Source organism: Nelumbo lutea, chromosome 7 (genome assembly GCF_056320005.1).
Source record: "Nelumbo lutea isolate HS-2025 chromosome 7, American lotus-T2T, whole genome shotgun sequence".
NCBI lineage: Eukaryota > Viridiplantae > Streptophyta > Magnoliopsida > Proteales > Nelumbonaceae > Nelumbo > Nelumbo lutea.
In genome coordinates this window covers 25,329,014-25,401,102 of record NC_142690.1, presented here as the reverse complement: position 1 = coordinate 25,401,102, position 72,089 = coordinate 25,329,014, and the positions used below count along the sequence as shown (strand labels likewise).

General features: G+C 35.1%; 5 protein-coding genes across 5 annotated transcripts; all 5 read right to left on the bottom strand.

The window, feature by feature from the left end:
- Window positions 1-17,756: 17,756 nt before the first annotated feature.
- LOC148845759 (late embryogenesis abundant protein At1g64065-like) lies at window positions 17,757-18,894 on the bottom strand. The gene has a single exon (XM_088955783.1). It carries the CDS (start codon window positions 18,620-18,622, stop codon window positions 17,957-17,959), a length of 666 nt encoding a protein of 221 aa, XP_088811909.1. The 5' UTR covers window positions 18,623-18,894; the 3' UTR covers window positions 17,757-17,956.
- An 18,203-nt stretch (window positions 18,895-37,097) lies between these two features.
- Window positions 37,098-37,904, bottom strand: LOC148845758 (late embryogenesis abundant protein At1g64065-like). Its single transcript, XM_088952868.1, has one exon. The coding sequence runs from the start codon at window positions 37,849-37,851 to the stop codon at window positions 37,216-37,218; it is 636 nt and encodes a 211-aa protein (XP_088808994.1). The 5' UTR covers window positions 37,852-37,904; the 3' UTR covers window positions 37,098-37,215.
- Window positions 37,905-44,345: 6,441 nt separating this feature from the next.
- LOC148845757 (late embryogenesis abundant protein At1g64065-like) lies at window positions 44,346-44,987 on the bottom strand. Its single transcript, XM_088955893.1, has one exon. It carries the CDS (start codon window positions 44,985-44,987, stop codon window positions 44,346-44,348), a length of 642 nt encoding a protein of 213 aa, XP_088812019.1.
- A 14,035-nt stretch (window positions 44,988-59,022) lies between these two features.
- On the bottom strand, window positions 59,023-59,946 carry LOC148845756 (late embryogenesis abundant protein At1g64065-like). The gene has a single exon (XM_088956321.1). It carries the CDS (start codon window positions 59,857-59,859, stop codon window positions 59,188-59,190), a length of 672 nt encoding a protein of 223 aa, XP_088812447.1. The 5' UTR covers window positions 59,860-59,946; the 3' UTR covers window positions 59,023-59,187.
- Window positions 59,947-66,727: 6,781 nt separating this feature from the next.
- Window positions 66,728-67,549, bottom strand: LOC148845755 (late embryogenesis abundant protein At1g64065-like). Its single transcript, XM_088952804.1, has one exon. It carries the CDS (start codon window positions 67,429-67,431, stop codon window positions 66,769-66,771), a length of 663 nt encoding a protein of 220 aa, XP_088808930.1. The 5' UTR covers window positions 67,432-67,549; the 3' UTR covers window positions 66,728-66,768.
- Window positions 67,550-72,089: the final 4,540 nt, after the last annotated feature.

Below are 72,089 nucleotides of genomic sequence, written 5' to 3'. Positions count from 1 at the left end.
GGATATGTTTTCTACAGTTGAAGGGTGAATGGTAGTAGTTTGGACGTATAGCAGCCTAGCAGGTGGCCCCACTTTTCAGTTTTCTGTTTTCACTGATTCCAGTTGCTGGGTAGTTGGCATCGATCCATGAGACCACAACCCAGAGCCTTCCAAGGAAAATAAACCCGTTTATATCGTGATCAATGTTTTGAAAACTGATCCGTAATTGACACCGTTTTGGCCACCGTTTTTCGAGTCAGCGGCTTTACAATTTAGTTCGATTGAATGGCATGTTTTAACTTTAAAAAATTAAAAAAATAATTAGAATAAAAAGCCGTTGTCTGGGTCAAACGAGTTAAAGGTTTGACTGTTCAGGTCAGCAGGTTGCTGACCAAGTCAACGTTTTTTTTGCCAAAAACTAGGTTAAGGGTGAAAAAAAAACGGTTGTTTTAACAGTTTTTGGGCCGAATAATCCGATCATCCAGGTCAATAATGGTTCAAAAACACTACTATTAAGTATGAAGGAAATGGAGTTTGGCTTTAGTTAGGGCAAAGCCAGTTGGAGCACCCTCTATTGCCTTGCATTGAGAATATCTCCCTACTTGTGTTCTTTATTTCATGGGGAGATATTCTCAATGCAAGTGTGAAAAAGGTTGTTAGAACAGTGTGGGCACAGCTTTGCCGTGACAGAATCCGATCTCAACAAAATGGGTCTAGTCTGGGTTAGAAATTACTTGGGACTGAAACGATTTTTATTAATAATCAATGGTACTTGAATGGAAAAAAAATCCAATTATTAGCCCCATTTGGTTCGCATGAATAGGGGTCTGGAATCGGAATCGGAATCGGAATGGGCTATTCCAATTCCAACTGTTTGGTTGGACGGAATTGAAATCCCATTCCTATTCCGGCTGGAATGACATTCCCCCATTTGAGGGAATGGCCATTCCCTGCCCCTCCCTTGGAAATGAAATCTCATTCCTGCTGATTTTAATTTCTATTCCTATTCTTGTATGAACAAACAGATTATAGCAATGGACCATTCCAATTCCAATTCCAAGTACAAACCAAACGCACCCTTAATTTTCTTAAAAGATAAATCCAACTATTAATTAAGGCCACAATAAGCATGTAAATTTTTTCAATTGACTTTTGGAGATGATAATGTCTGATCAGTCAATTAGAATCATATATGTGATAGCCAATCAGGTGTTATTTATCAAAATTTGTGAGTGAATTTTGATTGGTCAAAACTCTTCATTTACCATGTCTTTCCCGCATCATAGATTTTCCCCTTAATCTTTTATGAAAATACATAATACATATCCACATCTTATATAAATAGGGTCTGTTTGGTCTCATTCTTTCTGATCTACGTACCCTGTTCCCTTGGGAGCCTATCCTTTTTTTCTTCTTGATAGTTTGTAAGGTGAGATATGGAGAGATAGGTAGATGAGAAATGTGACATGTGACTTATATATGAAAACAAGGTACCCTTCTTTGTCTTTCGTGTACACCTTACCTACCCACAAGGCTACAACAACAAATGTATGCAAGATTCCTACTCCCTGCCACCCAGATGGGAGCCTAAATCCCTTATCCCTTATTCTTTCCAAAATATTCTTTATGTTTTTATGCTGTTGCCATGAATCCAGATACTCCCACCCACCTCTCCTTCGGAGAATAACCTATCATAAGCATTGCTTTGTTTTGCTACCACCAACACCAAGGATAGCACCGGCATGGTAATATTCTTCGTATTTTGTTTTTACTGTTTCTGGCTTCCAGCCAACCAAGTTTAGTAGTTTACAACCCTATTTTATCAAGTATTTTTAGGGTCTGTTTGATTTGTAAAAATAAAAGTCTAGAATCAGAATTGGAATTCGAGTCATTTTGATTTCAACAGTTTTGTTGAATAGAAATGGAATTCTGTTCTTATTTATAGTGGAATGACATTCCTCCAATCTAACAGGGATAAGAATAGAATTCTAATTATGCTCAATCAAACAGTTGGAACCGAAATAATCTATTCTTATATCGATTCCAAACCTCTATTCCTACGAACCAAACAGGGCTAAGACTGAATGGCTGTATGGTACAGTGGTATCCGTATTGGGATGTAATAGCGTTAGGGGTTCACGTGTTTGGTAATTAATTCCATGTGGACACTGGGATGTTGATGGCACATGGCAGTGCCCGTATTACCACGGACCCATTATTAACTATCACTGCTCCCTCACTTTCTTCCTTGAATTCAATTGAACAAGGCTGATCCTCTGGGGCAAGACTCACTCCACCTTGTCCCCTTTAAACCTATTCATCATTGATTAACGGTTCGTTTGGTTGATGAGAATAGGAGTCTAGAATCGAAGTGGTAATATGAATTTGATTCCTATTTCTGGTAGAATGGGCATTTCTCGTTTTGAGAAAATGGCCATTCAGCTTCTTCATTTGGGAATGAAATCCGTTAGTAAGGAAGAGGATGACAAACCTTGTCCTGTTTAAACTTACCCACGATTGATTAATGGTCCATTTGATTCACGGGAATATAAGTTTAGAATCAGAACCATAGTAGGATTTTGATTCCTATTTCTGGTAAAATGACATTTCTCCATATGAGGAAATGATGATTCAACCTCTTCCTTTGGGAATGGAATATGATGGTGTGCAATCTAAATACTCCTAGCTGGAAGACGACTTGAACTTTGTTTGGGTAGCAAGTTGGACCGATCTATAGAATAGTAGATCAGAGAACCCGGGGTAGTTGACCCGGCAAGGTCGCTCCAATGCTTAAATCAATACTTTTACTATAAATGCGAGTTGAATCTTGAGTGCTTGATTGCTAGTGAGTAAATTAATCATATGTACCTTTGCCTTGAGGTTTCTTGTCATTATATAATGGATTAGTCGTGGGCCTTATGAAAGAGCTCTGAAATCTTTGGGCTATGTAGATAAGGTTTGTTCCATTTTTGAAGGAGAGTAATATGTTGATAAGGTTTATCGTTTTACCTCTGATTCAGGCAGAGCCAAGACGAGTTCTCATAGTGATCTCGAGAAATTCGGGGTCTGTTGGGGAGGCTTTTGGAGTCGGTTATGTGGCATTTCGGACCATTAGCTCCGAGCTGACACTTCGATTCTTTATTTCTGAACTGTATTGGGTGTCGAGGTGTCTCTACATCAATGTGGTTTCTAGGACGAGGTGGTTGGGTACCTGAGCTCCGAATGTTGCGAAATGGGTTCGTTTGGCTGAATTGTCACCCCTCGAGTAAGTCGCATCTACGTGTCCCCTTCTTACTAGGTCGTGCAAAATCACCCCTCATCAGAATCAGTAGATCAAGAGGATTCCACAAAGAAACATGAACCACTCCAACTTGTCCTAAACCTATCCGTCATTGATTAATTAAGGGTTCATTTAGTTCATGGGAATAGAGGTCTACAATCAGAACCATAATAGGATTTTGATTCCTATTTCTGGTAGAATGAAAATTCTCAATAAGAGGAAATGGGCATTCAACCTCTTCCATTATGGATGAGAGTTTCTTTCCAATCAGCCAAAGGAAGACAATTGACTCAGGAACCCTCCCTGTAAAATCTGATTCCGACTCCCGTTTGAACCAAACAAGCGGTGAAATGGATGATTCTGATTCTGAACATAGGAAATCTTTAATTTTGAACCAAATTTGTGGCCTTATCCCCAAATTTCAGATTTTGAGTAGATCTTTTTTCAGGATAAGGGTGGGCATAAGCCAGCCACTCCGAGCCATTTAAAAAAAAAAAAAAAACTTTAATTTTGTTTTGAAGGAAAAGTCAGAAGTGGCCAGGTGGGTGCCCCACACGTGGGCAGCCGGCTTGGAAACTGAAACATCTGACACCAATCCAATGGTTAAAGGTTAAAGCAAACCACTTTACCACTCAACTTACAGATTCACGTTTACGAATTACGACCACGAAAAGTGTCTCCGTCTCGTTTTCCCGAGACCATTTTGCTTCAATACAATCACAACCGTGAACGTTTGGATATGGTGATTAGTCAATCCTAGCCATCCAATCATGTGATGTTGATGATCATATGATCACCCTCCCGTCACGTCAATCGATGACAGTAAGTACACTTCGGAGGTCCGAGCCTCGGAGGGTAAACACTGAACAATGACTACACACCTGCACACATACAGTACACAACGACCATAATTGAAATTAAGTATAATCCTTTTCTTACTTATTTATTTCTTATAATTTAACGTCCGTTTGGTTTGCGGTTAAATCGGAATCCAAATACCTCCTATTAGAAATCTGAATGATACATTCCCCCAACCTGTTTCAATTAAAATCCGCGTGCCAACAAACTACGTTCCAACTCTCTACCAATTTCATCTTATACCACATATTTCATACATAGCGGGTCCCACTTTTGTATTTTTTTTGAAAGAATGGCCATTTTTTTAAATGGGAAATGCATTCCATCATATATAGAAATCAGATTCTAATTCTACCCAATCAAACCCTTTTGTTTCCGAGATTTCTTCACAAAAAAAAAAAAAAAAAAAAAAAAACGTTTCAACACATTCCAACAAGATTTGTGTTTGCACCTTGCAAAGTCTCATAGATTATGGACCCAAGTCTTACGGTAAGTTGTATGGCCATGAATGATGTTAGAATTATGGTGGGGCACTTTGGTTGGGAGGAGATTCCAATTGGCAGCATGCTGCCTAATTATGCAAAATGTTCAAATATACATTGTCTATTCCGATTACAATTGTTTAGTTGGGTAGAATCAGAATCTCATTCTCATTCATGATGAAATGATATTATCCCGTTTGAGAGAATGTCTATTCCCTGCCCTCCTTTGAGAATAAAATCGCATTCCAAACTATTTTAATTATCATTTTGTTTTGTGTCTGAACCAAACTGTGGAAATAAATCATTCCAATTTCAATTCTGACTGCAAACCAAATAAACCTTAAGAGTTTAGTTGTGTACAAAGAGTTGCTTTCAAAAAACTACGGACGATAGCTTCACCTGAAAATTGATTTTTGAGCTCAAATAAGCCTATTTTCAGTTTTCGAGATTTTTATCAAATATTATTTCACAACTTTTCAGATCTATTAGCTCATATAACGCCAGAAGCCGAAACTACTGCATGAAAAACCCTCCCAAACAGGCACTTATAAAAAGCCTACATATGAACTATATGAATGCTTTCTATAAGTTCAATTCCTATGTCCTTACTGCTTGGGAGATACCAACAAAAATGGAGGAAGAAATGAATTTATATTTTATACGCAGTATTATTAAAACCAGTTAATCTCCATGACTCCAAATGATCGTTACGGATACCATGCACCCGGAAAAACCATAAAAAGTTGCCTCCGACCTCAGTTTCTTCTTCCGATGACCGCAGATTTTCTCTCTTTCCTGCCACGGTCATCTCTCTTCACTTTTCTTTCCATCTCCGCATCTTCTTTTCGTGTGTGTTTCTCTTTTTGAACTATCTCCGAGTCGAATCGAGTCGAGTCGTCGAACACAAGTACATGCAATCAGCGGCATTTGCGCACAGTTGACGGTCGACTCCAGGGAAACAACACTTTCAGCCTTCCTGGCTTCCTCTTTTATCAACAACACAAACTTATACTACCACCACTCACTAATCTACTCTACATATATTAACGCTGAGTTTTATTTATGGAATCTATTGGGATTTTTTTTTTTTTTTAAATTTTGAATCGGGAATTCTGTTCCCTATCTCCTTTTCTTTTCTTTTCTTTTTTCTTTTTTTTTTTTTGCTTCGAATTTTGATCGATGTTGACTGATTCCAACACATGCATTGTGCGTGCAGTTACGGTCTGTCTTAATCTGAACAAGGGACGGTCGGTTTCAGCTTTGAACGTATAGGAATTGACAACCAAGTCTAACGATCCATCCATTAGCAAAAGTATTGTGCTTTTCCCTCCGCTACTTTGCCCAGAAATGCATATTATTAGCAGAATTATTGAATTGTTCTTTCAGACCCAGCAAAGCAAGTCAAAGATACAGAGATAAAGAGGGCGCATGCCGATCTACGGTGTAGTTTTGAAACGTAATGGCGGACTCAGAACGTAACCGGCCTCCCGGCGGCCGGTGACCTTTGGAGGTGGCTGGCTGGGCTGATATGGGTTGTGTTAATTTACGTCTCGCCCATTTGTAGTAGTGTTAGTGTCAAGAAGACGTCAAAGTTTTCACCTTCATTATGATAGATTCTAAGCCCACAGTCCATGTCGTCGGAGGAAAAAAATGGACATTCCATAAGTTTGGTAGAAACGTGAGAATTATTCCATAAGTTTGATGATAGCATCTAAGCTCACAGAAAATTAAAATATGGGTAAATTAGATATAGGCACCCTGTACATTTTAAGGTAGTCACAGTTGAGGGATTAACCTTTTAAGTGCAACAGTTTTGTATCCTAAACTTAAATGTACACCGAAGTCCAATTTTGTTAAAATTGACACTAAGATAAGAATAATATTAAGACAATGCCCCCTTCAGATTCTCTTTATCATCTTCTTCTACCTCAGCATACAAAATGGGTATTGAAACTTTTTTTTTTTTTTTTTTAAAGAAGAATTCTATATTAGAGCAACTTAAAAGAGTCACACAACAAGAGCACAAACAGAGACTCTAACGACTTGAAGCAAAATCATCCATAATGACTTGGGTGATCCATTTAGGTCTATAAATGGATTGAATTTGAATCGAATCAGGCTAGATTTGAATTTAAAACCGATTATAAATACTGATATTCAAATTCGACTCGATATCCGACGGATACCAAATATATCAATTCGAATTCGATTTCGATTATAAAATTGAATATTCGATTCAATTCGATTCGAATTCGACTGATAGAAGAATTCTATATTAGAGCAACTTAAAAGAGTCACACAACAAGAGCACAAACAGAGACTCTAATGACTTGAAGCAAAATATCCATAATGAGTTGGGTGATCCATTTAGGCTTATAAATGGATTGAATTTGAATCGAATCAGGCTAGATTCGAATTCGAAACCGATTATAAACAATGATATTCAAATTCGATTCGATATCTGATGGATATCAAATATATCAATTCGAATTCGATTTCGATTATAAAGTTGAATATTCGCTTCGATTCGAATTCGACTGATTGTGATCTGAATCATAACTTAAACAAAAAAAACCAATAAATCAATATCTAAATCACTGTCAGAAATTTGTGATATGAAAATTTTAGCATAGGAAAAGAGCTGAAAAATCTCACTATCTAAATCACTATCTCATTAGAAAAAGAGCTGAAAATTCTAAAAAAATTAGCATAGCAACTAATCTGTAAGATTGTAATCAAATTACCTTGAGAAAAGAGGTAGGGGACGGCGGCAAGCGTGGGTTGCAACACAAGACCAGTGATATTGGATGGTTGAGGCCTAAGGGTTACTTAAGCTTGAGCAGCTATGAATGAGCGAAGGAGATGGCGTTGAGCTTGAGCTATGGTTGGTGACCGGTGCTCGACCTCTATCACTAACGTTATCGTCAGTGATGGTGGTTGCTTGGGCAGCGAGTCACAGACTCTGAGAGAAGAGAGATAGAGGTAAGAGGAAATATGAGATGAGCGACGATGGCGTCTGAACTCCAACAAAAGGCTGGTGGTTGCTCGAACAATGAGGGGCGGTGACCGGTGATGGATCGATGGTGGTTGCTTGGGAGGCGTCCGACGACGACGAAGGGAGTGATGGATGGTTTGGGTTTTACTTTAGGGTTTTGAGAGGTAACTGGTAAGGAGATTCGAATGTTTGATTTTGAGATTTTCGAACTCATTAGTTATTTTTTCATTTTTTAAAACTTTTATATAATATAATATAATATAATATAATACTATATTATATAATCGGTTCGAATATTTATCGGATTGGATCAATGTATATCCAAATTCGACCAAATATTTGATTCGAATTGTCCAAATTCGATTCGATTGTACCGAATCTCAGATTTGAATTCGGATTTATGAATATCGCTTACAGGCCTAGATCCATTTAGGGCAATAAAAAAAAAACACTGATTCTGTAGACCTTGCTAAGCAAGCCTATGAACTACGATATTTGCTCTTCTACGAACAAAAGAGAAACTAACATCCATACACTATAAAGTCTTTTGCATGTCTTTTAAAATAAGAGAGGCGTCGGTAGGCCTAAGTTGTTTTTTGACAAAACATTGAATAGAAGAGTGATACATGGCATTGATAAGGGTTATTTGGTCCTCAAATGATATCACAATACGTGGCATTGTAGAATAGCGTACTAACACCTCGACACCACGTAAGCAGAGGCTAGGAGCACCTCAAACACTTCACAACTGCATCGATGACCTCGGCACCACCTTGGTAGGATGAACTACGGATAGTTAGGCAAGACCTCAGGTTGGTGTAAGAGGCGACTTGCTTCAACCGATTTCACCCTAACTCTGGTTAGTGACCTGCCTGACGTACCGAGCGACTTCTCCCTTAATTAGACTATTGCCTCCAAATTCCTCTAGATCACGACACCACATTAGAAGAGCTGGTTATCACCCCATCAGTAGCGAGTAGCTCGTATTATAACGCTTGAGTTAAGAGATGCCAATTTCGAGTTGGCAACCTAATACTTAGGAAGGTTATGCTACCTACGCTTGGCGTGGGAAAGATAGGTCTAAAGTAGGAAGGCCCTTATAGAGTTCTCAAGGTGATCGGTGAGGGTACGTACGAGCTCGAAACGTTGGAGGGGAGGCAAATACCCCGGGTGTTGAACGTTGACAACTTAAGGAGATATTATCTATGAAGAGTTTGGAAGTTTCGAGCTGCATCCACAAAGACTACAAATTTCACTAAGTATGAAAAATGAGGCCGCCTTCCCTGACGACCTGGTCTATCCGATCTACGCTATGAGCACTTCGGGTAAATTATACACAAGGGGAAGCCAAACTACTTTCAGTTCTAAGGCCCCCTACGCCGACTTTGAAATACGTCAGCAGTTTGACCACTCGACATCGTTCTGGCATAGTCGAAGTCATGAGTCTAGTTGCTTTGGCACCTAGGTAACTGGTGCACCTTGTTACTTCAACACCTCAGATTGTGTTTCTAAGACTTAATCTACTTTCTAAGGCAAAAAGATAAAAGCACAGGATGTGCAAAAAGTTTTCTCCATTAAACAAAAGAAGAAATAATACATTGCTACTCAAAAAAACAATTAAAGAAATTGAGCTCAGATGCTCATCATACAATGCATATACATGGGGGTCCAAGAAAAGAGTTAAGAAAGTCAGACATTCCAGGGCTTGTCTATCCCCACGTCCTCCACACTAGCACCTTCCACACTGGCATCAGATTCGTCGTCTACATTGCTGCTGACCACATCAACCTTGTCCTCCTCCTCCTCGGAGTCAAGCTCTTGATCAACTTGACCCATCATCTCATCGGTTCATGTCGAGGACTTTAATTTTCTAAGGGAAAACTCTGGGCACATTTAGGCCACTAGCATCTAGGATAGTTTAAATCCCTAACGAAAAATGCCAGACCCGAACTCCTCCCTTTCCTTCAAGAAGCCAGGCAAAGTCTTGAACTCATCAACTACACGGACCTCAACAACATGGACGTCATTGAGAAACTTCAACCGTTGCTCATTCAGCTTGGTTTCTTTCTCTTGCAACTTCCGGTTCTTGAGCACGAGCTCCTCGATCAGCTTCTCAACCTCCCTCGTTAGGTTGCAGTGTGACTCCGCTCCTCCATGAGCCTGTCCTTTAGGTCACCAATGAGATAGATAACCCGCTCAATTCGGGACCTATACTCTACCGCTTCCTCCTCGGCAGCTTGGGCCCTCGCCAAACTTCCTATAACCTGCCCCAACAAGGAATGAGCTAATGTGTTCACCCACAAAATAGAAAAGGGAAATAAGTCCAAAGTGGAGATCAGAATGAATACAATGGGAAGGTCAGGAACATACCACCATGAGGTAACACATAATCTTTTCACCGAGCTCACTGGGACGTTCTCAAAGCTATTCGCTGACTTAAGCATCAGAGTGCCCACCCTGGGTAAAGTAACCTGAACACTCTGATCATCACTTTCTTGCAACTTAACCAGACAACCTACTTTATCCGGTGTCTAAATTGTCTGCCAGCAGGGAGCACCAAATCACACACCATCACTATTAGAGAGACTTAAAAGAGTCAAACAACAAGAGAAACAAAAAAAAAACAAATAGAAACTCTAACAAGGTGAAGCAGAATCAGCCCTAGTGAGTTGGGTGATCCGTTTAAGGAAATAATAAAAAACACTGATTTTGTAGGCCTCATTGAGCAAGCCTATGAACTACGATATTTGCTCTTCTACGAACAAAAGAGAAACTAACATCCACACACTATAAAGTCTTTTGGATGTCTTTTAAAAGAAGAGAGCCCTCAGTAGGCCTAAGCTGTTGTTTGACAAAGCATTGACCAATTCCTAGTAGTCTAGTTCTACAATGCTACTCTCAAAACCAGCTAGACACACTAGATCCAAACCTTGATGAATGGCTATTGCCTTTACTTGATGGAGAGACTAGACCAAAATGGGACCAAAACAGGTTGCTAGATAGAAGCCCGATCGAGTTGTTCCTCACTAAAACACCAAAACTTTACGCACATTACTAATAAAACCCCATCTTCATTCTCCTTGATAGTGTTGAGATTTGGGGATTGCCAAAAAGTAGCTAGGTTGATGTTAGGATAGGCCAAATGCATTGATATTTCTTGAGTAGGGCTTCAAATTCTCTGTCATGTGCTGCAATTGCATGTTTACATTCATCAAAATAGTGCCTAAAGACCAGTTAGCATTATCAAACACATGAGCATTCTTAGCTTTCCAAATAAACCATAGAAGATAAGCAATATAAGAAAGCAAGTGCTTCTTATCAGTAGTGGCTCTAGAGCTTTGAATCCAGTCAATGAACTAGGGACCAAATTGGGTGCCACTAGAAGAACCATCAATATTGGCTGAAGTGGGGCGTGCAAACCACACTCACTTGACTAAGTTATAGTGATAAACTGCATGGAAAACTGACTAAGCATCTTTTCCACAAAGTTTTCACGAATTGGACAAAACAACTTTCTCTTAACAAAATTGAGCTGAATCGGAATCATGATTTTACAACATTTCAAGAGGAAAACTTCTCTAGTTGAATATTCCAAGTAGAGAATCAAAGGGTATTCCATTGTCAATGTGGGAAGGGAATCAAAGTCCAGAGGCCCATTTTTTGCAATGTAGTAAACTGAACGAACATTGAGTTTTTTCTTCCATTCTGGCAACAACAAAAGAACATCGTCCCACTCACCCTTGGCCAAATTTATCTTTAGAATTAAATTTGTTTAGAAATCCCCAAACAAAGCTTGGACTGCACTGACATTCCAGGTCCTACTAGTTGGGTTAATCAAATCACTAACTAACCTTGGGGCATCCATTCCTAGTCTAGGGCCCATGGGTTTGAGGTCCACCACTCCTGGAAACCATTGCCCTCCCAAATAGAGATTGTGCCTTTGTAAATCAACCAACAAGCACCTTGCTGAATTATTTTTCTCCCAGCTAGGATGCTACGCCATTCCCAAGAGCCGAAATTAGGAAGCTTGTCCCTTAGGAAATTTTTGTTCTCAAAATACCTACCATAAATGATTTTGGCCCATAGGCTATGTTCCTTCGTAGAAAGCTCCACGCTAGTTTGGCGAGTAGAGAAAGGTTGAAAAGATGTGGGTCCCTAAATCCTAGCTTTCTATCAAGCTTGTTTTGTGAGACTTTATCCCAAGCTAGCCACTGAATTTTGTTATTTTTTTTTTCATTTCTATCCCACCAAAATTGTCTTTGTAAATTTTTTATGTCATTGCACACCTTAATTGGAATAAGGAAGCATGACATGGCATAGGATGGGAAGACAATGATTATGGATTGGGAAAATTTCTTAAACTATTCTTACTGTTTGGCTAATTGACAAATTGTACCATAACTATTTAATTATTGTCTTAAACCATCCCTATTGTTTTTGACAATTGACTAGCTCTACCCTTGTCGTCTTTAGTATATGTTAATATTCCATCAAAATCTGTACGCATATGACACCATATGACATTTAGTTTTTTTGTTTTAAACTCAATATTACCCTCATCCACATCCTCTTGATGCAATAGCAGAACACTGGCATCCCGTTCCTCTCTCTCTCTCTCTCTTTCCCCTCTATCTTTCTCTTTCTTTCTTTTCTCCTTCTTCTTTTCCTTGTCAGCCACGCCGGCATGTCACCTTCCATCTAAAAATCTCCATCAGTTCTACATGGGAACACCAGAAAAGTCTTGGTTCCCTTCCAAGTTCACAAAGATGGCCAAACAATTGCTCACTAGCTTTATTAGATACTTTAGCTAGTTCTCCATCTAGCTCCTCATGTACCAATTCGTGTCACTCAGTCCTTTAGCACCACGATGGAAATTGCATGACGAAAATAAACTTGTTGAACAAAACAAAAAGAATGTTGACGACGTTCTCTGGAACTCGTCTCACCTTTGCTATTGCAATTTTCAGCTCCTTTGCCAGTAATGGTGGCGGTGGTGGTTGCAGCGGTGCTGCCTTCCCAGCTGGGGGAGGTGGAACTAGAGGAAGTAGAATTGCTAGCCGTTCCGTGGGGATTTTTCTCTCTACGATAACGACAATGAGACTGATGAGGAAGGTCTTGGCAACTCATGAGTTGCTGACGAGATCTGATTACACTATAATACTATAGGTGGCTCCACCTCATGAGTTGTTGACTAGATATTGAGCCTTGTTGACTCACAGAAATTGTTTGGCCATGTTTTAGAAGCTTGCCTGTCAACTCACGGAAATTGAGACTCACTGACCTTTCTAAGTTGTAACGCAACGATGATAGGTGGTGGCTACCATCTCCATCTCCAACATTTCAAAGTTGCCCATCAAATGTGAGCTACGACACCCATTTCCTCCATTTCCGTCTCTGAACTCCCCTGTAATTCCCTCCACTCTTTGCTACTATAAGGCACTTGCTGGACATCCATCAAATGTGAGCTAGGGCACCCATTTCCCCTGTAATTCTATCTCCGAACTCTCTTGTAATGTAAGCTACGACAACCATTTTTGGTTACTGTGAAGTCGAGATGGGGATTCCAGTCGAGGTCTTGTTAGGGTTTATGGTTACTACAAAGTCAAGATGGGGATTGCGACTGAGGTCTTGGTAGGGGTTTCTGGTTACTATGAAGTCGAGATGGGGATTCTAGCCGAGGTCTCTGATGAGCTCATTGGTAGTGGCCCAAATTTGAATGGGGAGGAAGCAAGAAACTGAGATTGCTCACATGACTGATTGATCTTATATATTTCAAATTGGTAGAGAAGACCTTTGAGCAAAGAAGGAAGAGATAAGGAAAGAGGGGGTCTCCATTACCCATTGAATATACTTTTGGCCAAACCCTTTCTTTTCCATAACAAGTTTAAGAAAATTTCACTTGACCTGATCATACACTTTACTCATGTCTAACTTGATTTTAAGAAAATTTCACTTGACCTAATCATACACTTTACTCATGTCCAACTTGATTGCTATGATTTCTTTCTTACTCTAGGATGCTTTCATGAAATGAATTAACTTGTGAGCAATCAGGATGCTATCATTTATTAATCTCCTAGATATGAAAGCGCACTTTGGTTCTTATTGATGATTGAGTCAAGGTGGGGTTTCAGCCTATTTAGTAGAATTTTTGCAATGATCTTGTAGACAGTGTTGCAAAGGTTGATAGGTCTATATAAAGTGGGTAGTAGAGTCAAGGTCTTTGAGTTTTGGGATTATAGCAGATAGAGCAACATTGAGTTCCTTAAGCAGGTGAGCAAACTAAAAAAAACCTTTGATGGCCTGACACTCATCTTCTTTAACTATCTCACAATATTTCTAGAAAAAAAAAAAAAGATTTGGGAAGCAATCTGGACTAGAATCTTTCCTAGGAGACATTTGAAAGAGGGCTTTCACAATTTTCTCCTTTGAGACCTCCACTTCCAAAGCACGGGCAATCTCTAAAGGAACCTTACTTTGATAGGGAATTGCAATTTGTTCAATAGCTTCCATTGGGGGATTAGAAGTTTAGAATTGATGAAGGGTGATTTGGCATGACCTAACAGGAAGGGGACACCTAGGTGCGATCTGATTGAAGGATGACAATTCAGCCAGGCAAGCCCAGTTCGTAACATTTGCAATTCGGGTATCCAACCACCTCGGCTCCAAACCCGCCTAGGCGTAGAGGCACCTCGGGTATCCAGTCCAGTTCGAGACTGAAGAATCGAAGTTCCAGCTTGGAGCTAACGAGCTGAAACGTAGTATAACCAATTCCGAAGGTCTCCCCAACAGATCCCGAATCTCTTGGGGTCACAATGAACCAACAGATCCCGAATTTCTCGAGGCCACAATAAGAACTCATCCCGGTTCCGCCTGAATCAGAGGTGGACGATAAGCCTCATCCACGTACCGCCCTCCTCCAAAAATGGAACCAACCTTATCTCTACAGCTCGGAGAACCCGAAGCTCTTTCGTGAAGCCTACGGCTACTTCAGTATATAAAGACTCGAAATCTCAAGGCAAAGGTACGTGTGATTACTCTACTTTCTAGCACTCAAGCTCTCAAGCATTCAGCTCACATTTACAGCATACTTACTGAATTAAGCATCAGAGCGACCTCACCGGGTTAGCTACCTCGGGTTCTCCGATAGATTGTTTTGCAGATCGATCCAACTTATTGTCCATTTGGAGTCCGGATCGCCCTCCAATTAGGAGTAGTCAGATCGCGCACCATCAAAAACATTCCATAGAAATGATAAAAAATGACCAACTTGACGGCCACATCTCCATTTGAATCTTGTAGGTTCACCACTATGTTATGAGCTCTTGTCTTGAGAGTGTGGAGGTGAAAGAACTTAATTAGGGGGCGTTCTTTTTTCAGATTTTGAGAAGGGGAAAGTTGGTCAATGGGATTTTGGTTCCCGTTGACCAAGAATCCCATGTTCTTTTTGCAGATTTATGTGGGGACCAGGGAAAGTTTATTTTCCTAAGTATCACTTACCCAGGTAAGTGATACTCATTGTTTAGGTGGGTAAATAACTTTCCCACCTACGGGGAAAGTTGCCAGCACTTGAATGTCACAAAAGTGCCATTTTTTATAATTGATTTTTATGGTTAAAATGGTCATTGCCTTATTTACATGAGAACTGGAAGAATATGAATAAATGCACTTACCCAGATAAGTGTTTTCTAGGAAAAACTTAACCAGATAAGTGCATTTACCCGGATAAATAACTTATCGAAAAACGAACGAGGCCTTAATGTTCTTATAACCATGATTGAGCCAATTAACCCAGGATTTTTGAGCCCAAAGAATCTCCTCCCTCTTATTCTACAAATCCAGCCATTCTTATAACTCCACAACTTTTGTATTGTCATGACTCGACTTGGTGGCATTCATTTTATTAGCTAGGGCTTCCTTAATCTGCTAACACATGACCATTGTTTTTAGATGCTTTTATTTAGGTGCAGCTTTTAGTTGCTTTGTTATTATGCGAATCAACATTTCTTTTGTATTGCCACTAGATTGCATCCCAAGGTAGTAGAAGAGGAACCATACAAAAGGAGAATATAAACATGGCATTTAGTAATTTCTCCCTCATTGTAACGCTAGCTTAACGAGGTTAAACTTAGTTGTATATTTATGAAAATTCAAGGTACTAAAATGTTGCCCATAAAAGTGCAGACCCTTAGGTGTCACTACCCCAAGTAAGGGTGCTTATCTGTAATTTATACTATTTTTTATATAACTTACTTCATAGTTAAGCTCGAGTCAGTCAAACTTAAATATATAAGTTTTTGAGTTGAGCCAAATTCAAACTCATATTTCTAGTTTGAGTTGAGGTTGAGCCCAAACTTAAGCCTCATGATTTTCCTACCAAGCCAAACTCAAATAACCAAATATTATTGGCTTAGTTTGACTCGAACCACCACCATAAACATGTTTGGTTGCGCTAGAAAATAGAAATCTGCCTCTGTTCCATGCATCCCGTAAAATACTCTTTACACTTTAGGACTATTTAAGGTCGAAGTCATTCTTATGCTCGAAATGAAACAATTTCAACATTTCTTTTAGCATGCCAAACAAGTCTTACGAGAAAAAGGTGCACTTCCTCCAGGGATACAAGTTCTTAGCTTGTTTTTCTTATAGTACTCTTTATGGTCATTTTCATGCTTCATTATCATGTCTTGATTTTCTTTGAATAATTTAATAATCCAATAGATTTGGGTTTGGTCCAACAAACCCATGAAAGCAACCTGTGACAAGACACTAAGATGAACACAGGAATCCAAATGAGCTACAAATTGAAAAAAAGAAAAAAAGTACCTAACAAAATTGACGTCCCACCACTCATAACCATGTAGAATTAGAATTAGAATTCCCCACCTATAAGGCTCCAAATAAAAACAATTGTTAATTCGTAAGGCAGGGTTTGGTTGCAGTACAAATTTATTGGTTCTGCTGACTGCCGGAACTGAATTGAATCGATTATGTCAGTTCTGGTTTCATGATTTTGTCTCAATTAATTAATCAGGTTGGTTCTGGCTTTTGTTTGTCCTAAACTGATTATTTTATTAGGTATATATTTTTTCTTAAATTTATTATAATTTTTATTATATATTATGTTTGAAATGATAAATTTGATAGATAATATATGGTAATATTGTTAAAAATATTTCAGTTTATTATCATGTAAACAATTTAGCATTTTGCTATCATTTTATTGATTATATTATCAAAATTTATATTTTAAGTTATTATTTGAATAATTAAATATAATTTCAGATTTTGATAATATAATCAATATAATCTGGATAGTTATGGCTCTGTTATTGCCTAGATTAATAACCGGTTTCGGGACTCGCTCTACCTAAACCTGATCCAGACCCAACACATTGATCCTAAGTGTAAATTATTTATTTATTTTTATTTCAAATATTCCCTTACTTTATATTAAAATTTGCATTCTCATATATTTATACTAAAAAATTAAAAAATCAGCCGTACCTGCCTGGCTCCACAGGGGAATAATTTTTTAATTTTTTCACATCCTGTAATGGGCTGTTGACTCTAATGGGCCAGAACCCGTTAACTTTGGACTTCGAGATGATAAAGAGTGTTGAGAAAAAAAAATAAATGTTTTTTTTTTTTTTTTTTATGAAAAAAATATCAAATTCTGTTTAAGTGAATGAATTCCTCTCCATATTCCTACTGGGGGTTGACAGGGGGGACACCAGAACAGTTGGTTACGTTGCAGATCAGAACTGATTATACCTATAATTGGGATCTGCTCTGTGTCTGATCCTAACGGATAGCTTCTTACACCGACCTCATAGTTACCTATAATTTCGGCCCAACGATCTGTCTCATGATCTAATACTACTGGTCACTCTTTTCAATGGACAGAAATTTTCGTGGAACACGTTCTCTCAGGACTGATGGATAATTTCTTCTGAAAAATTGCATCCTCTGTGGAACACGTTTACAGGTCCTCTGTTTTACCAGTTCTTCCGTCCGATCCTAAATTCCGAATGAATCTGGCTCACAACACCAACAGACAAGGCAAAAGGAAGAAATTTATTACGAAATGATTTGCAATTTTAAAGTTTCAAATGTTATAATTGAAACACAAATGGGTATATGACTATCTAAAGAAGCCCGATTTAAGAACAAAAATCGCTCAGAAGAAGAAGAAATTAAAAAATTGAATTAATATCTGATATATCATAATCATACATGTATAACAGATGGGGGAGAAATGGAAAATCAATACAGCCTGCGTACTAAACTATGAAGAATAGCAACTAACAATAGCGACTGAAACTAACTCTCACTGAAACAGCCCAAAATGGGTGTAGATCCCTAGAGCTTCACATGTCGCCTGCAATTCTGATCCTGGATGGCCTGGCTCGTTATATTAACAGTCATGGTGCAATTCATCCTAACGGTGACATGTCGCTTTACTATTTTGAGTATATTAACCCGGCCACCGATCCTGGTGTAGGTGCTCATCGTCAACATTCTGGAGCTGATATCGCTAAGCAGGTTGGGATTACTGATTAATCGATCAGTGATAACATCCACAGTGACATTCATCTGCAGGGTTCGTCGGGCCTTGGCATGGCCGGGGGGATTTCTTGCCTCGGCGACCACCGTGCCTCTGTAGTAGACGGTGGTGCTGGCGTTGCCGAATTTGAACGATGCAAAATTTGGGTTCTTGACGGTGACATCGGCAGTTAGGGACATGTTGATGCTGGTGCCGGAAATGATACCGCTGACAAGCTCTAAGCCGTCTATCTTGACGCTGTTCATCTTGATTTCAGGTTCTCTGACGCGAAACACTGTGAAGGCAAGCACTATGATCGCTATAGCAGGTAGTAGCAACGAGGCAGTGATACACCCGCAACATTTGATGTATTTCGTACGCCGGAGTTTCTTGGAATAGAACGTAGCTTCATCTTCGTCGCTGCTAATCCGGTCGGCAACCGGTGCCAATGGTTTCACCTGCTCTTTTTCCCTGTTGGCCATGATGGGTTCTTAGGAAGATGGAGAGAGAGAGAGAGAGAGAGAGAGAGAGAGAGAGAGATGGTTTTGGGACTTGACGGGCCAAGGAGGATATGGGAATGAATAATAAATCATAATTGCCTTCAGTTGGGCGATCACCTTCCTCCCTCTCTTCTATATAATTAAACGATTGTGAAGCCTCATGGCGTTGAATGTTGACTTCTCTTGGGTTTTTGTTCGGAGATTCAAGTCTTTAATCTCGAGAGTCATTACAGAGTTTTTTTCCTTTTCTTTGATTGACGCTTTATTTTGTATGTATTTTTCTGTTATGTATATATTTTTTTCAACTGTTATCTGTGTTTATAAATATAGTAGTGTAGTATAGCTGTAGAGCTCTCTCCCTCTATATATCAATTTGATGGTGGTTTCACCTAAAAAGATTAATATATTGAAGGGTGTCAATAAGTCAAGGAAATCATATTTCCGCCCTACAACACCTCACAATATATTTCTCAATGATGACATTATTGAAAATGATACTATCATAGATACCTATATTTTTAATACACGGCAGAAATGTGCTGTGGGGCGGAAATGTGAACTTTTAAGTTAAGACTTATGTATGTTATTGATTTTATTCGAGGAAAATTAAGGAATACAACTAAATATTAATATAAAACAAAGATGAAAAGGCTACAATTATTTTTCATCTAACCATGTAATTGGTGCCAAGTTGTGTTGCGTGGCATTTGATCAAACTATTTTTCTTGAATCTTCAGCTCTCCATTCCAAGCAGTTTGGTTGCATGGTCAGCCTTAATTCAGATGTTGGATTTCTGGTGAAGTGAGAATGGGGGAGATCTCTCAAGTTCAGTTATGGGGTTGGTTTCTCTCTCTATCTCTCCAAGAGTATTTATTGCCATTGTGAATGCTTTTTTTTTTTTTTTCATTTCCTTCTACCCGGCAGCTGTACTAATATTGATGTTTCATGTGTGCAGAATGGCTTTTGTTCCATTGCTATGAATCACATTGACAGGAAAGCCAGCATATTCTTGGCTTTCCTTCCAGTAACTTTTTTGAAGTTTGGGTTGCGTGGGAAGCTCATAATGTTGCCTTCTTATGAATTTCTTATTATAATTATTTGAAAGATGCTAACCTCCGATGGAGAATTAGAACATCACTGATCTTAGTGTGTTAATGGATTTGAACATTAGGCACCGGCATGTTTACTGTGAAGCAAATCAAGTGACAGATTGGTTAACTCATCCCTGTGTTATTGATCGTGAGTTCTCTGGTGATGAATTTACTTAGGGATCTTGAACTTATTTGTTTATGTGATGATCGGAGATGTACTACCCTCGTCTCGTGTAACCCCTTTCAATTTATCAAAAAATGGGTTAGATAGTTTAACATAGTGTTTTAAAAATCGACCCAGAGGTCGAACCATTATTTGTTTTTGTGTGTATATACAAATACATTTTATCAATAAATAATGTGTAATTATGTTTTAGATACGATATATGTATTATTTTATATTTAATCTATTTTTTATTCAGTGTTTACTTTTTTTGTTTATAAAAAAAATTAAAAATTGCAACTTGAAGCAAAAAAATGTTTTTTTTTTTTGCGAAAATAGTAGGGTGGAGCACATAGATCTTGAAAAGTTATCCAAAATGAAAAAAGATACCCTAATCGGACATTGGAGTGCAAAGTAATGGCCTTCGAAAGTTTACAAGCATTGAGTTACAACCTGCAATCCAGTGATCAAGTCAGATGGTTTCTGACTAAATGATGGGTTTTAACAAAACCAGACCCAAAATCCTAATTGGGTGATAGTTCAAACGGTTCAACTGGCTGGATCAACGACAGGTTGAAAACATTGGTTTAACATCTACTTTTGCTTGTTTTATTTGTTAATTAAGGTGGTGTTTAGAACCAATATTATTTCTTGAGAGGTGTTTTCTTAGAACAAGGTGCTGCATAAGCATATTATTTTCTTAGAAAACATTTTCTAAGGTTTTCTAGTTAGTATCATTGCTATTGCTACCACATAGGTGTTTTTCAATGCCATGTAAGTATACTAGTAATAGTGGAGAAAATGGAAAACACCAAAAAGTACATTTTTTCAGGCCACACCTTTCTTAATTTCCAAGCTATGGTATGAGAAAACTTTTTTTTTTTGAAAAAACGACTTAACCAAATAGCATACATTTCCCTAAAAATGAATTTATGAAGTAAAACCATTCTCTAACAAAATAACATTAATACCAAACACCTACCTACTAAACAGTACCAAACTTAATTGTTTCTCAACTCAGTTTGGGAAGAATACAAATACAGATGTCACCATCCATCCCTTATCCCAACTATAGTTGGTATCGGCTACATGAATAAAATACCAAATAAAAGGTTTTTATTTGGTTTTTAGTATTAATGGCCTCAAGGCCCTAATACTAGTTTGGCATTATTTTCCATCCGTACGTGACACGTAAGTATAGTGAGGGTCCACAACTTGCCACTTGTAGCAAATCTTGCGTCAATATGTAAGGAAATGTTTGCAATATAGGATCAATCCGTTCCATTCATTCACCATAGTTAGGGGTGCACACGGTTTAGTCTGGTTTGGGGAAAATTAGGGCCGAACTACATATATGTGAGTAGAAATAGCAATGAGATGGGTTCGGTGCAGGGATTATGTATATGTTTAGTATCATTTATGATTATTGAATAAACGTTTGTACTTTAACTATCGGTAAAATTAAAAAATGCAATAATTGTAATTGTTTGTGACAACTGGGCTACACTAGGTGCCATTTTAGTGTAACAGTGAATAAACGCTTGGTCATTTGTGGAAGCTTCAAAAAATAATTTGTACAAACGGCTGGCATGCACATAAACCAAAGTTCACATTTTATATTTTTGATGTATGCAGAAGAGCAGGAGAGAGAAAATGCTGAGATAGCGCCTATGTGGCACCATCAATAAATGTTTACTGAATAAACATAAGTGGTACCAAACATCACCTATATTTTCCATTTTTAATTTTGATTTTGAAATAAATCCCCATCCTCGATTCTAATCAAGGTTTAGAGTATCGGAAATGTAAGGTGTATCGGAAAGATAATTTTAAGACGTATCGAGATACACTTTAGATACCTATGGATACGGACGAATGTTGATTATAATATGCTTTTTTCATAAAACCCACTAAAATATATTATTTTTATGCATAAATAGCTCATTTATGTCTTATATTTAGTGATATTAATGTTTATTTATGACTTATTAGAGTATTTATAGCATTCTCATGTGTTTCCATGTGTATCTTAATTTTTCGTCCGTATCCATGCGTATCCAAGGTGTATCCCGATACATCTCTTAAATTTGCCTTTCTGATACACATAGCGTTTCCGATACTTTGAACCTTGAATGAGAAAAGAATTCCAATTAGGCAATAAAAGTGAAATTCAATTTTAAAATTATGCATTAATTACAGGAGTAATTAACTAATTAATGAGCACTTAAATATAGGAGTAAATGTAAAATTAATGAGAGGTAATTCAGCCCTAAATATAATTTAATGAAATTAATGGGAGAGAAGGGGACTGGTATCAGGCTGTATCGAACTGTTTCGGAACCATATCGTATCGGCCGATACAGACCTGAAACAATCCAATACAGGGCCCAAAGCACCTTAATACAAACCGATACATATGAAAAAGAACGCTACAGATAATTTCTATGTATTCCGTGTATCGATTTTATACCGGAACGATGCGTATCAGTCAATACGATCCAATACGTTGCAAAATTTGAAACCTTGATTCTAATCCCTATTAGGGATAAAAGTACTTCTCCATCTCCGGTTGTCAATGAAGATAGGTTCCTTGTCAAGGACTTGAATCCTAGAAATTTTTAACTTAGAATTATTTAAAAAAATAGATTTACTTAAGATATGAGAATTTTTAAAATATAAAAATATTTTAAATATCAGTGCAGGTTAGAGAATTCACTCACCATGCCCAATATGGAAATGGAGAAAATTGTTATCCCTAATCGGACTGAAATCATAAACCAAAATTTTAAAAATTTGCAACCAAACCAGACCAAATAGCTAATTTAAATTTAATTCACACTGATTTGGTTGACCATATAATAAACACTCCTCCTCATAGCTTAATATCACTAGGATTAGTTGGGTATGGATTGTTTGTTTCAAGTCGAAGTTGGGGGTCAGATTAATAATTGATCAAGTGTGATTCCAAAGAAACAATGAGTGGGGCTATACATCTGACTTAAAAGTAGGCATATTAATGGTACTCAAAAATCTGATTTTAAAATGGAGATTTAATATAATCGGATCGAATTCGGATATTTCAAATATCTAATTGTTTGAATTCGGACATCCTATTCATATTGAATAATTAATTGAATTCGAATTTAAATATGACCTGATTCGATTTGATAAATATCTAAATTCGATTGATTATTTAATTCTTATATATAATATATAAAATATTTAAATATTTTATATAATTTATATATAAAATAATTAAATTATATATTTATATAGTTATATAAATAAAACATTTATTTTATATATTTATTAATTATCTAGAATAATTAATTCGTCGAATTTAAATAGAATGAAATATTCGAATATTTAATCGGATTCAAATTTAAATATTAGCTGATTCACGCTTACACCACTATTAAAAGAGAGACTGATTTGAATTTGTTAAAGCCGCCATGAAAATATGGAGATTGATTGGTGGTGCGGTCCTAATCAGAAATCTGAAATTTTCTGTCACAGAGTGCGCTTCACTCAGTCGCCGCCGATGTAACCAAGTGAAAAGTATCAAACTGTCAATTGATCTGTATTCATTTAACGCGTCTACAATTCATTGGAGTCCTCAGATGATGACGATCACAGTTGATTTGTGTAGGAAATTCCATGTATGTATGGAACTAATGAAAGTTGACGCTGTCCAATGTGGAAAGGTGAAAGAAGTTAGATGACCTCATGATCAAAGAAGCCTCCTGTGAACCATGCTCGTAAGTCGTAAACATGATATTTAGTCACAAGGTAATAAAATTCCGTCAGGTAACCTCTTTGAACCCGTCAAAAGCTGTAACAGGTCACCGTCTAGAAGAGCTCGGTGAAATAAACATCTGTTTGTTTTATGGAGATCGATCGGCTTCAATGCGAACAGCCTTTTACAATTATGTATTAAGAATATCTCCGTATTTGTATGTTTCTTTTTTATAAAGATTGAGATATTTGTAATGCAAGACTGCAAAGAACTATTTAAACGATTTAGTGAGAACCAAATCCGATTTCTGTTTTACGGATTTTGCATGTTGGGGAAAAACCAGTTTGGCCTATTTGGGAGCTTCATGTTATTCCATGAAAACTGGTTGTAAATACTGGTTGTAAATACTCTTCTACCCAACATCCATGGAAACTAACTATTCATCCTTTAGAAAGTTCTCAAATAGCACAGGCTATTTTTTCTCAAACAGCTAAGGTTTTCCCATAGGCTGATTTAAAGGCAGAAGTTTGTATTTGGGGCACATGATTGGACCCCACAACTTATAACCACTAAATCACTAAATCCTATATTTTGAATCGATGATCATAGAGCACCATCCGATTGGCTCTGATAAAGAGATGAAGGGGGCGTTCTACAATGGGAATTGTTTATCTTAATGCCGGAAATCAAAATCATCTGGTTTGAGAATATATTGTTTTTTAGGCTGCGTTTGGAATTAAATGAGGCAAATGGAGTGTAAATCTTGGTTCAGAGTAAATTTGCACTTTGGTTTATTTTTGTCTGAGTTTGGCAACATTACATTTATGGGTTGACAAATGACAGACCAATGCATATTTACATTGATAATAAGATGTAAAAGTACATCAATAAAAAATAAGTAAATTTACATTCAAATGGGCCTTTGATAAAAAAAAAAAAAAAACATATGCTTTATTCAAATTCATGTTTGCATCCATTACAGCTAAAAATCTATTTGGTAAGAACGTTAATTTGTCAGTGCAAAACTAACCCAACTTTGCAATTTATATGAACCATTTTACACTCTACATATTTACATTCACACTTATTTGCATATCGTTTTCAAACATAGCCTTAAAACCAAAAGCACATGCTCTTAGTTATATTTGTGTTTTTTGTTTTCAAAACTGAAACCAAAAACATATTTTCATTTGATTATCTAATATCATTTTCTGTGGGTTATGTAGGGGGCATTCTACAATGTGGTTAAAACAAAACAACTACATCAACAAAACTATATTCTTTTCGAACATCATCATAATTTCTACACAACAAGATTTTTTTTTTTTATTTAAAAAACCATTACTTTGATGATTCCAAAAGCATGTATTGTTTTTTGAAACAAAATCAATTTGTTTTTTTGGCCTTTCAAAACAATCAAAACAGAATTGAATAAGATGTTTTTGTTTTTTATTTTTCTTGATTAATGATTTCGAAAGCAAATGAAAACAAGAACATTCATGCTATAGAACACCCCCAAATCTGTATGACATACCATCCAATAGGCTCTGATATGTAGCAGATGCTTTAACATGTTCTCTTAATGTACACTTTTGGTGCAAAGACATGTACATGGGTGAAAAGTTCTGTAAGTTTCTGAAATCTCTGAAATAATGTAGACTTTTCTCTTATTGGTTGGACCTTTATAATGGTAGGTTATGTTCTTTCATGTAGGAAAACCCGAGTTATCTCAGAGGGCTGAAGGGTGGAAAATTTTCTCCAAGGGCTAGGTGCCTAGGCCATAAATGGGGCAATTTGATAGCTTACCAAAGACTAAGAACAAGAATGGAGGTGCCTGAAGAGAACTTTGTTAGTTCCATACAAGTTAAAAAACTTGACAAATTTAGGGGAGATTGGAAGCTTCAGGCTAGCTTCCTTCTGTTGTTAATTCTGAGGAAAACAAAAATCTCGGGTTCCCGTTCAATTTCTTCTCCTTGTGAACACAACAAAAAAGTAGGGTTCCACCCCCTTTCATCTCTTTTGTTCAGCCTTCTCTGTGAAATGAAGACAAGGGGCCGGAGAAGCTTTATCTATAACCGTGCTTTTATATTTTTTAGACTCTGGATTAATTTATTACTTGTATCTCCTTACCCTTAAGTTGTGTTTGTTGGTTTGATAACAAAATAAGATAAAAACAGAAAGTCATTAAGGCCATGTTTGTTTAACAATGATTTCTACTCCTATCTTACACAAAATTTATTACTTTGTCTCATTTGCATACACGGGCCATGCAATTTTTTTTGGCAATTGCACTGTACATATTTATATTTGTACCCTTCCCAAACTGAGCCAAAGTTTTTTTTTTTTTTTTTTTTTTTTGAGATTCCTTTAGGCTGTGTTTGGTTGCAATGCAAATAAATTTGCACTGATGCAAAATTATGGCAGTGCAAATGATTTGAATGTAAATTGTGACCAATTTTTGTTTCAAATTTTAACTTATTTGTTTGATTGCAGTACAAATGAAGTAAATTAAGACATGAAGCAGAATGAAATAAAATCCAAAATAAAAATAAATGATATTTTGCATTTTTTTAATTTTCACTCCCATGCCTTTGTACTAGTGCAAATAAAATTGCACTGCAACTAAACACAACCTTAAGAACTTTCCCTCAGCTTTCTGTTTTTTCTCTTATTTTCTGTCAAGCCAAATACAACCTTAGGTTATGTCTGGTTTGAAGGAAAAGGTAGAGAAACGAAGGGAAAAATAGGAAAACCTTTACAATCTTTGTATAGGTTTCCTTACCGTTCCCTTCTTTTTCCTTCAAATCAAAACACAACAGAAAAAATCCAATTTGGACTTACCAAGTTGTTTGTATTTAATGCAACTTTGGACCGTGCCTTGCTTCTTTGTTCGTTATATATTAAGCTACCTTCTTAAGCGTGAGTTGTGCATTCCCTCCTTATAAAGAAAAAAATAATAATAAAACAAGAAGAATATACATCTTTAGCTTAGTTTTATCATACTGACGGGTTGTCAAAGCCCTCAAAATTAATGCTAGTCCCACAATAAAATTTTTGTAGTAATAGTGGTACTAGGTCGAGTCCCACAGGGAGCTAGAGAATAATTTCTCAGCCAAATGATTAATATAATGGAGTGGGAAAATTAAATAATTAAAAAATCTAAAAGAACAAGAAAGCAAATAGCAACGAACAAACAAGAGAAATCAGTCTTACCAAATTCTGATTCAAGGGTTCGGATTAATCAATTAATCATCGATCATAGGTAAACTTCGACAGTCTTGCAATTCAAGCATTTAACCTTAGATTTATTAGGATAGCTATAATAAACCTTGTGTTTTCCTAAATTAGCTGACCAAACCTAGCATTCGATCAACACTTATCACTAGTCGGTTGGGTACGATAGCGCTCCATATTAACTAATGATAGCATTAAACTTTGTGAAAATAGTTAAATCAAAATAACAATAATTGAGATAGCTGCAATTATCGAATCTTGTTCCGTTGATTCCCTTAGGTTAAAACATGTCAATACATTGGTCAAAGGCTGTCATGAACAATTGACCCAGAAAGATATTAACCTAATTGCTACTTGTACCACTATTCGTGACAATTACGGATCACCGAATCATGGATAGCAGTAGGAAAATCAATATTAATTAATTTGTCAGTCTAATTAACATTAACATCCATAGAGAATAAGCACAAGAATCAATGAATATTTGAATTAAAAAGCAAGAACTTGAATTAATTTCAAGTGATGCCTAGAGCCGGTCCGCCCCCCTCTTTATATAGCTGAGGGAGAGGGCTTTCTCCAACTCCTTCTAGGAGATTAACTTCAAGTTCATATTTGTTTTGAACTAATCCTATCTTATCTCTTATCTAGTGATCTAATCCAATATTCTTATCTTTATAGGATTACATTCAAAGTATAAATCTAATAAGACTCTCTTTTTGGAGGTTACATTCGAAATTGGGGCTCTAGGCTCTTGAATTCGAGTTGGGCTATCTTAATATCTTGTGCTGCTACAAGGCTCTTCTGTGAATTGGGCTTCAGCTGTGAAATGGACTTCGTTGCGAACTTACTCCGACTTAGGGCCCAGTTTCGTCTTCGATGCGTACTGAATCTGTCAAAACCCAAAACATAAAAGTTTTGGGCCTTTCTTTCATCTTTCTGATGCCTCTTGAATTATCCAAATCGGAGTCCATAATTGAGAGTTATTCCCAGATTACTGAGTGGTGTCGAAACTGTGCAAAGTCATCCGAATTGCCCTGCTTTCTTCCAATTGCCTTCTTTCTTGCCCTGAATCGAAAAACAAGAGTAATGAGTCCATTTAAGTGCTAAATTAATGTAAAAGGGTGAAAATTTGAGGATAAAAATAGGGTACTTTTTAGTCTCATCAAATCCCCCACACTTAAACTTTGCCCGTCCTCGATCAAGACAAAATTCAAACAAAAATAAAACAAGAACAAACTAACTATCCTACCGATTTTTAAACTCAACTCTCCTTCATATTTCTCCACAAATATTTTAGGTTAACCATTGCAAATAGTTAAATCAACACAACCAAGTCATACACGACTCATTCATCAGTCAATCCAATTTTTGCTACTACAAACCAGGTAGTAAATCAGGTTAAACCTTTTTATCTTCTCTCTTTTTATTTTCTTTTTCTCTCATCTGAAGAAGTGAGTGCATTTTATGCTCTGGTTAGTAGGTGCATTTTATGCTCTATCCTACTGTTTGATTTACTAGCTAGTAGGTGCACTTTATGCTCCGTCCTACTATTAGATGACTTGGTTGGTATGTGCATTTTATGCTCCATCCTACCATTGGATTACTTGACCGGTAGGTGCATTTTATGCTCCATCCTACCAATTGTGGCAATGGTGAAGTATTTACCCTATTTACTTAAACTTGAATTTAGAACTAGTTTAACTGGAAATGGCTTCAGATAAGTCATGTACTCCTTGATCGTACCTCATTACTAGGTTCACAAGAATTTCCCTACAACATTGCTTCAATTGATTGCAAAAGAGTTGAGGTTTTGAAATTTTTTTTTGAAAAGCAAATGCAGAAAAACACGACCTAAATCAAATTTTAAAATGCAATCTAAATTCTAACCTAAATCCCATTCCCCACACTTAAAACTTACATTGTCCCCAATGTGAGGTTAAATGCAAAGAAAGGGCAGAAAAACTAAACTAGGAATGTAAAAACAAAAAGAAAAAGGAAAAACAAACTTCCCTATTTTTAATAATCCTGAATCGGATCCTCTAATTTTTGTGGATGCAACTTTCGGTGTTCTCCCCTTTCATTCATCATGGGTGGGTTCAAATCTTGAATAGGGACCTTCATATCCAATTGTGCGCTGAATTCGAGCTCCTCATTCATATTTTCTTCAAAAATTTCCTGCACAATTGAATCAATAGTGTCAATCGAACAAATCGAATGACATTCTTGGGGTACTTCATTGCTTAAAAAATATTAAATTTAACAATCTCCTCGTCGAACTCGATAGAGAGGGTACCCTCATCCACATCTATTTTGGTCTTGGCCGTTTTCATGAATGGCCTGCCTAATAGAAGTGTGGCTGAACTTGTGACTGTGTCCTCCTCCATCTTCAGGATGCAAAAATTGGCTAGAAAAATTAAGTCATTAATTTGCACCAACACATCCTCAACAATCCCTTTCGAGTAGGCATTAGAACGATCAACTAGCTGAATAACAACCCAAGTTTCCTTTAAGGGACCTAATCTCAAAGCACAGTAAATCGAGTATGGCATGACGTTGATGGATGCACCTAAGTCTAGCATGGCACGCTCGATTCGTTTATTGCCAATCACACAAGGTAAGGTGAACATACCTGGATCAACATGTTTTTCTGGCAAGGTCCTCTTGATGACAACTGAAACGTTTTCTCCAACCCTTACCTTCTCATCGATTCACAGCCTCCTCTTGTTAGTGCATAATTCCTTTAGAAACTTTGCATTCTTTGGGATCTGTTTTATAGCATCTAACAAGGGGATGTTGATTTCCACCTTCCTGAAGGCTTCTAAGACTTCATGCTCATATTCCTCCTTCTTGGACTTTTCCAAACTACTAGGAAAAGATGGTACAATGGCATTAGTAATCGTAGGGAGAGGGGGACCGGATATTACCTCAATGGGGCCTTTGTTTGAAACTTGTCTCTCCTTATCTGCCTTCGATGGTGAGATACGTTGGGGCTGCAACTCCTTCCCACTTCTCAACACTACTGCACTTGCATTTTCCTTGGGGTTGACTACCGTCTGTGATGGTAGTTTCCTGGAGTTCTGCACCTCCAACTTGCTAATGCAAGTTGGCTGATTTGGTTTTCCAAATTCTGAGTGCTGGCTCTTGTTTCCTACTGAAATTACTGAGTGTTAGTTGCTAGAGCCTTAACTATTTCATCTAACGACATACCTGAATTTGAGGGTTGGCCATGCGTAGTGATAGGTGCTGAAAATTGGGGCTGTCGATTGAAAACTTGGGCTGATATCTCTGCTTTCCTCCTGGGTTTCCATGGCTTAGATTTGGGTGATCCCTCCACCTCGGATTGTAGTAATTGGAGTAGGGGTCATATTTGCGTTGAGGCAGGCCCGGAAGTCCTCCTACGACACTAACTTGTTGCATAGGTCCATCTTGTAGTGATGGGCACATATCCGTAGGATGTCCAGGGATTGAACAGACACCACACACCCTAGTTGTTTGCAATTGTCCTGCAGCCAATTGTCTAACCAAAGCAGTTAAATCTGAAATTTGATTTTGTAAGTTAACATGACTTACCTCATTAACACGCCTAGTAGTGCCATCTGTTCTTGTGCCGAACTGTTGTGAATTTTTGGCCATGTTGGAAATTAATTCCCTGGCTGCTTCGGGTGTTTTATTTACCAAGGCTCCTCCACTAGCTGCATCTACCATACTTCTATCCGTGGACCGGAGCCCTTCATAGAAGTATTGGATCAAAAGTTGTTTGGGTATTTGGTGGTGTGGACAGTTAGCAACAAGTTGTTTAAATCTTTCCCAATATTCATATAGTGTCTCACCACCAAATTGTCGAACTCTACAAATTTCTTTCCTAATGTTTGTAGCTCGGGATGCAAGAAAATATTTATCTAAAAATATTCTGTTCATCTCATTCCATGTACGTACCGAACCGGGAGGAAAAATATATAACCAATCCTTTGCTTTATCTCGTAAAGTAAATGGAAAAGCTATAAGTTTTACCTGGTCCTCGGTCATACCCTGTGGTTTCATGCTTGAACAGACGACATGGAATTCCTTTAGATGTTTATGAGGGTCCTCACCTGGAAAACCATGAAAGATAGAAAGTAATTGAATTAAACCAGATTGAGTTCGAAGGCTACCTCAAGAGTGGGATATGTTATGCACAGGGGCTGTTGGTTCATGACCGGTGCAGCCAACTCCCTTAGTGTCCTCTTTCTATTAGCCATCCTTTCTTCCTTTTCGAAGATGGGTTGATCACAAGTTGGTAGATCGAAATTTGAATTCACCCTTTTATGTGAATGATCCTTCCTTTGCTTCGCCTCTTTCCTTAAATGACGAATAGTTTTCTCAACTTCGGGGTTGTAATCTAGTTCACTTCGTTGAGAAGCACAAGTCATAAAACAGAAGAGGTTAACACAATAGAAGGTAACGAGGTAAGAAATTAAAATAGCTCCCCGGCAACGACGCCAAAATTTTGACGGGTTGTTGAAGCCCTCAAAATTAATGCTAGTCCCACAATAAAATTTTTGTAGTATAGTGGTACTAGGTCAAATCCCACAGGGATTTAGGGAAAATTTCTCAGCCGAATGATTAATATAATGGAGTGGGAAAATTAAATAATTAAAAATTCTAAAAGAACAAGAAAGCAAATAGTAACGAACAAACAAAAGAAATCAGTTTTACCAAATTCTGATTCAAGGGTTCGGATTAATCAATTAATCATCGATCATAGGTAAACTTCGACAGTCTTGCAATTCAAGCATTTAACCTTAGATTTATTAGGATAGCCATAATAAACCTTGTGTTTTCCTAAATCAACTGACCAAACCCAATATTCGATCAACACTTATCACTAGTCGACTGGGTACGATAGCGCTCCATATTAACTAATGATAGCATTAAACTTTGTGAAAACAGTTAAACCAAAATAACAATAATTGAGATAGTTGCAATTATCGAATCTTGTTCCATTGATTCCCTTAGGTTAAAACATGTCAATACATTGGTCAAAGGCTGTTACGAACAATTGACCCAGAAAGATATTAACCTAATTGCTACTTGTACCACTATTCGTGACATCCATAGAGAATAAGCACAAGAATCAATGAATATTTGAATTAAAAAGCAAGAACTTGAATTAAATATAGAACCTCACGATGACTCAATCGAACCTCCCCCCTTGAACCAGAATAGAAGAGGCTTAGCTGCTCATGATTTTCGAACCCTCTAGGCTTTGCTTCTCAGTAGGTCGAACTGATCTTCTTGAGTTGCTTGATGCTCGATTGCTGGATGGTTGAGTTGATTGAATGATGCCTAGAGCTGGTCCGCCCCCCTCTTTATATAGCTGAGGGAGAGGGTTCTCTCCAACTCCTTATAGGAGATTAACTTCAAGTTCAGATCTGTTTTGAACTAATCCTGTCCTATCTCTTATCTAGTGATCTAATCCAATCTTCTTATCTTTCTATGATTACATTCAAAGTATAAATCTAATAAGTTTTGGGCCTTTCTTTCATTTTCTAATGCCTCTTGAATTATCCAAATCGGAGTCCAGAATTGAGAGTTATTCCCAGATTACTGAATGGTGCCAAAACTGTGCAAAATCATCCGATTTGCCCTGTTTTCTTCCAATTGCCTTCTTTCTTGCCCTGAATCGAAAAACAAGAGTAATGAGTCCATTTAAATGCTAAATTAATGTAAAAGAGTGAATAATTGGGGATAAAAATAGGGTACTTTTTAGTCTCACCACATACTAAACTAGTTACTTAATAGCTTAATTTTTATCTATAAAGAAAAAGAAAAAATATATAAAACTACTCGTTTAATAATAACCACTACTAAATATCTAGTTTTAGCAGTTTGGTTCATGCTCGCTTTAAAGTTATCTTTTCATTGTACTTTTAAAATGTGCAATTTAGGCTGTATTTGGTTGCAAGACAATTTTCATTTGCACTGGTGTAAATGTATGGAAGTGTAAAATATGGTTTACTTTTTTTTTTTGTGTTGACTGTCTTGTTTGATAGTGAAGTAAAATGAAGTGACCTCCACTTTAAGGTTGTGATTGATTTGAAGGAAGTAGGGAAAGGTAAGGAAACTTTTACAAAGTAAAGCAATGTTTTCGAATCGTCATTGATTTGGACGGTCGGACCGTTTGTACCAGAAACCATCCAGATAACCGGTTCCGTTTTACCTCAAATCCAATCTTTGGTAAAAAAAAATGTTGAATTAGTCAACAAACCATTGATCTGGATGGTTTGATAGTTGAGCCGTTCAACCCGGAGAACAGTTTGCGATTTATTAAATAAGAGCTAGATTCGAATGAAAAGAGAAATCTCTCAGATCTTAGATCTGAGCTATACTGGAGAGATAGAGATCAGTTGAGGGAGATCTCAAGTTTGAGATCTAGAAGACTAAGATCTGGAACAGAAGGCTAAGAGATCAATGAGAGAGATTTGGAAGAGAAGGCTAAGAGTCTAAATGATAGATTTGAGACTGAGAGAAATCTTAGATCTAACATCGTCGTCGCCGTCAAACTGCTGACCCGAAAATTGGTAGCCAAAACGGTTCTCTTTTCGGGTCGGTTTATATATATATATATATATATATATATATATATATATATATCAAGGGTGGAGTCATGAATTTTTTATGACGTGGGCCAAAACTTATTGATGAGCCATAGGGAGGGCGAACCATTGGTTGAAAAGTGAGGGGAGGGAACAAACTTACATATAAAAATATATTGAATGTGCAAATTTCTGGACCATAGGGGGGTCAAAAAATGTATTGTGATTTATAAGTCTATAACCTCAGTTTAAGACGTATTTTTATATATGTTTACTTTGGGATTTCTATTTTTAATGTTGGAGAAAGTGGCATCTTAAAACCTATAAATCAATTTCCAACCAGAATTAATGGCTTTTAGGTTTTAAAATGTGTTATAAAAAGTACAATTGAAAAGTTTGGCCTAGACCCAAAAGTTTGAGCTTTTTAATTTTTATGGCAAGGTTCGGGCTTAGTCCTTAGGTAGCAAGAATCCAACTCAATCTTATCTCAGCCCAAGCACGGCATGATATTTTCATGCATACATATATAGTTTCACAAACACACACACACACACAGTGAATGTTTCTAAAATTTTCTAAAATTTTTTATATTTCAATATCTATAAAAGTTATTTTTTATTTTCATACTTTTTTGTTTAATATGATGAATATACGATATTAGAGATGTGTCCAAATGTTTTTTATAAAAAAAATTGTTTTGTTTTTGTATTTTCATCTTTTTAAACTATTATTATTATTATTATTATTATTATTATTATTATTATTATTATTATTATTATTATTATTTAACAATAACATCAAGGGTTGACACATTTTCACCCAAAAGGTTCAATTGTTGGTTGGCCACCAAATATGAAGACAACTCCATTTTGGGTTGGTTTTAAGTTTGTATTTTATTTAAATCATCAATAAAAAATAATTATTCTTTGTCATTTTTATTTTTTTAATATTATTAATTAATATAAGACTAAATGAAAGAATGAGAGTCATACCCTAAATATAAGACTTAATGAGAGAGAATTAAATAAAGAGAAATATAATAGTTCAAATTACATTTTGTGCCTCACAATTAGAGAGGGACCAAATCAATTTTTAATGTGGAAGGATTGACCAATTTAAACTTAGCCCAGGCCTAAACCCAACTTAAGTATATCAAATTTTAGTGTAGGTTGGGCTAAGATTTTCAGCCCATTTCTTAGAGGTGGGCCTAGGTTAGTTGAAACCCAACTCAGCCCACCCGACTTACACCCCTGATACTTTCTTGTTTGGATTGGATGCAAGAAGATATAACACCCCCCCTCCCCCCCAACTATACTAATTTTACTAATTTTTCAATTGACCTCGACGTTTTGTACGATATAACGCAGGACCTCCCCTATACTAGAAATTATTTTACATAATTTTATTCATGAAGTAAAGCAGCAAAGTCCTTTTAATTTTATTTTATTAATAGTATATAGTATTTTGGTGTTTTCTTGTTTAATTTATCAATCAGATAAACTATCCAAATCCAAATTCCAGTGTAACGTGAATCCTTCAGGCTGTACATGTTTGGTTGCAGTGCAAATTTATTTGCACTAGTACAACTGTATGAGAGTGCAAATGTAATAAATGCAAATTCTTGCTTAATTTTGTTTTGGATTTTACCTTTTCTGTTTCATGTCTTAATTTACTTCATTTATATTGCAATCAAACAAAATAAGCTAAATTTTGAAATAAAAATATATCAGAATTTTACACTTAAATCATTTGCATTGTCATGATTTTATACCAGTGCAAACTTGTTTACATTACAACCAAACACAGCTTCAAAGCTCAGTTTAGAAAGAGTACAACTACAAAATATGCAAGTGCAAAACCTTGTATTTTGTATATATTTGTAGTGTATATATTTTGTATTTGCACTCCTTTCAAACTGAGCCCGTATAAAGTTTGATCCAGATCCAATTGTTAATATGCTTGAATTCAGATCTAGGTATATCCTATACAAATTAATCTGATTCCGTGGCAGCATTAGTACGGATCCAAAAACTTTCTTCTTTTTCTTTTTTCCATTTCGCTTTTTCAACAGTTCAATGTTCAAACCCTGACATTTTGACGTTAAATTTTTTTGCAGATTTAAACGTGGACTATGTCCAGCTGAAAGCCTGAAAGGCTGAAGCTAATCTATCGTTTACATTGGACAATATGAGTTTTGGGTTTGGGCTGAAAGTAGAAGCCTAATTATATTGTGGGTTGGGCCCCGGGATAATGACGGCCAACCCAACCCAAATTGAAATAAGCATACATACTAATTTCTGGCAACCCAAAATAGCTTACCAAAATAAAAGTTGGGAAAAAGAAAGATAAGCATCTGATTTGATTGAGGGCTGTGACACAGGTTAAACAAATTGCAAGAGCATCCAGGAATTTTTTACTTTTTATTAATATTATAAAATCCTGATCACAATTTTTCATCTGTTCTAATTTTTGGCCCAGCTGGTTTACAAGGTAAAACCCATATTATAACGGGCCCAACTACATGAAATTTCTAAAGGGTGTTTAATCATGGGCTCCAGGCTCATATGTGAGTCTATATCTCTCTAAGCCCATGTTTCTCTGCCACAAAGTTAATGAAAAAGATTCATGCATAATTTCCACCCAAATGATTATAGAAAATGCTTTCTAAAATCTTCATCCATAAATAAAGAGCCCTAAATATTGGAGATACGGTCTGGTCTTTGCAGTAGGGCTATCAATGGGTTGGTTCTGGTTCGGAACAGGGTGGAACTGTCCTAAACTGAATAAAATATTTTATTCTGGTCCCCAAACAGAGCTTATAGGATTTATAATTTTAGACCCAAAACCAAACCGCCTAATAATTGAAACAATGGGATCTGAACTGATAAGAACTGATTATATCTGATACCAGTTCAACAGAAACAAATACCTGGAAGACTAGAACAAGATGTATTTGAGCATGGTGCCTCCCAAGTCCTAGGTGTCAAGTGAGAGCTTGCTCCAAAAAAAAAAAAGTACATTTTCAGAGCTCTCGAAGTGTAGGATTGCAAATGGTATCCGATTGTCCAAATTTGAATTCGAATTTGATCCCACTAAGGATGATCTGAATTCTATCCGTTTATAACTGGGTCAAACATGAATCCACCCCTACTCAATCTGGTGCAATCTGATTCCATTCTATTCAACTTTATATATATATATATATATATATATATATATTCAAAATTCATATTATATCTATTAATAAAGTTGGTAGGGATGATGTATTTTCATTAAATTGTAAATTGTCATAGGTTCAAGTTTCATACCAGTAAAAATACAATATTAAGGTCATTTTAATTCATTTTGTTTATAATGTATAATATTCTGACCATTTTCTGTTTAATTTATTTATATTATTTAATATCTAATTATATATAATCCGAATATGTCTGATGAATACAAACTGATTCAAATTCGATTATAAATAAATCAAATTTTGATGAACCAAAATCTGATTTGATTCGATTTGCAGCCCTATCGAAGTGCTTCAATCAACTTTAGATTTCCCCTTTTTAGAATATCCAATCTCTTGGGGCCAAACTTGACTATTATCAAATTCACAATCGAATTCACCTGAGTGAAGAGATCTAAAGATAAAAACATTGGAGACTAGAGCTTATATAGGAAATCTTAGTATCAACTTATTAATCAGAAAGAAAGAAATTAAAGACTGTAGAAAGAATAAACTAAAGATCAGGCTGCGTGTTTAAAAAGTAATCTAATTCATGTATAAATCACTGGCAGTTCAACTCCTGGACAGTCTGCTTCTCCAAATTAACTGTAATGGTGCAATTCATTTCTGCAGTTTTACGTTTCTTCATTATCTTCATCAAATGCACCTTCCCACTCAGCCTGGCATAGCTGTTCAACGTCAAATTCCCGGTTCTGATGTCACTGTTCAGGTAAGTTGAACCATCAGTTGACAGACTTTCCGAGCTCACCTCCATCGTCACATTCATCCTCCTAGTCTTTCGTGCCTTAGCCCGGGCCTCGGGGATCACTGCCTCCCCGACGGTGACACTCCGGTAGGTGAGAGTCACGGTGCTGTTGTCGAATTTGAAGTGACCGAAGTTCTTATTCTTCACCGCGACTTGAGCTGTTACCGTCATTCTGAAGGGAGAGGAGGCTCCATTGGGCAAGCCGATACTCTCAACGGCGACACTACTGAGCTTAACACTGGGAGTCTTGATCTTAAGCACTGTCAGTGCAAAGACGAGGATGATAATGGTCTGAAACACGGCAAAGACAGCAATATAAGCAAAGCATTTGATGTTTTTCTTCCGGCGGAGCTGCTTTGCCCGCAAGGGTCCCGCCTCCTCGTCTCTCCGGTCGTGACGGACGGCGCTTGTCAAGGGATGAGCGTGATCCATTTTCTGTTGTTAGGACTTAGAACTCAGAAGAGCTACGCAGAGAGATAAGCTAATTTCTTTTCTCTCTGAGTAGTCTATCTGATGATCGATCTAAGTTCTATATATATAAATTAAGATAAAATTAAAATACTGGAATTGGTATGAATTGAAGTTCTGCAATTTGTTTTTCTTCTTAAAACGTGTTGAGGGGCATAAAAATCAATGCTTGTTGTTTTGTTTAATCGCGTCTTCCTCCATTTATGACTGCAGTCTGCAGTCTGATTACGCTATGATAAATAGCGGAGAAATTTCTACTTTGTGTTGTACTTGCAGTTTACGGAACCCGATTGGACCACTGTAGTATATGCTGATTACCTAGAAAGGGAAGCAAAAACAAGTGAAATAATGAAAATTAATAACAGGCTAGTTAGAGAACTTCTGCTTTCTTTCAATTAATTAATGGAACTAAAGATAATACAAAAAACAATATTTTGCACTCTACATATCCCAAAAGTCAATAAATAAATCAATAGCACCATCCAGTTAAGAGTTGTCCCATTCAAATCCATGTATAGAAATTTAATTGGTTAATTTAATATTCAAAGTCCAAATGTATCTTATAATTGGATATTGAATAATATTAATAAATCTATATTATTATTACTATTAAAAGTGTGAATGAGAGTGTGGAAATTTTGTTTCACTAAAATAACTCAATTATTGAATTTGGATGCTTTCTAATTGTAAGGATAGAAAGGTAATTTGAACAGCCACTTTTATCCTCATTCAAATGTATCTTCTCATTAACCCTTGTAGTCAAGGTATTGACTCACATTAACATTTACTGTCACAAAAATAAGCATGACAAATAAGAATAGCTTTTATAGACATAGAATTATAAAAAAATAAAATAAATTTGGAAACATATTATTTATATACTATCACCATCATTATCTTCTAAAAAATTGTCACATACAAAGCACGTGTTAGACTTATGAATCAAATTAAGAATGAATAATGTTATATTGGATTTATAGTCGGAAAATATTGGGTAAACTATTTTTGAACACTAATGGAATTGAGGCTGGAAATAGACTTTGAAATCCGATATCTAATTCAACTTCCAATCCTATCATTCCGGATTTGGATGTTAGAATTTGGACTCCGGATCTCCTGCCTAGGAGAATTTGCATGCAAATATAGTAATTAGATCTGATGCAGATTTAATTCTATCTGATCATATTAAAAATAATCTGAACTCAATAAATTATTTAGTTTTTAAATTTTTTAAAATATAATAATTTCAAACATAATAATATGAATCAGATTTAGATCCAATGGTTTGATAATTGGATTGGATGTGGATCAAGTTGGATCCGACCCATTTACAGCCCTAAACTGAATAAATATATGGTGCATGGTAAAGTTCCAGCTCTGATAGACCAATGTGAATGCACTGATGGTTCCCATGCTCTTGCTAGTTGGTTAAGCCGAATTGGTCTCAGTTGTATGAGCTAAATAATTGAGCAAGAGCATAACAAAGAGAACTCAAAAGCTAGAGAGTGTGTAGAAGCTTTCAATTTGGGCAATGTGCTTTTATATATATGGGATTTATTAAGCAAAAGCTAAATAATATAAATATATAAGAGTATATAATTGTTTTATATTTTTAACTTTTTAAAATAATAATTAATTATTTATATTTTATATATTATTTTTAATAGTTTGTTTACAATACAAAAATAACAATAATTAATTTCAGCTAGTGTTGTTCATCATGCTAATGAAACTGACCAACTCCACCTAAATTGGTCAATTTTCTAATATTTCCAATTGGCTTTGGTTCAATATTTATAAATTGATCAAAATTGAACAACTTGACCATAGATATATATTAATATTTTATATTTATAATATAATTTTTAATACGGGAAAGTGGTAAAATTCCCATATTTCTTAGTCTAAAATATTTTATACCATAAATTTAATTTTTAATTTTTTTTAATAACACAACTATCATTTTTTAATATAATAAATCTTTTGAACCGATTGATCAAACCGAAAATCGACCCCAACCAATAAAACCCAAGTTGGTCGGTTTTCACTAATGATCAGTCGTTTTCGGGTGACCAACTCCACAACCTGACCAGGTCGATTTGGTTGGCCAAATAGCCTACAACCGAGTCGAACCAACTCGTGAAGACTCTTAATTTCAGCTGAATTAATAGTCTAATTTCTAATAAATAACAACAACTTAATCTCCAATAATCATTGAAAACTTATAGCAAAAATAACCTAAATACTATTCTCTCCTAAAATTTATCCTAAACTACCTCCCCCACTTTATCCTAAATTATCTCTAGTTCCTATTTATCTTCTAAATTATATCCAATTTAATTGAGAGTTTCTCTCCTAAATTATCTTTTATTCCTATTTATTCTCTCCCCCATTATTTATCTATATTTATCTAAAGAAAAGTTTGAATTAAAAATTTAAAAATTATTTAAATATTCTAATTAAATTATATAACAAATTCAAAATATTTATTAAAAACACAAAAAAATAATTATAATAGATTTAATAAAATTTTTCGTTACTTGAATTTTATTTATTTAAAGATTTTACAAAATATTAAATATTTTTTTATATAATTATTTAGCTATTTTTTATATTTTGTTATTTAAGATATTTAATCATTGAAATATTTAAATAATATTTTATTTTTTTTAATGTTAAATTTTATTGTTTGAATAACATTTAAATTGAAAAATCTGGAAAATCATAACTTATAGTACATAATTTCGTGATGATTTGTAAAATATAAAATTATTAATAATATAAATATTATTAAATCTATTATAATTAGTTTTTGTGTTTTTAATAAAATTTTAAAGTTATTGTATAATTTTGTTAGAAATTTTTAATCATAACTTTCTTTAGATAGATATAAGTAAAAAGTGGGGGAAAGGACAAATAGAAATTAGAGATAATTTAGGAGAAAGTGGGATAGGTAGTTGAGGAGAAATTTTATGACAGGATATTATTTAAGTTATTGAGAACGTGTGGGAGAGAGAGAGAGATGTTATGTAAGTTTTTTATGGGGAAGGAAAGCATCTCATATATATATATATAATCAAGGAAGGTGAGCATCAGATTGGTTTTTTTTTTTTATTTTTTAACTTTTTAAATAATTAATAATTATTTATATTCTATATACTATTTTTAATAATTTTTTACAATAACAATAATAAATTTCAGCTAAGGTTGTTCATTAAACTATTGAAATCAATCAACCTGATCAACACGACCCTAGTTGGTCGGTTTTCTAGTATTTCCGATTGGCTTTGGTTCAACAACTTTCCAATCTAACCAGGTTGGATTAGTTTTGCTTTGGCCATTTGTAAATCAGCTAAAATCGAACGACCCGACCATATATATATATATATATATATATATATATATATATATTAATCTTTTATATTTTAGTGTAATTGTTTATATACAGAAAGTGAAAAAATTCCTATATTTCTTAGTCTAAAATATTTTATATCATAAATTTAATTTTTATGTTTAAATCTTTTGAACCGATTGACCAAACCAGAAATCGGCCTAAACCAATACAACCTGAGTAGGCTTGTTTTCACTAGTGGTAAGTCAATTTCGAGTAACCAACTCCCCAACCTGACCAAGTCGATTTGGATGGACACACAACTTACAGCCAAACTGAACCAATCGGACACTCCTAATTTTAGTTAAATTAATAATCTAATATCTAATAAATAGCAATAGTTTAATTCATAATAATTCTTGAAAGTTTATAGCAAAAATAAACAATTATTGAAAATATATTGACAAAGAAGATACAATAAATAACTAATATAAATATAATAAATACAACAATTACAAAAAACATATTAAATTAGTGAATAAATAATGTAATCTCAAATAATAGTTTAATATCTAATAAATATTAATCAATAAAATAAAAAGAAAAAATACAATACATATAATAAGTACAATAAATTAAATTTTATTTAAGTAATAGTAGTTTAGTCTCCAATAATTATTGAATTTTTTTGTTAAATAACAAAACAAAAATAGAATTATACATACTTATTGAAAATATGTTTATCACAAAAAACAATAAATAATTACTAAAAATACAATAAATATTAATTTTAGTATATAATATATATATATATATATATATATATATATTATTTTATAATAAATATAGGTTAAGATTTTAAAATTATTATTAGTAAATATTAATTATAATTTATACTATCATTAATAATTTCATTATTAGTTTTATAAAATATTAAATTGAATATTATAAATATAATTATTTTTCCACTTTTTAGAAATTTTTTGAAATTTATTACATAATTTCATTATTTTAGCTATTTCAAAGCTAGTCATATTAAATATTTCGTTATTTTCAATGTTTAGGTATTGAAATATTTAAACAATATATAAAATAGTTAATTTTTTTTGTTATTTGAAATATTTAAATATTTTGTTATATAATTATTTAGATATTTTATTTTTTATTTAAGATATTTAGTTATTGAAATATTTAAGTTATATTTTATTTTTTAATGTTAAAGTTTTATTATTTGAATAACATCTAAATTTAATAATCAGGAAATTAATAATTTATATTGTTAGTACATAATTTCATGATGGATTTTGTAAAAATACAAAATTGTTAATATTTTTGCTATTATTAAATCTATTATAGTTATTTTTTTTGTGTTTTTAATAAATATTTTTAATGTTATTATATAATTTCATTAGAATACTTAAATATTTTTTAAAAGTTTTAATTCAAAGTTTCTTTACATAGATATAGATAAAAAGTAAAATATAAATGTATTAATGTTATTTTAATGCTATTATATAATTTTGTTAGAACATTTAAATAGTTTTTAAAGTTTTTAATTCAAACTTCCATTAGATAGATATAGATAAGTAGGGGAGAGGATAAATAGGAATTAGAGATAATTTAAGAGGAGAGAGAAAGTGGAGAATAGTGGGAGAGGTAGCTTAGGAGATATTTTAGGAGATGATACTATTTTGGGAACATGTGTTTATGGGGGGAGAGAGAGTGAGAGATTTTAGGTAATTTTTTATGGAAAAGAAAAGCATACTTCAAAAATGGCATAAAATAAAAAATAAAAAAAGGAGAAAAAAGAGAAAATTTCTAGACTACCATGGGACACATGTGTTCACCATGTGTTCCCACCTTGTGTGAGGGTTGCAATGTGCAACAATGTTTATGATGGTGCGCCATGTCACCATTTCTTGACTCATCCTAGCTCTGGACATGCAACAATCTCTAGCTTGACAAGGTGTAGTTTGGTCGGGCTTTCACGTGTTGTTCAACCCCCAAACCATTCCTTGGGGATTGCATGTTACACTGCACATGATACTCAATAAATAAATAAATAAAGTTGATTTGGGGGGTTGCATTTTGAATTTCATGAATAAGCGGTCTAGGTTGTGTTTGATTTCATGCCTAACCCCAAGACCCAACCATAGACAGAGTATGAGATAAAGCCCGAACTGTTAAAATCAAGCTCATTCTATATTAAAATTTGATGCACTCAAGCTGGAATTTGGCCCAGATAGGACTCAATTTGGCCAACCAATCCACATTAAAAATTGATACAAATGTATGTGTATATATATTTATGCATGTATATGTGTTTGGTTTAACAAATATGTATGCATGCATGAATATAATGGGGACAGGCTTGGGTTGTTGGGTTAGGATAAGGTTGAGTTGGCCTTTGGCCAAGTTTAGAACCTAAGAGTCAGGCCTGAACTTGCCTGAAAATAATCAGATTTGAATTCTACAATCTACATTTGATTAGTAATAGGTTGGGATTTGGATTTGACTCCATCTAATCCGATTATAATCCAAATCCAATTTTATATTATAATATTTATTGATTTTAATATATAATATTTATATAATTATATTTAAAATTACAATAATTATATTTTTACATATTATATTATATATATAGGAAGAGAAAATAAATTCTGTATGTCATATTTATATTAATTTATTATATATAAAAGTTGTAAAGTAATTATTTGTTTTAATTTTTTATATTAAAAATTTAAAATGGAGTTGGATTAAATCTAAATCCAATCCAAATTCATTAGGATTTGAATTTGAATATAAGGTCTTCAACTCCGATCAATTTTTAGATGTAGGTATTATGTCTTTTCCATGTCATACTCGAACTCAAAATCAAATAGTTCAGTGATTTTAATTTTGAAATTGTTTTTCAGAAATTCACCACTTTTAGTTAATAAATTTATTTATAATATAATAATCCTTCTACATATTCACATCTCAAGGTAAGGGTGTGCCCAGTGCCTACTAAAAGTCTCTAAAATACATACTACAAAAATTCAAAACTTGAGCTCAAAATTTAAAAGCAAAATTGAAAAAAAAAAAAAAAAAAACTACAGTACACAGGAATAATGAGCTTGAGGCGTCAACTGCAACTTAATTCCTGGACGTTCTGGGTCATCAGATAAATGGTCATCGTGCAATTCATTTCGCCGCTTCTGCTTCGTTTCATCATATTCAACATCTTCACCTTCCCGTTCAACTTGGCGTAGCTGCTCAACCTTATAAACTCCGAACCCACAAGGTTTGGTGCTTTCAACAGCTGATCCGACCTCACTTCCATGGTCACCTTCATCCTTCGCGTGCTCCTCTTCTTCACCCGTCCGCCGGGAATCTGGCCCTCCCCTAACACAGCGTTCAAGTAGGAGAAGGTAAGCGTGCTGTCGTCGAATTTGAACTCACCCCAGTTCCGGTTACTGATAGCAAGCTGGTTGGTCACAGTGACGTTGTAGGAGGAGGATGAAAAAATCTGGGTGAGGTTGCCTGCACCGTCGACGGTGATGGACGTCAACTGGATATCGGGATCCTTGAAGCGAAACACGGTGAGTGCGAGCACGGAAAATATGACGATGTGAAGCAAGAAGAGGGCAGTGATGATGCCACAACATTGGACGGTGAATCGCCGGCGCTGCAACTGTTTTGAATTGGATTGGAAGGTGAAAAGGTAAGCTTCATCAGTGGTGGTGGGAGGTGGGGTGTGATAGATGTGATCCTTCCTGTCGGACATGGCCGGTATTGAGATCAGAGGTGGTCAATGATAATCAGCTCTCTCACCTCAGCTCCAAATCAGTGAACGAGGAGGATTAATGGAGGAACAAAGGATAGTGCATGTAAATTGTAAGGGTTTGTTTGTTGATTGTTAGTAGTCAATTAGTACACATGATCTCAAAAAGAAAAAAGAATAATGGCGTGGTTGGAACGGTTATCGGAAAGGACTACAATGTGTGGTCAACATGGAGAAGAAATGAATAAAAATTGACTGGCACCTTTCAATTTTCATATGTGCTTGTCAAAGACTAATAAGGTGTTTGAATGGTTAATTAGTCTGCCGTGTTGGACATTTTGACGCCCAACACATTTTAAATACTAATTATGTGGAAGCTTCCCTCTTAGTCCCCGTTTGGGAGGTGCAGCGGATTCTGGCTAATGTTTTAAAAACTGATCTATAAGGCTATAACGGGAACAGCTTTGGGAGCTTTGGCCATTGATTTTTGGGTCTATGGTTTGACTGTTCAGTTTGAATGAGTAGCCCATTTCAATTTGAAAAAATAAAAATAAAAAATGGTCAATATTTGGGTTAAATGGATCAATGGTTTGATCGCTTAGGTCAATGGGTTATTGACTAAATCAGCAATTTTTAATCAAAGAAGGAATAGGTAAAAACAGAATCAATTGCCTTGACGGTTTTCAGACTGAATGGCCCAATCGTTTGGGTCAATAACGCTTCAGAAACTAGCATTATATGAGCTGAGGAATTCAGAATGTACGAGTCCATATAAACTTATCAGAGGTGCAAAATAGACTTTCTGGTCAAGCTATGTTTAGGTAACATCATCTCGGAATAATGCAATTCAATCAACGCAGAAACCCTTCCAAACAAGCTCTTAATTTGTACTTTTATTTATTAATTGATTAATTTCCTGGACTTAGACTTGATAAAAGGTTCTTGGGATCCAGACCCTAGAAAGAGACACTTGGGCCGCTTAGTAACTAATTTTAAGTATTATTTAGGGATCCAATTGGACTTGACGTACATCAGTCCAAAAATATGGGTTTGGACTGATGTACGTCTGACATAAGCCCAAAAATATCTCCTCATTGAAGGATAAATTTAAATTGATCAAAAAATATTGAAGGTTGAATTGGTAGGGCTTGTTGTATTGAGAATTGACCACATAAGCCCGCCAATTTTGCGTAGGTCCCTAAAAGGATATGGTATTCAGTCAGTGCCTAGGTCCCCATGAAATAAAGCATAGAAGTGAGCAATGTGCCACAGCCCAGTCTTGTATTGGGAATATGTCCCAATGACAGTACAGGAAATGATGAGACATCACCGAGAAATATTCCCAATATAAGGCCGAGATGTGCTGTGGGGCGCAGGTGTGAACTCTCCTCTCTCTCATTGAACAATTGAGCAATGTGGACCCAATCCTACAAATAATTAGAATGGATAAGCCAGATCCAACAGTCAACTACTGTCTAGAAAGATGAGTTAGGATTCATATTATGAGATTTTTGGTAAAAGTTGTAGTGCAAACTACTGTCCTAACATAGGACCAACAATGTAACACAATAAGTTTACGAAAATTGATATAAATCTCACAAATACAATAGCAACACTAAATTTAAGGTTGAAATAGACACAGATAAGGTATAAATATATAACAACTGCATATTTTAATGATACAAAGGAAGAAACAAATTACAACTATTATAATGGAATATACAAATATGTCATACAATTTTATTGATAAATGTTTTGTAAATTATAAATATATTGTCATTTAATGTAAACTAAAACTTCAATTAATCATTTATAAAAAATATAGTATTAACTTAAAAATATATCATATATGATAAGATTTCTAAGATACACACTATATGCAAATTTTGATACAAATATGGATTTAATAGATTATTATTCATTTCATTAAAATTTGTAGAACACTAATTTTGAAAATTATTATTTTTTATTTTTAATTAAATAAAATTATATATTATTAATCATTTGGATTACATGTAAATGCTAAATTATATAAAAGTTATTTTATTTCTTTTATTAGAATGAGATGCCAAGTTGGTCTAGTGGTCTAAGAGCATACTTTAAATGTTGGTGATATGGGTTCAAACTTCAAATAGTGCATCCCTATGTATCAGTGCACATGAGTGTGTATCGGTGTAATACAATGAAAAAGTTTTCTTGTGTGATAGGACAAGTGGCATGCTCTAGTCATATTAGAAGCATCTTGAGAGTACATCCAAAGTCCTCCCTTGTGACCCCCAATGAGATACAATCATGCTAGCAATGTAATTATCAAAAAGCATTAAGTGATATTAATCTCGCTTTAGTACCTAAACTTTAAAATGTGCCACAATAGTATTTGAACTCTTGAAAATTACCAATCTAGTCCATAATCGTTAATTGGCATTAGATGTCATGTGAAATGACACAAATACCCTTTAAGTTTTGAATAGGCAAGAGAAACATAATTTTGAAATGGATAAAATAGCCATGTTTAAATTCCTTTTCATTGTGATTAGGCACCATTGTTCACTTTATTCCCTAACCTTTCTGCCAAAGAACTACTGTTTCCCGCCAAAGAAATTACATGTGAAAACATTACCTAAGAAGATAATATCATTGTCAAGGAATAGGCATTTAGACTATCGTTGTTGCAATCCTTTTCTCAGTTATTCAATCCATAATCAAGGTGAAATGGTATAAAAAATATTAAAAATGATAGTTTTGGAATTTAAAGTGAAGTTCAGGTAAAATGGTGGGTACTAAATTAGCAGTTTTTGGGAGTTCAGGTATTGCAATGGCACTGGCGTTCAAGTACTAAATTGAAACTAGTCCTACAGTACATGGTACTAATATGCAATTTACACTTAATTTAATGATGAATATGAATGCCACATATCCAATCGCACACCCTTCCAACACAACTAGAGCATGCAACTTGTCCCTTCACCAGAAGAAACAAGGCGTCTGTTCGGAACCATTGCTGTTGCTCCAGAAAACGGTGCCACGTCAGTGCCATGTAGGAAAAAAGTGTGCTGCAGAAAACAGCCATCTGTTTGGAACTGTTTTTCCATAGAAAACGGTGCTCCAAGCCACGCCTTGGAAATTGGAAAGGCATGGCTTGGAGCAACGCCAAATTTGGTGTTTCCTGGAACTGCAATTCATTGATACCAATAGGGTAGTGATGTGGCAGTGGGCAATGGGTAGAAGTGCAGAAAACATTTCTTGGAGCATTGATACCAAATAAAAAAAATTATTGTTGGTACAGGAAATGTCCTACCTGACAGCAACGATTCCAAAGAAAAAAGACACCATTTTCTTAAAATACGATGCTGGAAGCCACACATCAATAGCACCGCTGCAAATGCATAATCGATGCGAAGATGTATATGCAAAACCAATGGAAAACATGTGCAAAATCTGAGACACCATTGAGAGGCTGAATCATGACTTTTGAATTTTGATATTTAATTTTTAAATCCAACAGTTAAGATCAAGAGATAATTTAAATGTTAATAATCATTAATTATTAATGGAGGAACAAAGGTATGCCTCATCAGTGGTGATGGGAGGTGGGATGTGATAGATGTGATCCTTCTTGTCGGACATGGCCGGTATTGAGATCAGAGTCGCTCGGCTGTCTCACCTCAGCTCCAAATCAGTGAATGAGGAGGATTAATGGAGGAACAAAGGATAGTGTATGTGTTAATTGTAAGTGTTTGTTTGTCGATTGTTAGTAGTCAACTAGTACACATGATCTCAAAAAGAATAAAAAGGAAATGGCGTGGTTGGAACGGTTATTGGAAAGGACTACAATGTGTGGTCATTGTGGAGAAATGAATAAAAATTGACTGGCACCTTTCAATTTTCATCTGTGCTTGTCAAAGACTATACGGTGTTTGAAAGGTTAATTAGTCTTCTGTGTTGGACATTTTGATACCCAACACATTTTCAATACTAATGTGGAAGCTTCCCGTTTGAGAGGCATTTCACGCAGCGGCTTCTGGCTAATGTTTAAATTTGTTGTTTGGGTCAAATTGGTTAAAACTGTTGTTCAACGATTTTCAATGAAAGAATGAGTGGATAAAAATGGAATCAGTTGTTTGGATGGTTTTTAGGCAGAATGGCACAATCGTTCGGATCAACGATGGTTCAGAAACCATACTTCTAATATGATATGAGCTGAGGGATTCAGAATGTGTGAGTCCAAATAGGTGGTGTTTGGTATCGTGGTTATCCATGATATATTGTGTTTCAAAACACACTACAGTCATTTTCATCATTTGGTTCAGTGTGGTGTGGACCGAACCACAATATCTTGTGGAACAGTCCACACTATATCACAAAATCTCATCCACAGGTAAGAATGGAATGCTCCACGCCACGGTGAAAAACTCTAAAGCCATTGATTCTCTACTTCGCATCATTATTCCATACTAATAAATATTATTGTTGTGGCTCTCTTTTTTAGGAAACCATTGTAGCTCTTGCTCTCCCATCAGTCTGCCTTGCCACTAGAAGAAGATGGCCAACACCAGTCAAAGTTACCCCAGTTCATTGAACATCTGTTCATCAACTATTTAAATAGATTGTTCATCTGTAATTTTTTGTCATATATGTTTATTTGGGATTGAACCACTGTTATCTTATGTTAATACATTGAACAATCGGCCTGTTCCGATAGAAAAAAATGAAAAAGATAAAAAGCAGTCAACTGTTGAATAATTCAACCACCTGGGTCAGCGGTTTACTAACTAAATCAATGTTTTTTTGGCTAAAATTCAGTTTTGGAAAAAAACGGAACCGGTCACCTTACCGGTTCCTAGTTTTTTTGGTCTGACCGTTCGAACCGAATGGTCAACCCGTTCTGAAAGAAAAATAAAATAAAAAAAAAAAACAAATAATGGTCAAAACCGTTGAATGATTCGTGCAAGGCTCAAAGTATCAACACGTATCGGCCCGTATCGGATGATACATATCATTCCAAGACCTCTCTGATACGTCCCTACAGTGGGTGTATCGGGGGTTTGACTGGTTCAGGGGGTGGAGGAGCCTAAACTGGCCCCCCTAAACCAGTTTTGAAAAAAAAAAAAAGTTAAAAAAAGGTATCGATTCGACCGATACGCCGATAGAACCTTAACAATTCAACTGCTCGGGTCAACGGTTTGTTGACCAAATCAACATTTTATGGCCAAAATCCAGTTTTGACGAAAAATGGAACCGATTCCTGTTTTTCTAGTTTGACCGTTCAAACCGAACGATTAGCCCGTTTTGAAAAAAAATAAAAAATAAAAAATAAAAAACAGTTAAAACCATTGGACGGTTCAAACGGTTCAACCGCCTGAGTTACCAGTTTGTTGACCAATCAAAGTTTTTCTGGCCAAAATCCAATTTTGGCAAAAAACGAAACTGGTCACCTGATCAGTTCCCAATTTTTTCAGTGCGACCGTCTGATCCGGCCCGATTTTAAAAACCATGGAAAAAGAAATAACATTTAATTGGATAAATGTATATTTTAATATTTATTATTTTACATAAATAAATAGTAGTAGTGTCAAATTGTCAATAACTTCATAAAACAATGTTTTGAATATTATTAGTCATGGTTAATTATTAGTAATTAGTAACAATATTATTAATTGTTATCAAATATCATAAATATTATTATTAATATTGTTAATTATTGTTAACATTATTTTGTTAATCATTAATTATTAATATTAATAATTATTTTTTAATTATTATTACTAATTTTAGTTAATATTAATATCATTATTTGCTATTAAATATTATTAATATTATTGTTAGTATTACTAATTATTAATAATATTATTTTTATTAATTATTATTTTTTTTGTAATTTATTAATGTTTTACTATTATATATATTACTAAAAAATAAAATATTGTGTTTTAATGATTAACGACATAGATAATCTCACATATTGTAGTTGAGATGCATGGAATCAAACACAAGATGTGGACAGAAATGTGACACACCTTGCAGAACACCCATTAAGGTGTGGTATGGATCAGTACACACATTTTTGTTCATGGTGCAAAACAACTATTTTGTTGGGGTGTGATGTGTTTTCATCCCCACCACACCTATGGTGTGGATGAGATGAAAACACACCACCCAATTTCTCATCTACGTTATAGGAACACTCCCATAGCCTTATCAAGTAACCAAAGCTGCAAAATAGACTTTTTGGTCAAGCTATGTTTAGGTAACATCTCGGAATAACGCAGTTCAATCAATGTAGAAGCCCTTCCAAACAGGCTCGTAATTTCTACTTTGTTTTATTTTAATTGTGATTGCCAAATCCTAGACTTAGACTTGATAAAAGGTTCTTGGAATCCAGACCCAATACCAGATCTGCTCCTCACACCTGAGGCGCCTCACACGCACATCCTACCATGCATTGGGAACATCTCCCATACTTGTTGGTTATTATTCCTGGGAGATGCTCCCAATGCACGGTAGATGAGACTGTGAGGCGCCGATTTGTGAGGAGCAGATCCATCTTCTCCAGACCCTAGAAAGAGACACTTGGACCGCCTAGTAACTAATTTTAGTATTAGACTAGTAGTTATGAGTCCAATTGGACTTGACGTACAGCAGTCCAAACCCATATCTCCTCACTTAGGCGGGAGGGACCTAGGGCTAAATTCAGTCCAAATTATCATAATTTACTCAAACCAAACCCTGCCATACAAATAATACAATGGTTGCATAATATAGACCACCCGGAAAGGTTTGTATACTTTACACTCATTCCTTTTTTGGATTTTGAGATGGGAAAATTGGTTAATGGGGTTTTGATTCATATTGATTAAGATATTCATATTTTTTTTTAGATTTATATAAAATTCATGAAAATTTTATTTTCTCTAGTAATTAATTTTTGTACTTAAAAGAAAAATTGCTAACATTTGAATGGAATAAAATTACCCTTTTCGATAATGACTTTTATGACTAAATTAAACGGTCCTTGTCTTTTTTACCTAAAAAAATAAAAGAATATAAATAAATATCTGAATAAATTAATTAATTTATCCGGATAACTTCCCAAGAAAAGGGGCTTTGTAGGACTTAACTATGAGGTGCCACGAAATATATCGATTTCCGTCTCCATCTTTCATGTAGTTTAACAAACTTGACCCAGTGCAGCCCAAGCCCAGACTGATAGCCCATACTAGCTCTTGAATATATGATACAGTTAACTTATCCCAGCGAGTCTATTTTGGTTTGCTGACTAAAATAGGAATCATTTAAAACGACCCAGAAAAAATTGAAGGGTGAATTGGTAGGGTTTGTTGTATTTAGAATTGACCAATCTTGCCTAGGTCACTAAAAGCTCTCTATCTCATTCAATCCATTGAACAATTGAACAATGTGGACCCAATCTTACAAATAATTAGAACGGGTAGGCCAGATCCAGATCAAACAGTCAACAATAGCGGAAGAAAAAAACATAATAATAATTTCTAACACTAAACTCGAGTTGGAGTGTAAGGCCTCATTTTTAGAGAACGCCTAGAAAGACAAGTTAGGATTCATATTATGAGATTTTTGGTAAAAGTTGTAGTGCCAACTACTGTCCCAACATGGGACAATAAGATCAAGGAAAATTGATACAAATCTCACAAATACAGTAGCAACACTAAATTTAAGGTTGAAACTAGCAATGTTTAATTGGCATTAGATGACATGTGAAAGGATATAAATACCCCTCAATAAGAGAATCATAATTTTGAAATGGCCAAAATGGTCATGTTTAAATTCCTTTTCATTGTGATTAGGCACCACTGTTCACTTTATTCCCTAGTCTTACTTTCTGCCAAAGAACTAGTGCTTCCCGCCAAAGAAATTACATGTGAAAACATCACCTAAGAAGACAATATCATTGTCAAAGAAGAGGCATTTAGACTATTGTTGTTGTAATCCTTTTTTCAGTTATTAAACCCATAACAAATGTAGGTTTAGACTTACCACTATTGCTAGAGAAGGTGAGTAATTCTTGCTGTTGTTGAGGAAGACAATCGAGGTAAAATGGTCTAGAAAATATTAAAAATGTAGTTTTGGCATTTAAAAAAAAAATAATTCACATGTGATACAAATAACTGATGGGCTTTTAATGGTAGGTACTAAATTAGCAGTTTTCGGGAGTTCAGATATTGCAATGGCACTGAAGTTCAGGTACTAAAATGAAACTAGCCTCAAAGTATAGGGTACTAATATGCAATTTACCCTTGATTTAATGATGAATATAGATGCCACATGTCCCATCACACACCCTTCCAACACAACTAGAGCATGCAACTTGTCCCTTCACAAGAGGAAACAAGATGTATATGCAAAACCAATGGGAACCAATGGGAAGACCATTGAGAGGCTGAATCATGACCTTTGATATTTAGGCTGTGTTTGGAAACAATGCAAATGGAGTGTAAATCCTAGTTTAGGGTAAATTTGCACTCTGGTTCACTTTTGATTGAGAGGCTAAATCATGACCTTTGATATTTAGGTTGTGTTTGGAAGCGATGCAAATGGAGTGTAAATCCTAGTTCAGGGTAAATTTGCACTTAGGGTAAATTTGTCAGTGCAAAACTAACCCAATTTTATAATTTATATGATCTGTTTTACACTACATATTTGCAATCACACTTATTTGCATCATTTCCAAACGCAGCCTTAATTTATAATCTAACAATTATAATTTGATCAGGTGTGATCAAGAGACACAATTTAATTGTTAATAATCATTAATTATTAAAATAATTAACTAATAATGAACACCTATTTAATTCAATTTTGAGACTCCATAATTAGCGAAAATGATGCAAGTCAAGATAGTTTTGCACAGTTCATATACACGTTCTCTTGTCTTTCTCAATCAAATTAATATTGTTTCGTCGAAGGTTTTCTTAGAGATTATTCAACTTTATTAGTTATAGTTTCTCACATAGGGTTTTATTGTATCCTAGAAGCAAATTTGCCTAGAACCCAACAACAAAACTTAATTTATCAAATGGGGGCAAATAGTGTCCTAATGACAGTATCTTTAAATACTCCTCAAAACTTCACCTCCAATTTCCTAAGATAAATATGCAATAGAGTGAGACCCCAAACTTGTTACTTCTTTATTATTATTATTATTATCCACTTATTACTAATAAAGCTCCATCCAATTTCATTCTTCTCTTTTATTTCTTTTTTACAATTTATTTTTTCATTTTTCTTTCTTCCTATTTGAGCTACATATTGATATCATAGGTACATCAAACGGGGCGGGGACTAGCAAGATAGGCTTAACCGTTGTTCCATTACTTTTCATGTGGGAGTAGAATAAATGTGCAGGGACATGTGTAATCTCTGGTTATGTTGGAAGTGTGTTGGAAGTATTTGTATCAGGAGAAGATTTAGACTCATAAGGTAGTGCAGAATATGTGAAAACAATAGAATGAACAACAACCATATTAGTTATTCTAAGAGGGTGTTTTGTACACCCTACACCATAGTCTATAGTTGTTATGAATTATGGACAAATTATGTCCATTGAAACAATTTACACCCATTGGGGCATTCTATAGGTGTGGTGTGAACTAGTCTACACCATACCTTCTGATTTCATGCATCTCACACAACTTGTGAGATGATCTATACAATTGATCATGAAAGAAAAATTCTTACAGTTTAAACCCAAAATAAATTACAAAAAGGAATTAGTAAATTCATATTAATAAAAAACATTTACATTTGGTAATAAAAATGGTTTTAAAAATACTATAAAAATTAAAATTATATTGATAATTTTTTAAAAATTTAATAAAATTATCTTGTAAAATTATTGAAATATTTAAAATTATAAAAAATAAAAAAACTTATTAAAAATTAACATAAAAGCATAACAAGAATATTTATGAACAAAAAGAGCAATAAAAATACTGGTTCACATAAGCATAACATCAAAATGTTTGTTCCACTGGTCATACATACTAGTGTATGGATAAACCACAAAAAAAGCCAAAATTACAACTAATATTTAAACAAAAATAACTAAACCACTATAGTATGACAAATATGAAGAGTGGTGCAAAGTATATTAAATCCACAACATGCAAGAAACACAATGTTTGATTTGCGAAATTTGGCATGCCTTTATACAATATGATGCCCTATGTGTTGATCAAGGGTTGTATAATCACTGTGTGGGGCTAAGTAAGCATCATGTTTAGCAAATTCATCTACCTAGTGAAATGAATTTGAGAATTTGTCCATAATTGGCATTGCTTCTTTCCAATGACTAGTTTTATTGGTCCCTTATCACATGAGCATGAGCACACAGGTATATGTATATGTCTGTCCATACCTATATCAATTTATCAGTTCAAAGACAAGTATGAGATATAATTAATTAACAGCTTTTAAGAAAAACAACTATGATATGTACCACAAGAAAGTTCAAAATCTTAGAAACATCTCTAATACATTAACCACATTATCTACAATTAAAATTAAAATCAAAACTCAAGTTGTTCTGATTAATGTTGCTCATACATCCTATCTAGGGATGAAAGTTTTCCCCATTTCCCCGATCCCCGTGGGCATCCACCCCAAATGGGGCGGGGATGGGGATGATTCTCCCCTTGCGGGGACGAGGATAGGGAAAGTACTCCCCGCCCCGCGGGGACCTCGATCCCCGCCCCATGGGATCCCCACTAATATAGATGTCTATATGTATGTATATATATATATATATATATATATATATATATATATATATATATATATATATATATATATATTACTCTTTTTAAAAATATGGTTGAATATTTTCTAATAGGATTGTAAATTTTAATTATTTTAATTTTGTTTTTTAAATAAAATAAAAAATAAAAACAAAATGATTAACATTATAAAAAATCACGGAGAATGGGGATCCCTACCGGGATGGGGATAACCTTGTCCCCGTTAGAAGGGATGGGGAATTTTGTGGGGATAGGGATGGAGAGAAGCTCCTCGTCCCCGCCCCGCCCCATTGCCATTCCTAATCTTATTTGCCATATTGTCTTTTAAGACTAACTATTTGTATCTCTATTTGTTCATTCTCAGTAAAATCATTTTTATGGGTTTTATTTGCATGCTCGCTAGTTATATCTTCCATTGCCCATTTTTCGATGTCTTTATCATGAGAAGCCTCTTTCCTAATAAAATTATATGTGATGAAGCATGCCATTATGATGTATTGTTACATCCATAAATCGAATGATGGCAAATTTCCTTCAAGATCCCAAAACACTTCTATATAACATTCTTCAATAATGAGTGCCTATGATTAAATAATTCCTTCTTTGATTGGAATCTTCTTCTTTGTCCTCTAAAGACATTAAAATGATATCATTCCATGGAATAAGGTGTTAGATATCTAGGCCCATTGGGAAATTTAGAACCCACAAGATATACTTCACTACAAAAAACCATATACAATCATGTACATTAAATGTCGATAAACATGTTAAATAGACATATAGATTATAAATTTTGGAATCTATTACCTGCGAAAGGATGTAGAAATTCTGAATGTGGTCGAGAAATAGCTTCTATAAACACCTTTGAGTCATGTGCAAATCCTTCCTACCCTACATAAACAAAGGTAAACTATAGTTTGGATGAACATATCGTTAACACATTTGTGGTGTATTGCAACTTCCTTCCACTATATGCAACTTTCCCATCCGAAGGAACCTTTGCACTTACCATCAATTGCCCCAACACAATCCCATGTGGGCATATATATGGTCAATGTATGAATATCATATGACATATATAGATATATAAGATACTGATGGAATACTTGAAACCATGGGTGATATTTTGAAGTCTAACATGCGGTTGTACCTTTTCAAATGATGGTCGAATCAATTCTCTCCTGAGCCTACAAATTACTTTGTAATACCTCCTAAAGTGAACACTAATAGTACTTTTAAAATGTTGGAACCTAACTGCAATTATATGATATCTTTCATTGTTACCAATGATCAAAAGGAAAATAACAAGTGATTTCTCAATTGTTATATTTAGAGAGTTTGTTAAAAGGACATAATCTCTCAAGAGATTAGCAAAACTTTTAAATGCATTTCTCTCCATCCTGTGTCGTATGCCTTATCAAGGTATTTCAAGTTATTTCAATTTATCCAAGCATTCCATAAAAAATGTATGTCCACTCATCCTTGATATGCAATACGATTGTTTAACAAAGTACATGTTTTAGTGTTTCACCACTTCACTAACAAAGACAAGTTCAAAGAACTCATCATCATATTTATTCCATTCATCAAAAGGGATGATTTCTATAGAACATGATGGGACTTGATAATCACATAAATAAATTTCCATGGAGTTGTAGAATATAAAAAAAAAATACTATTAAGTCATGTTATCAAGATACCATGTAGTTTCTATTTATTCTAAACTAGGTTCATCATAGAAACATAAAACAAGAAACAAAAATGCAATACATGTCCAAGTTCAAAGAAAGACTTTTAAGTTAAATAAAACAACACAGAGAGAAAAAAACTCAATGTCTAGAGATTCTCTAAGAGTAAAAAAAAATGAGTGAACTAGGGCTTAATGTGATGTACAATATCAAAATCAAAATTTGGCAACCATCCACAAGAAATTAATGGGAATGATATATTGTGGACATGAACCAAATACTAGTATATCACATATGAATAGGACCGAAATGGTATCATCCATATACATCTAACCAAACACTACCTAAGTCCTAATGATGAAATTGGCCTCTAAGGACACTCAGGATTTCCTACTCACTTTTCCTACCCACTCTCTACCCGCCATGAATTAAAGCCACACATATTGGAGCCACACATCTCTACATCTCTATTATGAATTGAGAGATGTGTGGCTCTAATTCATGGGGGGTAGAGAGTGGGTAGGAAAAGTGAGTAGGAAATCTGGGTTCCTCTAAGGAGAGGTGATTTGAAAATAACATACAATTTGCAATCAGAGATGTAATGCACAAAGGAGCAAAACTTTCCTTCAACAAGGATTTGATAATGATGTGATCACTTCTATTTGTAGCCCTAGATTCAAATCAGTATAATTCATACAAAATTAGTCCAAGGTAGACAGTCTAATCTATCTGAAGTCTATTGGTTCTTGGTCCTTAATTATACACATAAGGTGATTGCCATCTTCTTTAATTGCCATTGGTATACAATATAGCATACAACCATCACGATGGATCGCATTCTTTGGACCCTTCGGGACCAGTCTCTCTGTTCTTCTATTTTCTTTTTATTTTATTCTCCTCTGCAACCATATTGATCAAAAAAATTTGAGAACGGGGCAAGCAGGGGGATTCAGTCTCTGTTTACTTTCCTCCTCCCTACCTCTCCCTCTTCCTCATTTCTTCTGAGAAGATAATTGAATAATACCTGTGAAACCACCATCAACCCCAAACTCGATTGTCATCCCCTGTATTGAGCCTTCATATAACAAATGGCATCATCCCCATCTACTGTCGATAGTGGCACATCATTGATCCATTCGGGACTCATTCTCCTTCCCTTAACAATGGTAGATCTGCAAAATCATTAAACCGCAGATTCAGTGGTTTAATTGCATCCCTGTTTTGACTTGGTTGAATGTGATACATGAACAGGGGAATATGCAACACTATTTTCACTAAGTTGGATGGTTCAAACGGTGGTCTGGGTTTGTTGTATTTGCTCAACTAAGAAGTTAGAAAGAGGAATAAGAAAGAGGGCGGGAGAAAAAGAATAAGAGAGGGAGAGGATGAACGACCAGTGGTTGTTAAGAAGGAATCAGTTAAGGAGAGAGAGGTGGAAGAAAAGGGAATTGCAATTGCGCTACTTGCCTCAGGCAGGATGTTGAAGACGACGAACCTAATTGCGGTTAAATCTACCCAAAATTCTTAAGATGATGTGATAAGATTTCATTGGAGGGTTCATGTAAAATGTGGATCAGAGGCCATAGAATGCAAGCTCCATTATTATAATCCAAACGCCATAATAAGTGTATATATATGGAGACTGTATTGGGTCTCTTTATTTCAAATCAAACAAGAGAAAACAGAGACTATATATAACAAATCCAAATATAGCTTATACCAAAGCTTATTAATTATGTATTATCACTCGCAGCTCAATTTCTGAGTGGTTTTGTCTCTCAAATTAACCATGAAGCTACACTTCATTTCTGCGGTTTTACGTTTCTTCATTATCTTAATCAGGTGCACCTTCCCACTCAACTTAGCATAACTGGTGAAGCTCAGAAACCCAGAGTCTATATCCGTTCTGAGGTTCTCCAAACCCAAAGCATCATCTGACATCCGTTGCGATGTGACTTCCATTGTAACATCCATCCTTTTGGTCTTCCGTGCCTTAGCCCGAGCCCTGGGAATCAAGGCCTCGCCCACGGCCACGCCCCGGTAGGAGATGATCGCCGTGCTGTTGTCGAATTTGAAGTGGCCGAAGTTCTTATTCTTCACGGAGACCTGAGCGACCACTGTCATGCTGAAGGAAGGGGACACCGTGCCGGCGGTAGTGTTGGGGTTGAGGTTTAGGTTATCGACGGTGACGCTACTCAACTTAACACTGGGAGTTTTGATCTTGAGCACTGTCAATGCGAACACAAGGATAATTATGGTCTGAAACACAACAAATGCGGCAATATAAGCAAAGCACTTGACGTTTCGCTTGCGGCGAAGCTCCTTGGCTTCCAGCGTGTTTCTGGTCGATTCTTCATCGCTTCTTGCTGTTTGTGAGGCAGGTGCTAGGGGATAGACCTGATCCTTCTCAGCCATTATCAGTAGTTTATTAGTTGTTGGATGAGCGAGTTCTGATCAGTTCTCAATTCTCACAGGGTGGAATTAAGGATGACAAGTGGCGAGTGTTGGGGATGGTGGGTGGTTTGCTTTGCTATGAGTAGTGTATATATACTATATAGTTAACGCTGCGACCATTGAAGATTGAGATAATGTTACTTTTCTAGACAACGTGTACTTGCCCAAACGCGTCCTTACGTAATGATTCTTTGACTTGGAGATGGCCCAGGGTAAATTCCTTGCTACTTCTATCTATAGTTTGATTTTTGAGTTTGTGTTTATATGAAATTCTAATAGTGATGCTATAGAAGTTTCTATATGTTCACAAAGCTTGGAATCTGTTCATCTTTATAATATATACTTCGTATCGTATTGGATTTTTTTTTCTTTTTTATTCTACATAAGGATAGGATTATGTCTTATATTCAGGATTATAACGAAGTATTATCTTTTTGAATATCAACTCATACCCACCAAGTTTTCATGCACACTATAGAATACCTCATTAATTACCCCATTTCTTATCCACAAGATGCTGGTAAACAAACGAGGCCTAAGTAGAAGGGTGGATACCTTACTATTTTATTAACCATTATCGAATGAAAAAACTAAGGAAAATAGGGGAAAATATAGCCCACTTTACCCCTAACCCATAATACAAAGAACTCTCCCTCAAAATTTCTCCCAAAACCCAAGAGAGAGAACAATACAATGAAAGCTTAATTTCCATGTCTAAATCTAGGAAAATACAAATTATTTGTCTTCCTTATGAAGTCGACGTTTGAGTTTCTCCTTTTCACCTTTGGTTTGGTTTGGAAGGAGTATAAATACAAATATGTAGTGTTAAACCTTATATTTTGTATTATTATGTATGTATTTACACTGTATATATTTATATTTATACTCTTTTCAAATTGAGGAAGGAATATAAATACAAATTTATAAAATGCAAAATCTTATATTTTATATTATTTTATATATATTTGTATTTATACTCCTTCCAAATTGAGCCTTTCCAACAATCCCAACACTATTATAGAAAAATAATATTAAAACATACAAATCGAATCGGGTGGACGTATATAGAAGCCTGGTTCATGATCAGCCATAATTCTGAACGGCTTTACATGTAGTCACTAACAAACGGACACTAATTCCACCTTTGAAATCAGATGAGGTGGCGGGGTCTTGCTTCAATTAATGGACCAATATTAATCGTTTGATTGATGATAGATGGGTCATTAACCCCAAGTATTGTAGATTCTAATCCAACGGTGCAAGGAACAACATCTTTCTCAACCTCAAGTTGAATACAAATTCTCTTAACTCTCAACACAATTCATTAAAGGATAAAGGTATTATTGCTAAAGCCTAATTGGAACCCGATGTGGATGTGATTGGGAATATGATCATGTTCAAACGCGTCCATGGTCCATCCGCGTTTGATTTTTTACAATTTTTGTAGTTAACGGTCACAAACTTCCACTAGCAAAGCTTGAAAAATAAGAAATGACGACCAAAAGAGACTTTGGCTTCATGAAGAGAAACTTCTACTCAAGATTGCCAACGTAGAAAATATAACCAGCAATTCTTATCTTAATAAAATTTCATCACTAAAAATCAGTGTTTTTGAACCATCATTGATCTGGATAGTTCGACCATTTGGCTTGGGAACTTGGATGGTCAGACCATTTGGTTTAGGAACTATTCAGGCAATTGATTCTGTTTCACTCTTAATCTGTTCTTTGGCCAAAAGCCATTAACTTAGTGGGTGTTCGGTATTATGGTTAGACCATAATATATTACGTTTTGAACTGCACTACACTGAATTAAAGTATTCGCTTATCCTGTGGTGTGGATTCATCCACACTATCTCGTGGATAAGTCCACACCACAAGTCAATTTCTCATCTACATGTTTTTATCGTGGGTTGGTTCACACCACTATAGAATTTTTTATCAATAATGATCTCATGCTTTACATTTACATTTTTAATAATGTTTTCAAACTGTCGTTGATTCGGATGGCCGAACTGTTTGGCTTGGGAACTGTCCAAGCAACTATTTCCGTTTTACCCCAAACTCGGACCCTAGCCTAAACCATTATACTTGTGGTGTAGATGAAAATACATCACCTAATTTCTCATCTAACTTGATTTAAATAATGGTCTTTTTGGCTATTCTTTTTATTTTAATTTGGAACAAACTGTTAATTTGAACTGGATGATCGATTCACTGACCCAAAAACCGTGGCCAAAGCAGTTCCGATTCCAGTTTGTTGCTAAAAACCTCTGCTACTTGAGCTTTTTTTTTTTTTTATCATATTAGGAAAAATTTTTCGCCTGTATGAATGAAGCACTAGACGCTAGTGATAGACATGTAAGTATGTAACCAGCATTATATTAAATACTTCAGTTCTTTCTATCAAGCCGAGCCCCAACCAGACTACGTGCTTTCAAGGACACTTGTATTCTAAATTTAAGGAGAAAAGATATGGTTTGGTATTTCATCTTAAAAATTAAAAATAAAGAAAAAGAAAACTCTTTTTTTTTCACTCGTTTCAGCATTCTGGGTTTAAATGGTATTCAAAAATTTGAGTTTGAATTCAAGATTTAATATAATTAATTCAAATTTGGATATAACCTGATTCAATTCAATAAAATCTGAACCAATTAATATAATACATAAATTATATAAATAAAATATTTATATATTATATTTATATTAATTGGTTAAAATAATTAATGGGTTGAATGGAACCAAATATTCGAGTAATTAATTAAATTTGAATTCAAATATTAATTGATTTGATTCTAACTCATTCTGTTTACACCTCTATATAAGCATTTCCTTCTTAAAAACTAAAAAGTAGAAACTGGGGATGCCAATGGGTTAGGTTTGGCATGGGTTTGCCTCAACCCTAAGCCGACCCTACAGTGTCTCAACCCGAAACCGATCAGACCGAAACTGATACTGGCCCGACCTGACCCGTAGCATTTCAATAATATTTTTTTAACATGATTTGAAGACCTAAAATCCATTAATTTAAGTTAAGAAATTGTTTTATAGAATCTAAGATGTCATTTTTCCCATTTAAAAAAGAAAAAAAAATCAAAACCAGCATGTAAATAAATCTTAAACTTTAAAGCTATAGAGTTAAAAAGTCAAAAAGTTACAAAATACTTTGTATATATACAGGGTATTATGACCTGGAATGGCGGGTCAGACAAAACCCAAACCCGACTCGGATTGAAGAATCAAAACCCTAACCCAACCCTATAAAATCAGGTCAAACCGAATTTACTATTTAACCTGACTCATTGGCATCCCTATTAGAAACAGAAAAATCAAGGGTTTTGGATTTTGAGGAGCAAATGAGGAATGAGATGCCAAGATGTAAAAGGGTTATGTTTTCTCAGCCATATGGGGGCCTTTTTAACAAGACTTCTTAACATGAGATTTTGGTTTACCATATGATAATCTTTTGGGATAAGGGCGTTCTTTTGGCTGTAGACAAAGTCGCAATCTAGCATATATCTGGACCACATCCCTGCTGTATATATCTATCGCCATGAATACCGTATTCTTTTTTACTATTCCAAGTCTTTGGTTACTCAACTTCCAATTGGTAATCTTATTTGAATTGACCTAGCTTTGATTATTCAACCAAACATTATTGCTTCTCTCCCTTTACATCTCTCGATGATGACCACTCCGGCCAGTATTGGATAGATGGAGGAGAAGGATTGCTTCCCCATTACTCTAAGGCCCCCCTTCCCATTTGGTTCATAGGAATAGGGGGCTGGAACTGGAATGGTCTGTTCCAATTCTAACTCTTTGGTTAGGCAGAATTGGAATCCCATTCTCATTATTGTTGGAATGGTATTCTCCCATTTAAGGAAATGGTCATTTTCTGTCTCTCCTTTGGGAATAAAATCCCATTCCTCCTAATTCCAATTCCAGTTTTCATTCCTGTTTGAACCCAACAGACTATGGGAAATGATCATTCCGATTCCAATTCAGACTACAAACCAAATAGACCCTAAATTGATCTATGATCAAAGAATCAATACTTCCCCTACCACACTATGGTTTTCATATATTGTGTTGGTGCTTTGAATTCTAGTTGCAAATATGTTTTTTAATCGGGTCTAGATGAGCTGAAGACAAGAATTTACAACGAGGGCTGGGCACCCAACCGCATTGTAACACGTATTAGTTTTTGAAAAGTAATGGGAGACTCTCGGTTACTTATCTTTTGTTTTTTAAATTGATTTTTATATAAGTCAAATAATATAATTTGTTAACATTTTATCACTCTCTCTCGCTTAAAGAAGCCTAACCCCCCACTGAGAAAGAAGCAGAGCAAATCAAATGGGAGGCAGAAGCAGAGGCCCCCAGCAAGTCCTATTATAATTTCCAAGCAATCTTTTTCCGTACTCTATTACAGTATCTAACAAAAAGAAAAGGGAAAATAGCTAATGAGGCTTTAATAAGAAGGGTCATTATATCAAATTCATGTTCATCCAAATTCCCAAGATATATGTTTTATTGGCAACAAAACTAAACTTGTTGTTTCAAAGTTTTGTTTTTTTTTTCTTTGTTATAGAAACAATAGTAAATGGAGATAGGGCAGAATAATCTCGGAATTGCTCCCTTATCTGTATCGACAAATACATCTTCCAGTGTCTAAGAGTAATTAATTGAAGAGAATGCAACCCAAAGGAATCGCCTTGTTCAAGGTGCTAATTTCCACAACTAAGAATTTGGAGGGCACTTAGAAGCAACAAAAGCATTGGTTGTTGTAGAGGAACAAATCAAAGAAATTTGGGTTTCAAGGTAACACCATGGAGATTGGGAAGTCTGAAATTGGTAAAAGTGGAGAATCTGTTGAATAGAATGAGGGGATATCTCTAATATTCTTGCTGTAGTTGTTAGTGTTAAGCCTTAAGAGAAGAGGAGTTCTTCGAAGTGCTTCCATGGCTACCACCAAAGACAGAAAAACAAAACCCTTTTAACCTATTAGGTCCATTTGCTTTCTCTCCCTAGAATCTCCCTGGCATCTTTGCAATCCAATCAATAACTTTCCCGATTTTTTACAATTATATCATCTTATCATCTCAAAGTAAACCCAATTCTTCAAAATGTAACAATGATCTTTCCCATTTTTAACTAAAATTATCAGATGAATCAAATAAAAAAAACAAAAGAACAAAGAAAATAGGGAGAATGACCATTCAGCCCAGGGTTAGAATTCATAGGCCCAAAGTACAGTTGGAGTAGGTGCCAGCTCAGAATTGATGCCAATTCACGAGTGGGTATGGGTGCATAGGGTGTGGGTTTTTGAACTTTTGAATATTTATAGATTTGCAGCGGAATTCAATGTTTTGCATTAGGCCTATCTGTACTTCTCCGAAGAAAATAACAAATGAAGTGAGCTCCATTTTTCTCTCTCCTCTTTTGCAGTTCAAAAAACTAAAAAGGTAATAGAGAATTATCTACTCTCTCCTTACTTTTATATGCTAATAAATAAAGGGGAGAAATAGGAGGTGTATTACAACGCAATTTGGCGCCCAACCCACATTTATATCCAAACCCTTCGTAATCCAACTAAAACAAAGTGGAGAAATATCTGAAATTAAAATAGGAAAAATTCTCGATCAGTACCTTGTACTTTGGCTCGAGTGACAATTTGGTACCCAAACTTTAAAATGTGACAATACAATACCTGAACTTTCAAAATGTGACAATCCAGTACCTGTCGTTAACTAATCCGTCAATCAGCCATTAAGTGACATTTGAAAAGTCAAAAATACCCTAAGAATGCCATCTAATTCTCTTTATCAACCATCTAAACATTGACAATAAAATGAGCAGTCCGAAACTCTAGATTCTTCTAAACAGTGACCAACTTTTTTGAATAGAAGAGGCTAGGATTTGGGACTGTTCAGTTTTTTGTTTTAGATGGTTGATAAAGACATTTGAAGGTTATTTTTGACTTTTCAAATGTCACTTAACGACTGATTAACGGCAGGTACTAGATTGCCACATTTTGAAAGTTGAAATACTAGATTTTCACATTTTGAAAGTTGGAATGCTAGATTATCACATTTTAAAGTTTGGGCACCAAATTGTCACTTAAGCCAAAATACACAATACTGATCCAGAATTTATACTAGTTTGTAGTGGAAGTAGGCATAATTCAGATTTTTTTTAGAATCACGGAATATCAAATTTTGTAGAGTTGTCGGATCTATTGCTTATCTGAAACCGTAGAAAGATGGGAATTGCAAGTCTATACGAGTTGCAAGACTCTGGACTCGCAAGTCGTCCAGACTCGCTGTAGCCTGGAATATCACAGGTGGGACTCACTGGTCTTAGAAATCTCAAGCAACTAAACATGTTGGCAGGTTTTCGTGGAAATAATTTGAGTATAAATTCTGACTTATTTTTATTTTAAAATTTATATTATTTTATTTGATTGCAGTACAAAGAGAATTTATAATTTTCTCATTTGCGCTCTGATGCATTTGTACTAATACAAACAAAATTGCACTGTAACTAAATACACGATTAGCAATTTTGTGAGGCCGACCTGGTTTAGGGATTTTCCATATAAATATGCATGTATCTTGCACAATAGTCGGGAGTATGTGTGAGATATGAGAATGGAACTTCGGGTGTACCGTTTGTTTTTTTTTTTTTTACTTGTCATTTGTTTCTCTTGTTCCTAGTTTTGTTGGCATCACGACAAGAAACTCCCAAGTAAAAAAGACTGATACAAAGGATAAAATGCAACTACAAATCCAAATACAAATACAAAGGATAAAATATATATATATATATATATATATATATATAGTAATCTGCAGCCTAGAACATACACATATCACTGGCAATTCCAACCCTGAATCGAATTGTTCCTCAAATCAAGTGTAATGGTGCAGTTCATTTCTGCAGTTTTACGCTTCTTTATTATCTTCATCAAATGAACTTTCCCCCTCAAGTTGGCATAACTGTTCAACGTCAAAGCCCCTGATTGAATATCACTGTTCATCAGAGAATTTGAATCCCCCGACAGCCGTTCTGAGGTCATCACTTCCATTGTAACGTTCATTCTCCTGGTCTTTCGCGCCTTGACCCGTGTCTTGGGTATCAGGGCCTCGCCGACGGCCATGCCCCGGTAGGAGACTGTTGCCGTGTTGTTTTCAAATTCGAAGTGACCGAAGTTCTTATTCTTGATAGCGATTTCACCCATCAATCTCACGCTAAAGAAAGGGGAGGTTCCATTGTTGAAACTGAGGTTCTCGACGGTGACTGCCCTGAGATTAACACTGGGACTTTTGATTTTAAGCACAGTTAATGCAAATACAAGAATCACTATGGTCTGAAACACGATGAATGCGACTATATAAGCGAAACATTTGATATTACGCTTGCGACGGAGCTCCTTGGATGGCAATGCAGCCGCCGGCAGTGTAGCTGACTCTTCGTCGCGTCTGGTTGGAGCTACGGCAGATGCCGAAGGATGGGTCTGATCCTTTTCAGCCATTAGAAAGTTAGTTCTAGTGGGTGTGCCTGAGCAATATAGGATTAGGATCTTCTTTGTTTTTTTATTTTTTTTCCGATATGGGGAGGAAAGAAGGGAAGAGTACTGGGAATGGGTTGCAGATAATGGATCAGTTCTGTCCATTTATAATAGAAGAGAAAGAGTTGTTTCGTAGTATGCAAATGTGTTACTTTTCTAGATACTACAGTCTACAGAGCGTGTTGAACTGAAGCAATACTTGCAGGATTGATTCTGTCCTAAACGCGTCCACTTGGGCCCGGGCCCCTTCTTAATCTCTTGAGTTCAGGGCCAGGGTTGTCCGGTCCAGGTAGTTTCTCCATTTACGTTCAAAATTATTTGAATTTTGTAATAAATTCGCCTCAGAAGCTTCTATTGAAAAAGACAATCCAGATTAATTTCGCCCATTCATACGATGCATAAATGGGCCTTTACTTATTCACGCTTCAAGCCTGATGGGTTTTAAAGAACCCACTGCCTTAGAACTAGTTTCCTGCCCAACACAAGTCAAGTATACTCAACTTTGGGCTGAAGATTTGTAAAAAATTTGAACGGGCCCGGGCCCTTCAGTCCTATGTAATAAAACTCTTCGTACTCAATTGTCCATTTCTCTTATTTTATATCATAGCTAGTGAAAAAAAATTCTGGCTCTATGTTCGGCCACACTGAACTTTGGAATGTATTAATTTAGGGTAAATTTGATTCACAGTCAGAATTGGAATCGAAATCCATCTTAATGATCTATTCCTCCCTCTTGTTTGATTTAGATGAGAATTGGAATTGTCGAGATCAATTGGAATGGATTCTCGTTCTTAAGAGTGGAGGAGGGAATGACTATTCCCTCAAATGAGGAATGTCATTCCACCAACAATGAAAATGGGATTTTGAGTCTATCTAATCAAATGGACTCATGTTTAGGTTTTTCTACCTTTTTCTTCAAACCAAACATAGCTTTAATGTGTTTATATATTTCAAGCTCAGGCTTGGAGGAAAAAAAAATTGGCTGAATAATATAAAAAAAAAACGGACCGAACGTTGGGCCATATAGACTAAGAAAGATAACTAACACCAAACTGTTGCGTAGCAATGAGATCACGTTATTCACAGAGGAAGGCGGTAGAAAGCTCAGCATTTGTGGTTGTAAAGGGAGCGGTTGACTGGTCGCTCACGCCTTGTGGATAAGGATAATATTTTAGAGGAAGTGTGGACGGGGCAATTGATTAAGCAACGTTAAAGCATTCAGATTAATTGGTAATAGCTGAATTGGATTGGGATCTTCTGATACTTTCTAAATAAAATCGAAAATGGGATTTGCTCCTCACATACATCATAATCATGTATAGGAAACATTTCTCATGAAAAAAAATCCAAACGGTATTTCCTACTAACTTTTCCTATCCATTCTTTACTCACCGTGAATTGCAGTCACACGTCTTTATTATTAATTGAAAGATCACGGCGGATAGAGAGGATAAGAAAAGTGAGTAAGAAATCTGGGTTCTGAAAAGTGAAGTATGAAAGATCTCAGTGCATCGTTGAAAGTAATGTTTTAAAAAATAATCCAAAACCGGAACTATTCTAGCCATTGGTTTTTGGGTCAATGGTTCGATCACTCAGTCTGAATGGATGTTTTGTTCTGACAAAATAAATTTAAAAAATAAAAAATAATTAAAATTTTAAAACAGCCAAAAACCATTGAACAAGTCAACAGTTCGACCATCCGGGTCAATGAGTCATTGGCCAATTCAACGGTTTTTTTCCAAAGACCGGATTTGGGATAAAACGAAACCAGTTTACATAGTTTCATTATTTTAACTATTTAAAATTTAGTTATGTTAAACATTTCGTTATTTAAAATATTTAGTTCTTGAAATATTTAAATAACATATAAAATATTTATTATTTTTGTTATTTTACATAATTCTAAATATTTTGTTATATAATTACTTAGCTATTTTTAATTTTTTTATTTCATATATTTAATTATTGAAATATTTAAATGATATTTTGTTTTTGATGTTATATTTTTATCACTTGAATAACGCTTAAATCGAATAATTTGTAAAATTATAATTGTTATTGTTAGTACATAATTTCATGATGAATTTTGTAAAAGTATAAAATTAGTAACAATATGAATATTATTAAATATATAATAATTATTTTTTGTTTTTAGTAAATATTTTAAAGTTATTATATAATTTCATTATAATATTTAAATAATTCTTAAATTTTTTAATTCAAACCTTCTCTAAATAGATATGGATAAAAAGTGAAGAAGATGATAAATAGGAATTAAAGATAACTTAGGAGAAAGTGGGGGATAGTGGTGCCACTTGGCTAGATATTAGAAAAGAAAGTCCCTCTTTATCTATTGATTTTTAGATATAGCTTAGCCTATGTTGTTTCCTCATTGGCTTAACTATCAATTATGTGGAATTAAAAAAAAAAAAAAAAACAGAAAATTAGGAAGGAAGGTTTCGAGCAAATATGTGCACATCTGTGTGTGTATATAATAGATTTGTATTCTTCCCACACAAATACGTACAGAATAATACAAAATACAAGGTTTTACACTACATATTTGTATTTATACTTCTTCCAGTCTGAGCCTAAGACTTTGTTTGGAAAGAGTGCAAATACAAATGTATTCAATACAAATAAATACAAACAAGGCCTATGTGTATAAACTATGCATATTTATATTTGCACTGAACCTGTTTGTATTTACATTCTTCCCAAAACAAAGCCTAAGGGATTTTATTATTGCGCTTGTAGAGAATAACTTCAACATAGACATTATATATGTATTATCAGTGTATATATTCATATATACGTATACAGATGTATGTTTGCATTTTTTTGGTACAACAAACAAATATATTTAAAGTGGGCTCATTGTCCAATTGGACTCGGGTCCAAACCCAACTCAAGTGCATCAATTCAGGATGGGTTGGGTCTTGGTTGTGAAGATCAGGATTGACCCCGGGCTTGGGACTTAAGCCCAAATCCTAAGAATGGACCTAGGTCGACCATTAATCCAGCCCAGTCTGCCCTATTTGCACCCATCCCGATAAGCCCGGTTAACAATTGGGTTAGCATTGAATTTTATCAAGAGTGGGTCCATCAGAGTTCAATTGTTGAAATCATACAATTGTTTGTGAATTATGTCCCACCATGAAACCTAAAGACCAGAAACTATAGAGTTTGCAGAATCAAAAGGAGTTGGATTTGGATTGGAGTGGATCTAGCTAGTTGCGTGTTTATCCAGATCCAAATTCAGACAAGCTCATTTTTGGCTAGGATGGTTTCCCATATCATGCTCTAATCCATTTCCATTTTTAATTCTTCCTAAATCCAAACACAGCCTTCTAACATGGTCAAAGTTAATACTATCTAATCAGTACAAATCGACCATCTAGATGCATTATCCTTTCCATCTATTATCAGTTGTTAGATGTAAGTGGAAGGTTCAAAGTCAGTTGTATACGACTAAAGTAGCATTGTGTTGTGTGGGTATGAATTGAATAAATGTAGAAATATTACGTAACATTACCACACAGCGTGTTGAATTCTGTCCAAACAAAACCTGAAAAGTTATGTGGCGTTCACTTTCTGTGTTGTGACTTTTAATCTGTTTGGGCTGGGTAGTTTATTTTTATAGTCTAACTAATTAATCAATTTATTTATTTATAACTATACAATGTTCTTCCCGTAAAATAAAATCCGAAAGGCATCTAACTACATAATTAAACAATTGCTCTAAATTATTAATGAAATCAGGATTATTGGCATTGAAGTATTACCGTGTGCACATATCAAATAAGAAGAATCCATCTGAGAATTAGTGAACTGGGGTTGAAATCGTTCTACTATTTCTTTGTGCATTCTGTATCAAATTTCAAATCTTAATTTTGAAGAGTATATAGTACTGATAGTTCACTAGCTATGAAATCTTCTGTTAGGCTGTTTGAACACAAGACGTGAAAGTGATCCGTTGCATTTTACCCCAAATTTTGGGGTAAGGGGGAACAAGGACCCACTTTATTAGGTTTCTTACCCTGCGTCCACTTACTAATCATATAAATAATGGTTTAAACAAAAAAATTGTAAAGGCCAAGGGCCCCACCAATATACTTGGCTCCACCCTTGCCCTAAAGCCATTTGGGGCCAAAACAGTATCTTATCCATGGTAGATGCTCAGGATAAGGGTTCAACTATGATGCCGGAAAGACATAATACTGGAAAAACTTATAACTAATCAACTAACATTATAAAAGTGATAATCAATCAAGTGGATTTTCATCAAAATTCATGAGAGATTTTGATTAGTCAAAGCCTTTCCAATATCATACATATCTTTCCAGCATCGTAGACTTTTCCTAAAAATTCATTGACTTCGGATTGTTATGTTTTGGAAAATAACCCTTACCAAACACAGAATGTTTTTTCGGTTGTAGTATTGTCGTTTTTTTTTTTGACACTTTTGTTTCCTTTCCTGATTATGGCCTCTCCTAATGGAAATCTCTTCTTTATTTTTTTAAAGAAAAGCATTTTTAGCCCTGTCTTGCTTCCCCATAGCTCAAACCCCAAAAACAAAAGTTTACCCAAACGGTACTGTATGAGCTCCACCTGCTTGGGCA

Excerpts from the sequence above, each read along its gene's own strand:
- LOC148845757 (XM_088955893.1), bottom strand. The coding sequence starts at position 44,987 with ATGTCCGACAGGAAGGATCACATCTATCACACCCCACCTCCCACCACC.
- LOC148845755 (XM_088952804.1), bottom strand. The coding sequence starts at position 67,431 with ATGGCTGAAAAGGATCAGACCCATCCTTCGGCATCTGCCGTAGCTCCA.
- LOC148845758 (XM_088952868.1), bottom strand. The coding sequence starts at position 37,851 with ATGGATCACGCTCATCCCTTGACAAGCGCCGTCCGTCACGACCGGAGA.
- LOC148845759 (XM_088955783.1), bottom strand. The coding sequence starts at position 18,622 with ATGGCCAACAGGGAAAAAGAGCAGGTGAAACCATTGGCACCGGTTGCC.
- LOC148845756 (XM_088956321.1), bottom strand. The coding sequence starts at position 59,859 with ATGGCTGAGAAGGATCAGGTCTATCCCCTAGCACCTGCCTCACAAACA.